This window comes from Coffea eugenioides, chromosome 1 (assembly GCF_003713205.1).
Source record: "Coffea eugenioides isolate CCC68of chromosome 1, Ceug_1.0, whole genome shotgun sequence".
Classification (NCBI taxonomy): domain Eukaryota; kingdom Viridiplantae; phylum Streptophyta; class Magnoliopsida; order Gentianales; family Rubiaceae; genus Coffea; species Coffea eugenioides.
In genome coordinates this window covers 32692062-32764150 of record NC_040035.1, presented here as the reverse complement: position 1 = coordinate 32764150, position 72089 = coordinate 32692062, and the positions used below count along the sequence as shown (strand labels likewise).

The following is a 72089-nucleotide window of genomic DNA, read 5'->3' as shown; positions in this document are numbered from 1 at the left end:
AGGTACCCATGGTGTCAAGAAATTTACAGATTTTGTTAATAGACTACTTAAGTATGCTGAATCAATTTCTGCTGTAAGTGAGTTTCGTCTTAGATTTCAGAAACTGGCTGGCCAAATAGTTGTCTTTAATTCATGGATATCTTCAGTGCTTTCTCGCAATGTTCAAGTTCTTGGCATTGTGGTTGATACAGGGGCGGATTTAAGTGGAGGCACTGGGGACATGGGCTCCCACCAACCCTTAAATTTCTATAATATTTATATAATTTTAAGTGTGCTTCAGAGTTTTTTTAGAAAAAATGTGAAAGAATTACGTGATTTTTTAAATTAGTTCATAAATAAAATTCTAATAAGATACGTGAGGCACAAATTCTATTTCAAATAAGTTAAAAAAAAGTCTTTTCATTTTAACTAGCAAGTACCAATCATATCATTCACTTTCTTTGGGTCTCACTCTCTAATTTCCCTTCCCTCCTCTGGCTTCCATTTTTTTTCCACAATCGAGAGCCACTATCTTCCACAACCAAGTGACTAGCTATTCTCTTTCTTGATCAATTCATCCAATCATATCATTCACTTCCTTTGTCCCCACTTTCCAATTTTCCTTCCCTCCACTAGTCCCCATTTTCCCTCCACAATCGAGAGTCATTCTTACTTCCACAACCAAATTAGTTATCAAAATATAAGAACTCATAGTGAGCAATTGTAAATAGTTTAGTTTGTTTTTGAAATAAAATTATTATTACATTAATAATTTTGAATTTGTCTTTTTATATTTTTCATGGAATATATGCATCATTTTGTACTTGTTGGTGTTTTTTTTTTTTTTTTTTGCTTAAAAAACTAGAAAAAGACTAGGTAAAAAATTTTAGTGTTGCTTTTGCCTCCACTAAGAATTTTTTCTGGCTCCGCCCCTGGGTTGATAGATTTAGCAATCGATATCGGAAAGTCGGAAGTCTTTCCAACTGAAATCTTTACTTGTAAAACTCTTGTAGTCTTGAATTTAGGTGGAAAGGTTGTCCTCAAGGTTCCAAAATTGCAATGCTTGCCAAATCTTAAGGTCTTGGATTTGGAAAAAATTATAATGCATGGAGATAACTCAGGCTGGGCACTTTCATCAAGCTTCCCATTGCTTGACGATTTGCGGGTTTCTGGGGTACAATTATGTGATGTTGAATTAGTTGATATCAACGTTCCTTCCCTAACGAAGTTGTCGTGGCTTTCGTACTCAAGATCAGACAGGCTTGTTTTTAATATCCCCAATCTTGAGTATTTGGAGCATATATATTTTGCAAGTCTCTTAATCGGCTCAAATTGCAAGCTCAAGTCTTTGGTAAAAGCTAATCTATCTTTAGAAATTTTGGAGGAATTGAATGAGGACGAGGTTCATCCGTTTTGCCGATTTATAGATGGGATGTGTAATGCAAAATTTCTTCGTTTCTTTGGGGGCTCTTTGGATGTAGTTTCTTTAACGTTTGGACGCCTTTGTTTCAGTTGCATATGCAGGATCTCATATTTTATTCTACATACTAGAAATAGGAAACATCAACTATTAGAAAGTTGGTCTAATTATGCCAACAATGCCTCCCTTAAACTAAAACTTTTCATAAACATAGTTCTAAGATTGCGAAAACAGCTCTACACTATTACCAACCAAAAAATCTTCATTGAAATTATTGCATCATCTTCTAAAATCTTTGTTCAATACAGATCAATTGTTGTCAATCATCTTCTAAAATCTTTATTAGCTGTAGTGACTCATACATAATATCAAGATTCTCAAATTTGCAAATCAATCACAACAAAAAAATTTTCGATTTATTAGCCGCATTGACTCATACCTAGTATCAAGTTCTATTGTATCTGTTGTTAAATTACAAATCTATTATTTCAAATACATGTTCAACCTGCCACTATAGCAGAGATGTAAACCAAATTGTACTAGACAATTTCTAACAATCCGTTAATAAAATTTATTTTGTATGAGAAAAGTATCAAGATTCTCAATTTTGCAAATCAATCACAACAAGAAAAATTGATGGGAATTTTTTTCATCTCTTTCATATCACCAAAATATGTCAACTGACTTGTGATAGGATCTTTTTATCGGATCACTATCCAACACACAATATATCACAAAATGCTTCTTCTCATATCTCTGTTGAATTAGGCCAATCTTTTCTATTTGTCAAATAACTTAACTACCCTAGGACCAATCTAGTGGTCCAATTTTATCCAATGTTCGACTACTCTAACTCATCAAAAAAATTCTCATTTCAAAATCTAAGTGTTTAATCCCCATAGTCTAAAAATAAGTTGCATAGGCAACATTTCAACATTAAATTACATCACACTTGTATTACACTAAAATGGTGGCCCCCCACACACACTTATATATATATATATATATATATATATATATATATATATATATGAATTGTTATTGGATCTCTAACCTTCTAATTAGTTGTCTGCTTGAAGATTTAACATTATCGACTTATAATCATCTTCTACATATTTTGATTTTTACTGCTTGTGTACCTTGGATTCAAAAGTAGAACTGAAATATATCATTGAAAATTTCAGGAAAAATTAGTTTGGGTATGCAATTTAAAAGCTATTACTATGCATTCGACTTCACAGAAAGTGAACTAAATATCATTCAAAATTTTGTGGACATTAAGGGTAATTCTAATCTTTTCGGGAGTTCAAAAGGTATCCTTTTCTTTTTTTAATAAAATAGAAGATAATATTATTAATAAACTAGCTAAAAATCGTCTAGCATGATTTGCTTGATAAAGAAAGCTGTATTAATGGTAGAAAATACATAGGACATGTCGTAAATATATCTAATTTAAAAAACGTTAGATTTAGTACAGTTACAAAATAAGAAAGTTTAGACAATGAATCACAAACCATCAAATTTGATCAATTGCATGAACTGCTTCATAAATATATGTCCATGTCTATTCCCTCAAATCTGCTTTGCAACTAGTTCAAGTTTAAAATTGATGACACAAAAAATTTCAGAACTAACATGTAGATTTGAAAAAACTCTTAAGTATGAGACAAATAAGAAAAAACTACACAAAACTCTCACTAGGATAGTCTAGAGAGAGAAAAAAATTCACTAATAAATATTAGAAGAGAAAAAACTCTAACTAAAATTGTGAGGACCCGAATTTTTTTTATTTTACTTACTTACTTTTATTTTATTTTACTGGTTCATTTAATCATTTATTTAATCTTTTACCCCAATTAATTTATTTCATTTATTTTAATTTCATTTACATAGAACAATGTCTCATTTTATGTTTTAAAAAGTTTCGCTAGTAAAATTAATTTTTCTGCAGCTCATTTGGTAAGAAAGAGCGATTTCATGTTTTTCGAGACAAAATTCGGTCCGAGAGTGCAATAATCTTGGAGAATTAAGGATAATCAATAGTAGACTAAGAAAAGTTAATTGAGGGATTAGAGGTGAGTGAGATAAATTAAGCTCAATTAGGAGCACTAATTGCTCACTATTCAATTGTTGACTTTAGGGAACAAAAGCACCTTTATGTCAATCTTTCTTTCACACCATCAAATCACCCAACTACCACCCAAAACCTTTCTTCCTTCTCTCTCCCTTGGCCGACTCCCCCTCCCTCATTTCCTACCAAAAATTTCAGCTCCCTTGTCTTCCATTTTCCTCCAAGAAGACTCTCCAAATTTGCTTCTTTTCTTGGTTCTTCGTACAAGCTTGAAGGGTGGCTTGAAGGAGGAAGGGACTTTGGTGGTTCAAGAGCTTATACCCTAGTGGTTGGTATTCATTCTTGGAAGCAAGGTAACCCTCCAAGTTCTCATCTTTTCCCTCTCAACTTATAGTAGTTAGTTAGTTTATCTAGTTAGTCTTTGGGTTGTTGATGGGTTCACAAGAACCTTGACACTAGGTAGAGGACTTGAGGTGACTTTATAGGTAGAGGCTTTGAGGATTATTGTGTGTTTACTTGCTTGTTTGATGCTTGTTTTGATGAGATATGGCTAAGTTTTGGGTTAGAAAGTTGAAAAGAAAACTAGAGGAAAGAAAGAGGCTTGCTGTCCGAATTTTTGGTTGGTTGAATCTCTCATGTTAATTTCGAATTTTGTTGTTATTTTGGTGCTATAATGCTTGATATATGTTGGTGTTTATATGTGTTAAATATCTCCCAAAAAGCTTTACAATTGGTTGAGTTAAAGTATTAAGTGAAGAAGAAATCTGGAAAATTTTCTTACCAGGAGCTCCGACCAGTGTTCACGTTTTGGGTCATAACTTTTTGTATGGGAGTTGAAATCAAGTGCCATTTGTGGCATCTGAAACTAGACTTCGAGGGCTTTCCAACGGTATAAAATGTACCTCCTAATTCGTTTCCTATGAACCGTAGTGAACCGCAAATATAACTGATTTTCCTCATTGTTTTCATCCGAGAAACCAACCTAGCTGCAGTTTGTAGCTTGATTTCTCTGATCTTGCAAAACAAATTTTAAGACAGTTCCTTCTAGTGAATTGTAACCTTTTGAACCTAGTTTTCAACACCGTAAATCACGCTAAATTTTGAGTTGTGTAGCTTCAGTTATGATCAGATTTTGAAAATCTGTACTATTGTATCTTGGTGTAGAAAGGTCCGAATTGAGTTTCGTTTGTTGCATTTGAAACTAGATTTGGAATTCTATGTGTGGTATAAATTTCAAGGGTTGATTTCATTTTTACGAATTTTGCCGAATTTTCAAAGTTTACTAAAATTGCAAGTCTGTTTTGCTCTGTCCTGTCTGGAACGGTGACTTTGAACTAAACTTTGAATGATTCGAATTGGAGTTTGAGAAAAGTGTCTTCTAAAGAGTTTTAGTACATCAAATCTATTTCTAACGGTATAAAGTTTCCAATTTTTGGACTTACAAAACTCAAGATATGATTTTTTCAAGTAGTGTCGCACCAAGCTGGAAATTTTCTGGTTTCAAACAAAGGACTCTTTTAAGCACTTTCAACCTTCCTTTGAGATTGTCGGTCCGTTTTAAGTTTAGTTTCATGGTTGGATACAAGGTCTCTTTGAACTTTAAACCTTCATTTTGAATCTTAGATTCCAAAGGATTTAAACCTCTCTTGATGCGTTTTCTTGATTGTTTAACTTCCTTGGTTAATGACACCTCTTTTCATACATGAAAAATGGACTTCAATCCCTAGTCTTATGCCCTCGATTTCCATGAGTTTGAACCCTAAAAATGGAGCGTTTAACTAGAGTAATTCTTGAAAAATTTCACTAGTTTTATACTCGAAACTTGGAACCTTTAGCTTTGACATTTACTATGAAAATGAGTGGAGTCTTGGATGAGTTTTGACTCCATTAGTTTGAAAAATGTGAACGTTCTTTATATTCTAACTTTTGGACATGAGATTAAAAGTTTTGGGGGATGGAAACCATCTACCTTTTTCTCGATTTTCGTGCCGAAAGTAAATATGGTACTTTCTTTTGAAATTGAGATTTCTTATCACGACTTGAATCAAAAAACACCCTTTGAATTCTCTTTGAGCATTATTTGAATAATTTAGCGAGAAAAGCTCCTTTAACTTGACTCGACTTGTGACCTTGAGTGTGGGTAGCAAGAAAATGTTTTCTTTATAACCTTGTTTGAGTACCTAGGTAATCATGATTGTGCATGTCTCACGTGGTTACGAGGACGCCGAAGAGCTCATCTGACTTCTCGCTTTGCTCTTGTTTTTCCTTAACTTTTGGTGAGTGTCAAGTGCATGTTCAATGTTACTATGATTGAATTGCTATTTGTACAAGTGCTATATGATACATGAACTTGCCGAGGCAAGAATGTACTTTACTGCCCTTGTCCTCTCTCTCTCCTGATTAGATGATACTTGTTAAATGAATATATATGACTTGCATTTGTACATGAACATGTTTAACTCGTGAGCACTGAGCGGAAGCATGTACCACACCCTATTTGGGTGGGAGGTGCCTCTCATACCGACTCAGTGCTATGGTCGATTTTCTGAGCGGAAGCATGTACCACACCCTATTCGGGTGGTAGGTGTCTCTCATACTGACTCAGAGCCATAAACAATTCTAAGTCGATTGGAGCGATATCTCATCGACCACTTATACTTGTGGGGACGCCCCAACCCATTGGTTAACCTTGTAACTCAAGCCGGTAAGGGCTTGGTCGAGAAGCTTGGTGAACCTTGGAAAATTTTATAGCTTGATCTTTTGAGATCTCACTTGGCATACTCGAATAGTATCGCCACCTCATGCGTGTTTGGTTCTGGATCCGAGAGGGTGTTATGTTGGATGGAGAAAGTAAGTGGAGCACTACGGTCATGTTTCTACTTGAGTTGTTGGAGAGTCAACCCCAAATGGCTTGAATCGGTCGAGACATGGAAATAGCTCCTGAGAGCTCCCGTATTCTTCCTTGTGTGTTTATTTCCTACTTGTGCATTTAAATGAAAGTTCATGATAAAGATGCTTTCAAACATGTTATTCGATTAATTGGTCCTACGTGCTTGCTTGCTTGCTTGCTTTCTTGGCTTCACTGAGCATTAGTTCATCCCTTTGAGTTTGTTTATTTAACCGGCTTTGGAGGTGAAAATTGGAGGTTCTAGACTAGCAACTTTTGGTGGAAGCTAGTATACCTTTTGTACGTTATTGGAGATTCTAAAGTGTAAATTTTGTTATACTTGGGTTTTGTGGTTTGTAATCATAATGGTTTACTTGGGAGTTTTGGACTTGTATATTCGAAGTACTTCTTAATTAAGTCGATGGTTGATTTGTAATCCTTTATTAAGCTTGAATGAGTGCGTGGGTCCTGACGAGAGTTGGGCAGACGTTCCACTGATACTCTAGAGTTCGTCCTAGGGAGAGGTGGGGGCGTCACAAAAATACCATAAGAGAAACTTATTAAACACAAAACAAAAAATAGAGGAAGAGCAAAGGAGACCTTGGGTTGAGACCAAGATTTCCCTCTTATAGAAGAAGAACAATGGAGAGAAGGTTGAAAGTATAAAAAAGGCAAGAGAATGTGTGTGTAGATTAGTACCAAGTTGTGAGGTTCCTAAATTCAAGTGATATCCTAGTCAAATATAGGTCTGATTGTTGATTTAAATAAAGCTCCTAAGTCATTGTGGTTTAACAAAAAAGTTTACCACATAAATACTCAAATTAGCATTCGTACTTTAGCATGATTTCTTCTTTTCCTTCTTTCTGATTTATCAAGAAACAAAATTATCATATCAATTTGTCCACAGCTACTTGAGAAAAAATAAAATATAACAGAATATTTTTTTTTTAATGAAAAATAGAACAGAATCTAGTAACATTACTAACTTGTATACCTTGCTAAGGAAGGAGGTGAAGAATCAACCTTTGTCTCTGTGTGTAGTAGCTTAAGAGAAATGTGTATACCTTGCAGGCAGCAATTAGCAGAGAAAGCTGAAAGTGCAAATAAAATATAAGGGGTGAAGAAGCTTAAGAGTTGGACAAAATTAGTAAAAGCTCTATGCATCTTTCTAACGGCCAAATTGAAAGCTGTTTGTGTCTTTGTCTGATTATTATTCGTGCATTGGCATTTGAGAAAATTTTGAATACTTTTTGTTGGGGTTGGCTTTGTCCATGTCCTAGTAGAGTTCATAATTGAGCAAAGTTTTGGTTATTTTCAAAGTTTGAAAAAGATTAATTGACAGAGTAATAATGAGATTATTGTTTACCTGCCACAATAAACAATAACTGAAGCACAATCCACAAGCAATTAGCTGCAGAATTGAGCTGTAAGGGCTTAAGATTGCAAAACAAAGAGAAAATTCACTCTGGAAATATGTAAAGGTTTTTTTTTGGGAGAAATGAACCTGAATATTATGTTTCATTCAATATGGGTTACCGACTGGCTTAATTGTATCCCTTATCAACTGTGAAAACTTTGCATAACCAACACATTAACACCAAAGAAACACAATTTAACTATGTTCTAGCAGGCAATTTCATTGATCAGTCCATGACCGGAACCTTGAATGCGTTAAGCTCTTGCAGTAAAGCAAGTAGTGTTAAAAGGATTGTCCTAAGTTGCTCCACTCTGCAATAAGTAATGGAGATGATGATGCTTAAAATGTTTTTCCATCCAATGAATCTCAATGGAGCTATATGAAACACTTTCAAATGCACACTATAACATTGCTCTCTGTATATGTTTTACTTCTTTGATTTCCATTCTTACTGAAACATTACACCACAAAAGCATAATTACTTGATTTCAAGCACAAAACCACTGCAAAACAATGCAATCAATTTAAAAACTTTAGCAATACAATAGGACCCCAGGATCTAATGTGACTAGTTGCAGTACTAATGCTGCCATTCAAAGATGATCCCTGTTCGTAGTTACTTACAACTAATGCAAGTACAAAACGGTGTCAATTACACTGGTGGAACCATATTACGATGCATGTTCTTAAATTTCTTCTGTATATAGTGGCATTGAACATTCGATTGTCCTTCATCAATTCAAAGACAAACAACGCCTACCATTAGGTTGTTATCCAGCACAAATTCCTCCCAACCTCCTTAATTTTCGCTCTTCTTGTATAAATATAACATATCACAGGCCATATTTTCGTCCCCTCTGAGACACGAGCTCCATATCCCAATGCTTGCATTCCTTGAGATATTTCTTGGCAATGACCTGTGAAAAGAACTACGAAACAGAGAACGATCTATAAGTAGCAGCATTAACTAAATAAGGTAGCCATTGATTAGACAAATCACTAGAGGTGTTAATGCACGAAAGTTAGATAAAAGAAGATGGTTGCATGAAACTTATGAAGAATGGATTCTCAAACGTGAAAGTTTTTGCTCTTTGGTAAGGTATAAACTTGTTTTTATCAATCACTGTTTCACTTTTTGGCAATTGCAGATTGAGGAGTACTGGGCACTCCTTCAGAACTTTCTTCTGCAGACAAATCAAGCAAGTTAACCTCTAGATTAACATCAATCAAACTGATTTATTAGTACATGGTCACGCAAAGAAGAATAAAAATAGTTGATTAGAGAAAATTACTTTTGATCATCTTCTGAGGTGGATTGACATCTACATCCAACTTTTCAACATTCTCATTTTTTCTGCGATCAGAACCTTGTTCCTCATGAATCTGAGCTGATTTTCGCCCCTATTTGGTATGGCATGATGCAGCACCTGGAAGTTCCCCCAAGATTTCAAAGGAATCATCATCAGATTCAACTTCCATCAGATTTCTGAAACATGGTCCTTCTCCTCAATGGCGGCTGGTTCTAATGATCATGCTTGGTCCTCAGGGGCTTCGAGAGGATATTCAATTTCTGAAGCAGATGGATCGAATATGATAACTTGGAACTGGGAACCCCCACTGTATTTGAACACCAAGAAATGGCATTCTCTAATGGAATAATACTCAGCAAAATCCTTCCACCCTTTGTCCAACCAAGTGCCAAATTCAATCTGGATCAATTCTATTGGCCACGAAGCTCCAGTTGGAACCTTCAAAAGCACAACCTGCTCCAAACTCTCTCTATAATCTCTCATAAATGCAGTTGGCATTCTCTGAATTTTGAATCATCAGCAACAGAAATGGTTATAATCCACAAGTTCACATCAGTGAAACAATATAAAGTGCCAATATTTAGTACTGTACACTAGTAATAGCTACTTACTATGCCTCGGTCCGCAGAAGAAAGCACAACTTTGAAGAAATGTGGAGGCTTCTAGGTCTGATGATTGAGGGTCTGGTTGAGAGATCTCTTGTTTCCTCTTTGCTTAGTAGCCATGTATTAGTAGATGCTTCGTATTCCTCAGTATTTTTCTTCTGAGAAGAACAAGATGTTGTGACTGGAACTGGGAAGACAAATTGTAGAGTAGGTATCGAAGTTAATATCAAAAGCAAGAGTAGTTAATAGTCAGGGAAAAAAGTCCCAATGGTACTCCAACTATTTTCCAAGTAAAGTTTTAGCCCTTCAATAATTAACAGTAAAGTTTTGGCCCTTGATATAATAAACAACATATTTGTAACCCTTCTGTCAAACCCAACAGTTAAAATTGACGGGAAGTAGCATCTCGTGAGGCGCACGACCAAATATCAAGGGCATTATAGTCTTCAAAGGAGGGTTTACCAAGCAAAGAGAGAGTAAAAGGATAGCTTCTTCCCTTACCTTATGTTAGAGCAAGAAAAATCTCCATTCCAGCCAAAGTTGGAGCTGAAAATGCGAAGAATGAATAGTTCGCCTCTACCAGTGTGCAGATGTGACAAAGAGACTATGGTGATTACTTTGTGGACTTCAAAAAATCCTAGGCGAAGGTTTGCTATGTGCGCGGAAGGTTGCTGCGGATATTGGGCATGGATCGATGAGGAGATGTGCCAACGGTAGATGGAAATTATACCTGGCCTTCTTCGAAAGATGAATGCAACTGAAAAGGACAGAGATGAATATGAAGAAATAACAAGAAGAAATGAAAGAAAGGTAACAAAATTGAAGGAAAAAGTAAAAGAATGGGAGAAAGAATTCACTGTAAGAAATGGGTTAATAAGTTACTGGTGAGATTGCTTTTCTTAACATGGATATTGATTTTTTTTAATTTTGATAAGTTGGGGCCAAAAAAATGGAAACCTTGTCAGTTTTCGGCAAATAGAAGGTGCTTGCAAACACCTGGCCCTTAGCAAGTTGAAGTTTGCAGGGGAAGAAGATGATCCAAATTGTTTCTTTTAATGTAAATTTTTTATTGTTGTATGATGTATCCGCAAAGCTTGTAATCAAATTTGTGTTTGTGGTTGTCCCAATGAAATATCTGGCTATCTCTTTTTATTAAATAAAAGTGCTGTAGTTTATTTATTTGACTCAATGAATTGTTTTGTATTGTAGTTAGAAAAAAGTCATAATAATGGTGCAATAAGAAGGAGTAGATAAAGCCATGTTATATCATATTAATCACTTGCGTAGTACATTTATGAAGTAATTCAAAACCAAGCTATAAAAATTTTAAATTTCATCATAAAATTAGGAATTTCTCTACATTTAAGAGCATCAAAAGTTGGCTATAATACAAAGCAGGATCAATATATTACCAACACAGAACTACTAGACACAAAAAAAACAAAGAAGAACTACTAGACACAAAAACATGTTTTGATATGGTAATGAATTGTTACCATCAGTTTACACAGCATAAGACAAAAAGAGTTTGTCAAAAAGTTTGGTCTATCATAGCTGAGTTCCTCTTCTAGTGGCTGTTCCTTTTCCCATTCCTCTTTCACCTTGTCTTCCTCTGCCCCTGCCTCTTCCACTCCATCTCCCCCTCTAGTTGCCAACTGTGAATGGGAGTTCTTTACCCAAATAAGTATAGTTAGCATTGATGACTCCTTTTTCTGCATCGGTAAGCAGCTTTGTAGCTGAGTTTTTTCTAAATTGTTTTCGCTGTGAATGATGTTGTTGTTGGCCCTATTGTGGATGTTGCTGCCCAACTTCATCGTTAGCTTGTTGAGTTTGTTGTTGCAAATTTTGAGAAGACTGGTTTGGTTGGTGATTCCTATGAGACTGTCAACAGATATGTGTAAGTACATGACAGATGGAGAATTATGAAAAATTAACAAATTTAATGCACTTACTACTGTCCTCCCTTTTTCTGCTGGTTGCTGCCTTTGCTGACTACTAGGTTGAGCCTCAGATGACCTGTTACAACCTTGTTGATTTCTTCATTGGGAGGCTTCTTGCACGTAGCTGTGTTATGGCCAACCTCACCACATTTTCTACAATGAATGACAATCCTCCTTCTCAACCTTCTACTATGATCTCTCCCCTCAGTCACATCCCTTCTCCTGGCCTTTTTAGGCCTATTAGGTTGAGTAACTGATGTTGGCGGATCCAACACAGGCATGGTGGATGGTGGCCAATGATCCTCGCCACTAATTAGCTGCAAAACATTCTCATAAATCTTGAAAAAGAGACCTCTGCTCTAAGAACGATCCAGATAATTGTAAGGATCCTCTTCTCGCATCAAGATAGCAGCAATTGCATGACAGTATGGAATTCCACTAACCTCCCATAATCTGCAAGTACAATATATATATATTTATTTATTTGCATATCTACTGCAAATTGGGCCCCTCTTGGACCCTTGACTTGATAGCCATGCAGTGCATTCCAAATGGGCATCCACTAACTTGAATGTTTGACCCTAGTCTCAACAATTTCATTAATTAAAGGTCCAGTGGAGCCCTTGTATTTCCCCATCGCAGCTCGTCTTCTTTGGATCCTATACATAAGATATTCCCTTATCAGTTCCAACATTGTGATGATAGGTTGGTCCCTTTTATCTTCAATATGAGCATTGAAGGACTTGCATAAGTTGTTCACTATCATATCACTCTTGACGTGAGTTGGAAAGTATGCCTTGCACTAATGTCGAGGATGAGGAGCTTTCTTGACCCCATTCATATGCATCATTATCAAAAGTTCGAATTTTATCCATAGCTTTGTTGTACATTTTCACTGTTGTGCAACATGCTATATTCCATAACCTGTCTTTAAGAGCTAAACTAGGATGCTTTTTCTTGAAATTGTGATACATATGTTGGACACAGTACCTATCCTCACAAAGTCATTTAAGTTGTTATTAAACAGTTGAAAAATTATAATGCAAAAGAGCTTGATAAAAATGTATATGTTTGAAAGGCTAACAAAATACCTGTGCTCACATCCAGGTAGACCTTCAGTAAGTGCCCTGTCTAGCCCCTAAATGGAATCATGATAGGCTGTTAGCTTCTACCATATTTGAAAGGAATTTTGACTTTGAAAGTTTCATATATTGTTAATATCACACCTTTTGCTGATATGATATAAAGGTATAGTGGCACTGATTTTCGATTTCCAAGTCCTCACTTAGATATTTGAGAAACCAAGCCCACTGCTCAGTTGCTTCTCTTTGCACAACTACCCAAGCAATGGGCCACTATCCATTATTCGGATCTGCAGCAATAGCAGTTAGTAACTGTCTTCTATAAATCCATTTTAGATGGCAACCATCCAGGCCTATTATTGGCCTACAGTCATCCTTGAATCCCTTCTTCAGTAGTTCTAAACAGTAGTACAATCTCATGAATTTAGGATTACCCCCTAATCCTTTAAATGGAGTAAACATTATCTCCATTGTACTCCCTTCATGCGTCTTCTTTATCTCAGCACAATACTCCTAAATTTTCTCGTATTGTGCTTCAGCCGACTCCTTGTGACATAAGTTCTCAGGCCGACTCCATGTTTAATTATAATACAAGTTTTGGTATTTTCTTTAATTTCATTTATATTGTTCTAAGATTCATGCTTAGATGAGGTTTAATCTCTTCTTTATATAGTTGATTTGAACATGGTTGTTGTGTATATCCTTTAAGCAAGTTATTTCATGCTTTTGGATTTCAAGTTTGCAATTGTTTGGTCACTAGTTGTAAACCATATGACGTGTTGGATGATGAATCAAAGTTATTGTTCAATGCCACTTTGTAAAAGTATGAAACTGAGGGAATACACTCACGGAATTAGAGGTGCATCTTTATAATTTTACCTAGTAATTTTCTAGATCTAATGAGCTTCTAGCTAGTTTCATGATCACAAAAGGAAGTATGAATTAGTTATAGATATAGTTAATTTACTAGTGAAAGAAACTTTCACATACATTAGAAAATTATGGTGTAGTCTAACTAAGGGGTTGCAACACGATAACTGGGTTCATTCAACTAGCAAGGGTAAAGAGAAATCCAAGCCTAGGAGTCTTTCATTGTTGTTTTTTGACTTCCTTTTTATCACATATTTGTAGTATAGATTTAATTTCTTGAACTTGTGATTGTCTAAATAATAAAGAAATTCAAATAATATCAATAATTGACTCATCTTTCATGTGGTATCAAAATTCGAATATTCCCTATACTCGTATATGACCTGTGCACTTGCAGTAATGGAAATTTGAGTTTAATTAAAAACTTCACTATCAAGTTATATTGGCACCATTGTCAGTGAAGATTTGAATCTATATCAGCGCTAAGGACATACATTATTAATTTAGACATTTTTCTGGTTTTTCTTGTATTTGTCGTGTCTAGTGTTTGTGTTTGTTGTGTCAATTATAGCGTCTTGTTTACTAGGTAAAGTTAATGAAAGAAAGTAATTTTGAAAAGGCAAAGAAAATCACCAATTTTACATACCTTTCTAACAAGATTCTGGGTAACAGCAGTTTTAAAGGAATTTGCCAACCTATTTGACAAAAAATCACGGTTCAATTAACAAAATCATATAAGTTACATTCACAACCTGAAATGTGAGTAAGGTTAATCTGATAGTCAACGTATGAATCATGAAAAAAAAACATCATATTCATAATAATAAAGATCAGTAGACTAGAACTCCACAACTTTAAGCAATAAATTCAAGAAAATCTACAAACAAGATGCATACGTTGGAAAAACAATACATTAACCAATATTGAAGGAAGGAGAAAGCTTTATATGGCAATCAATTGGAGAAAGAACGAAATTTAAGAAAACGAAGAAGGACTAGGTATTATGAAAATATGAAATAATGGAAAGGGAAGAGAATAAAGAATTACATAAGGAGAATTGGAAATAACGGAAAAAGAAGAAGAAGGGAATACTTGAAGTAATAGAAACTTAATGATTGAAATAAATACCGAATGGGGGAGTTCCTGAGATAGGTTAATTAATTGCAATAAAAGTTAGAAAATTACCAAAAAAAAAGGGCAAAATACACTTTACCCCATGTGGTTTAGCGCTTTTCCACATAACCCTTAACGATTTCAAATGCTATACATAATCCTCTCATAGTTTGGATTAAAGTATCAAAATGACGAAATTTGCATTCCATAACGGAGTCAACTAAAATGTCAAAAGTACGCCTATGTCATGTTGAAAATTATTTATTAACCACGAATATATATATTTTGAAAACTATAACGGAGTTATATGATAAAGTACTAAACCATAACGGAAGTATATGGTAAAACATAAAATCATAGGAGGTTAGAGGGTCATGCATATTATGTTTATATATTTTGGTCACTTCAACCATTTTAGTTTTTAAACAAGGGTAATTTTGACGTTTTCATAGGTTCCGTTATAAATTATCATTTCCGTCACTTAGACACTTTAATCCAAATTATGAGGGGTTATATATAACTTTTGAAATTATAAGAGAGTTATGTGAAAAATTGCTAAACCATAAGGGGGATAAAGCATATTTTGCCCCCAAAAAAAAACCAATGCTCTTGTTATAGCTAGAGCTGTTAATCAAACCGAGTCGAGCTCGAGCACCTGATAATCGAACTCGACTATAATCGAACTCGACTCGAATTACTAATCTAGCTTGCTCGAGCTAATAGTTGTATTGTCTTAGGAACTCAAAATTAGCTATAAATAAAATGAAATATACACAAACTATTAGGTAAAATAAACACTTATCAGTAGCTCCGGTTGCACTCTTGGCAAAAAGCTCCTTGCAATGGTTGCACTTCACTTTGACTATCCCATTATCCAGTACAAATATTGTCATTTCATCCCCTATACTAGATTTTTTCTTCCTTTGCTTTTTGTCAAAAGGTCCAGCTCCATCATCTCCATCTACTTTCTATCCTCCTTCATTGCCCTCACCTTCTACCATTTCCAGCTCTTCTTCACTCATCTCATCAGCTCTTTCTTCGTTGTAGTTCAATTGTTCCATGTCTTCAATGTTTTGCTCCATCACAGAATTTGATGATGAACCTTGGAATGAATTGAATGGAGAGTTGTACGTACCTTAATCAAAACACATGCAATAACCAATACAACTTCTGATTAGCCAAAACAGAAATTTAGATTAACATTTCTAGGAAATAAGGTACAAAACAGATAAGGTACAAAATAGATTCCAAGAAATAATCTTCTTTCAAGCCAGTTTTAACATTTCTCTAACTTGTTCCTATCTCAAGCTTAAATTCTGATTATTGAAACAACAAAGAAATATCTAAAACCTATGATTAAAACTTTCAGCTATTTCCCTCCATATATCTGAACCCTTTTCGGCTTGGTTTCTAAAATTTTTTCCTTATCAGCAAAACAATAATTAATTTAATCAACAAAAAAGCAAAGCAAATAACAAAATTTTCCCTATTAGCAAAAATTTCGTTACTTGCTTACTTGTAATTAAATTTTTCCCTAATTAATCTCTAAATTCTTGGTATAAGGTTCAAAATAATTTCAATGTAATGCAAACAAAGATATGGGATTCCAATCTCCAATTATATTGGTATTTCAGCAAAATAATATATAAATAATTAAACTGAAAAAGACAAAAAATTAAGCAAAACCTAGACATCCTCTTACATCCAAAAATAAATTGCAAATTCAACAAGTGGTACCAGATATGTAGTCAGTCGGTGATATGGCAGTAGCCCCTGGCTCTACTGAGGTGGCTTCATGGTGAACTCATGGCAAACTGCTCACGAACTCACGAAAACAAGTGGCGGAGCGTCGCTAAACCCTGAGATGATGGATGGATTGAGTGAGTTGGTTTGGGTCAAGGTGGAAAAGCCGAGAAGGTAATGGCTGCGGTCCTGTGGAAGACGGGAAGAGGAGAAAAACTTAGGACAACGCCGCACTGGGAGGTCGAAACTAAGGTGCCAACGACCAATATTCTCCTGATTGGTGATGGTGGTGAGATGGTGGACAGATTGATGATGGTGATAAGAAGGTGCAGCTGCGGGCTGTGGAAAAGGGAAGAGGAAAGAAAAATTAGAGTCAGGAACGGGAATGAATTAGGATATAATTATCAGATAGGCAATAAAATGACACTAATGCCCTTATATTTCGAGCTTGTCAAGTAGTTAACGAGTCGAGCTAAGCTTCGCTTGTTTCACAAAAGAGTACATCTATAACTCGAACTCGACTCGTTTATTGAGAAAAACGAGCTAAGTCGAGCCTTTAACGAGCAGGGTCGCGGCTCGCGAGCTACCTAGTTTGCTTAACAGCCTTAGTTATAGCACTGGTAAAGAATGCTGCTATAACATGCTACAAAAAGGTAATTTCACCGCTGCCCACTACATAAAACGCTTGTCTCGTATGCACTAAAATAATGACCAATATATCTAAAATTGACAAATACACCCCAAGAAGGCAGTCGAAACTCACACATCAAATGCAGAACCCAACTTCTTTTTATATATGTATATATTTCTTAAGTATTGCATTGACTTTTGTTTTTTCTATGATGTGAAGTCTCTCTACATGGAAGATCATTTGTTACCTGAATTTATAAATTTGACATATTTGGAGCTTCTTTTAAGGTGGGATGACAACTGGGAATTCTTAGAGATTCCACTCAAGAGTGCGCCAAATTTGGAAGTTCTAGTTTGTGACATGGTCAGTTAGGATTTGAACGTGATTCTTAGAAAGGAAATAGATATAATCATTTTGGCTTTTCATGTTTTAGACTAAGTATTACAAAAACTGCTTGAACTGATTTCCAAGTTTTTCCCTTGGTTTTTCTTTTCTTTTTTTTAAATCAGGGTCAACTTGAAATGGCTACTGATACATACCTCTGCTTTGGTTCTAAAGAGATACCACTGTGCTTGAATCAGCATCTTAGGGAAGTGGAAATAAAAAATTTTTCAGGGTTTGACGAGTACGAGTTTGATATAGTAAGATATCTTCTAAGCATGGAGCTGTGTTATAGAAGATGACTATTTTCTGCTTCAATAAGGGATATATCAAAGAAATGGTCCTCATCAGCTCGTAAGAAGATAATGAAGTTCTCATTGCGTTCAGAAAGCTGTGAAGTTGTGCTTATTTTGTTGGTGCTTGTTTGTATTAACTTTTGGTGAAAATCATCACCTATTAAACTCAAAATCCTTATGGTGATTATTAAAAAATAAATTAATAGCAAAATTGTGAAAGCGTACCTGGATTCTCTCTGTATCTTTATGATGAGATATCAGGAAAAATGTATTTTGTGGTACTAAAAATATGATAATAATAATACGTGTGACTTGGGGAACATAACTCTATTTATAGATAACTTTCCTGTTATCTTTTGAATTCTTATTTCCACCCATCATAGAAATAGGAATTATCATTAAATCTCTACACATTAAAGGCCCACATTTTATTAGATATATTAAAGCCCAAACTATAATTGATCAATTTAATTGGATTTAATTTTATTTGATAGTTTGCAACACATAATTATTCATATATAAATCTATCGTTGGATTAAGGATCCAACATATCTAACTTATGTTGTAATACTTTGCACTATAGATTCTCAAAGGGTTCGAGGAGATCCATATTTTTTACTTAAGAGGAATAGACGTTGAAGCAGAACTCTGTTGTAAAATTCTGTGCTGAATGTTTCTTCCAAGAGATGCCGTGTGTTAAGAACATTCTATGAACCAAGCTTACAAGATGATGGTGCATTCTTTCATTCTTCGCCTGTTCATTACTTCTGCAATTCTAGTACAAAACAGCACTGTAGTTAATCCTTTATGCCATCTTTTGAGATCGCTTAGGACATATAGAAGACAAGAAACTACAGGAATTTCGTAGATTGTCAATACTAATGATTACTTTGCCCTATTTGATAACTAATTCAACAATTAAATTTAATGAATTTAGATCTTAACATATTTGGATGTGTTTGATAATCAAAAATTAAACATTTAAATTAATTAAGTGGCACTGAATTTTTTAGACAAGAATTGCTCTAAAAAATAAGTGATAAACTATTTACTTACTACTTAATGTGAGAAATATTCAAATATATCACATGTAATACTTAACAATTCAATAATTTAATAATTTCAAATTTCAGTTTTAGGAATTGCAGTCAAGGATCTATGGACAGAATTTCGGATTCTATACCAAAGGCAGACTAAAACACACATTAACTTTCTGATAGCTGCTTTGTTTTGACTGCATCTTAAAGTCTTCCTTATCAAACAGGCTTTAAGTAAAATATACTTAAAGCAGTTACACAGTGATGTATGTGCACAAATTTTGTTACGTCATGGAACGATTCATGTGTTGTCCTGTGATAAATTGGCAATATGCTCTAAACCATGGAAAGTGCAGAATATCCTTGTTCAGCACATGATCTGGCACAATTTAGTCTATGGAAATAGCTTGTAGGATTTCTGCTGAAGACTGAAATTTCCTCAATGAGGTCTAGATTTGTTGGGCTTTTTCAAGTGCAATTTTATTCAAACATAATAAGTTCCATACCCTTTCTTCAAGCGCTTGTTTAAGAACAATATCATTCACAGAATATGATAAGCCTCATAGTCTTTCTTCAAGCGCTTGCTTAAGAACAATGTCATCCAAAGAACATGCTGTATTTCAGCAGTTTATCTTTTCAGGTCATTTTTAATCTGATTGTTGGATCTTTCTATCCTCCTAGTGTTGAAGTTTGCAAAATATGTACTTGTTTTTGTGGAATGTGAAAAGAATTATATTTTGGGATGTTATAATTTGACAATGATTAAAATCTTTCAAAATCCGCTTGAATAAGTTACTCTACTCTTCAATCAGCCCTTAAAATATGCTATGGTCCTATTCTGGCCATGTAATATACAATTGCAGAAAATATGACCTACAACAATCTTTGGAAGCCTTTCCCATTGTAAGGTGGAACTCAGTAAGAATTTGTTTCCCAACTTTGAGCTAAGATAAATTTTGCAGACGATCGAATTAAGCCTATTTATCTCTAAGACCTAATATAGTTAATTGATAGGGATATTAGTTAAGTAACTGTGAGGTTTTTAGTTCAACTCTCAAACCCTCATCGTTTCTCCTTCTTCTTCCCTATACAGTTTGGAGTCTCTCCTTAAAAGGCAGAAAAAAGAAGAAAAAAAAAAGCCTTGTTTTGTTGTTTCAGATTCAGTAATTACAAGTTCTTGTTGAAAAACAAGATTGTCAGTATGCTAGTGCATTGAATTGGTGGCCGCTAGGAGAACCAAAAATCTCTCTTTTGGTTATATTACAAGTTAAGGATTACGCATCTTTTTATCACATTTAGCGTTTGGGGTCTCATTGAGACACCATAGCTGAGTTATGTATGTGGGATCCATTTTACTTCTCAAATTCTATCCATTAAGGGAAAAAAATTGTCACATTCTGATCTATTGGCATTTGTATATACATACTCAAGGGAAGATATAAAAAAAATAAACAATAAAAAAGTGGTCAACTTTGATGCTGACATTGATATTTGGTAAAACTAAAATTAAAACCTAAGAAAGGCTATTGCGTTTTTTTTTTAAGACTTGAACCAAAACCTCTCACTTACAATTTATCTTTTCAAATTCGGATCTGACAATGACTCGGATGAGCTCAAAGGTTAGGAGTCAATGGGTTCAACCAGAATTGGATCAGTCTAAGAACTGGATGATGTTATAAAAAAAATTATTTAAAATTAAAATATGATATAAAATAATTAAGAGCATGTTTACATACCTAAGAGCATGCATGCTAATATTAATAAAGACATATTTGTATATATTTCATGTTCCAAAGCTATTTACAAAGAAATTAAAACAATCAAGTAGATTATTCAATGAACATTAACAAGTTTAGAATCAAAATTTTGGACTTGTTTAAAAAATAATATCAAACTCTAGGATACCATTCATAGAGTATGAAATATTTCAGGTATATTAATAGTTTTCAATAACCAAGGGATCAAAACATAATATTGAAAAAGCTTGACCCCAGAGTTATACTTCCCCATTCGACCTCTAATCCCTAACGCAGGCTGCCACAGTACTACTACTCCATTTTCATCGTCTTCTTCTCCTACCGTTCTGTAAGCTCTTTCTTCACTTTTTTTAGGGATAATTTCAGAAACCTCACCTGAGGTTCGTCGTAACATCATTCAGCTCCCTTCAAGTTTTTAAAATCTTAATTACCTTGCTTGTCAACTTGACTAGACTAAATATTCCTATCAAAGGTAATAAATTGACAACATTACCCTTATTCTTAATAACTATTTAATCAAAAAGCCAAAACAAAATAAAATTTTAAAAGCAAAAAATGTAAATTAAAAAAATAAATTGCTAGCTCATAATGGTCCATATTTGATATTTCTTTACATTGGGCTAATAGTGGGAAAACAAAGGATGTGGATAAATTAAATCTAATCAAGATCAACCACTTAAAAGGATTTTGGAGAGTAATTAATATCTTAAAAAATTTCGTGCAAAGTTAAAATTAAGGAAGTCAAGATATTTTTTGGAGAAATATGTTTTAATTCATGGTGTAGTTTAAGTTGTATTGAAAACTAAAATAATCTCTTCATATGTGTGAATTTTTCAAGGTGTAAATTTTGCTTTTGTTTCAATGCAACTAAAATAAATAGTTTACGTCAAGGAATTTACACCTTATAAACATTTAACCTTATATTATTTTTTATTGTTGTTATAAATTCCATAAGTAGGATAACATAAGGGTAGTATTGGAACAAAACTTTTATCTTTCTTGTATTTCTTTCAAAGGGGTTAAAATGTTATAAGAAATGTCAATCCAAGAGAGGTAAGTGAGATTTTAAAAATCACAGGGGAGCTAAGTGATATTATGGAAAACCTCAGGGGAGGTTTCCGAAATTATCCCTTTTTTAATTTTCATTTCCATTCTTATTTTGTTAGTTATTTATTCTCAAACTCACAAAACATCAAATTTTATCTGTTTTCTTCAAACTTTTCTCTTCTCAATCTCCCTTTTTTGGTTTTTTTTTTTGGGTCTTATCTCTTTTTGGATGCAAGATCTACGATTAGATCTTGTTTAAGAAAAGGGTCAAGCATTGATTTTTGATGACTGTATTGAAGTGAGAGAAGTGAAAATAGATTTGCAGAAAATATTAGAATTTCTCTTCTCCATCTCCCATTTTTGCTTTTTTTTTTGGGCCTTCTTTCCTTTTGGATGCAAGATCTAGGATTAGATCTTGTTTAAGAAAAGGTTCAAACATTGATTTTTGATGGCTGAATTGAAGTGAAAGAAATGAAAATGGATTTGCATAGAAAATTTGAAGGATTTACCATGAGTTTTTAGGAAAATTCGGATCAAACGCTTGGCCGATTCTCAATTCAACTATTTGGATCGATCAGCCTGGTTTAAGTTAAAAAAAAATGGTTTAAAATCCCTCCCACCTTATCACCCTATTTAACTCTCCCTTCTTCTTTTTTTTTTGTGAGAATTTGAAATCAAAATTTCATATTTACAATTTCTCTCACTTTATCATCCAATTCATTTCTCCCCCATTAAGTTCAATTTCAATAAAAAATTCATTCTCTCATTTAAAAATTACATTTGTCTTATGAGTGCCTCGTGCCCCCGAGAGTTGAGACACTCGTTAATTCGGTGTTAATTTGTTAAAAAACATTGAAATTAAATAAAGAGTGATAAATATATGCAAAAGAAATACAAGAAAATGGAATACACGCATTTACACGATAATTCTTGCATATAAAAATATAAAAATGTTCATCGCGTTGCAACGCGTGTAACAAAACCTACTTTTGAGTTTTCCTTTTTTGACCTCTGACAGTCAAAGTCAAACTGGCGAACCTTCCGATGGCATCCACGGTGGCATTGAATCATCAGCAGATTTTTTAAACAGATTCTCTTCTGATCCACAGAAATTATTAAAACAAAAGTATATCCTGTTCTAAAAAATGGACGGATTCCAGATGCAACATATCAACAATGATGATAGCTTTTGCCACGTAATCAAATCCACTTAGAATCCATCATTCCAAAATCCACCCTTCTATCTCCCATTGGATTGGTCTCTTCAAAACTTTCCCAAGTCAACATTGCCGCCTTCTGAAAATAAATGGTGGCGCCTCACTTGTTTCAACGCGTTTCACTTTCTTTCTTGTCTCCTTCCTCGACCGACATGTCTATAAATGGCTTCACATATCCCTGTTTAAGTTATATAAATCTCCTTTTTAACATTTCCAAGAATTCAGATTGAAGAACGGGGGAAAATGATGGCTTCTTCCACTTTTCATGAAGTAGAAGGAGATCTTTTTGACAGATTACCAGACCCTATCGTGCATTTAATCTTCAACAAAGTGCAAGATGCAAAGACTTTGTGTTTATCCATGTCCGTTTGCAAGCGGTTTTATGCAATCGTTCCAGAAGTCGACGCGATTTTCCTGTCAATGAAGAAGGAAAATCAACAGAATCCTATTAAGAAGAATTCCAATGAGCTCAAGAAATCATTCAAGAATGTTGTTGGGAAAGTTCTCGCGAAGCCCTTTAAATTTCTGAGTCAGTTGCTCAAGTTGAAGTCAGGTTCTTGTCATCATGATGATGATGACTATTCTTATCATAATCCGAATGAAGTCTTGAAGCCTTTTAAGGATGTGCGAAGTCTGGAGCTTGTGCTTCCGAGGTCCAGTGGTGAAATTGATTCGAATTTGTTGAGATGGAAGGCAGAGTTTGGAAGCCAACTTCAGAGCTGTTTATTCCTAGGTGGCACAGAGATCATGAAGATTGATGAAAGCAGCGAATTATGCAGCTGTGGTGATGATTCACTAACGCGAATTGGTGATGAAGAGTTGAAGTTGAGGATTGTTTGGACGATTTCTTGCTTGATTGCAGCTTCAACTAGGCATAATTTGTTTCAAAGGACACTGATGGAACATCAGACTCTGCATAATTTGATTATCAGAGATGAAAGCAATCAAGGAACTTTTAGAATGAATCGAGAACAGATCAAGGAATTCGTGAAATGTATGGATCATTCAGGGTCAGGGGAGGTTGTTGATAAGGAGACATTAATGGAGAGGACTAAACTGCCTCCTTTGAGGATGAAGATGTGGTATGTTCCAGACCTGACGCTGCCCGCGTCAGGCTTTGTGATGAAAGGGGCGACTTTGGCGGTGATAAAGCCGATCAAGGAGGGGAATAAGGAGGTGGAAAGAGGGGCAGATTGGGTGGTGAACGCTTTTGATGGGGAGGGGGAAGAGGAAAAGGTGTTTGGTGAAGCTGTGAGGAAGTTGTTGAAGATGAAAAGAAGTTACACATTGGAGATGAATTCATTTTGACTAAACTTTCTAGAGGTGGACCTTTGTTAATTTCTTTTTTGGATTTTTAAGCTAGGCTGCAATGTTGGTGCAAATTTTGGAATTTTTTCTTGTGTGTAATTCACCTAGAAGGTTAGTTATTATTGTAAAGAAAGTGTAATTATTGTCAGTTTTGAGTTTCTTATCTAAGGATTATTTTTTTATACTGAACTAAGGCCTTTTATCCTTTTCATTTTCTTTTTTCTTTTTTCTTTCTTTTTTCTTTTCTTTCCTTCCTTCCTGCTTCTTCTCCCTTCCCCATCCCCATCCCCATCCCCCTCCCCCTCCCTCTTCCCCTTCTCTCCCCTGTTCCCTCCCTCGAAACTGCTAATGAAGCAGCAAAAGAAAACCTTTTTTTTTTTTTGCTTTTTTTCTCTCCCCCCTCTCCTACCTGCCACCTCTCCCTCTCCCTCTCCTTCTCCCTCTCTCATCCCCTCTCCCCTTCCCCCACCACCCCTCTTCTCCCATCCTCTCCCTCTCCCCCTCTCCTCCCCTCTTCCCTTCCCCCTCTCCTTCCCCTCTCCCTTCCCTCGCTCGCCAACTCTCCGTCCCCCTGGCAGGTGAAGCAGCAACAGAAACTTTTTTTTTTTTTTTGCAATTTTCCCTCTCTTTCTCTCGCCTCTCCTTCCCCTGCCACCCTCACCCTTCCCCCGTGCGATCTGGTCTGGCGACCAGATCGGCCAGAGGGGGAGGGGAAGGGTGGTAGGGAAGGACTGGAGGAGGGAGAATGGGAGAAAAAAAAGGGAGGTTCAAATCTGGCAAAGGGGGAGGATGGCGGGAGAGGAAGAGGGGGAGAGGGAGAAAGGCAAAAAAAAAAAAAAAAGGAACGGCACCGGAAGAGGTGATCGGCGGCGGAACCGGGCGGAGGTGGTGGTGGGGGAGGAAGAAGAAGAAAATGGGAAGGGAATTTTTTTTTTTTTTTTGTGTTTTGGGTATTTTGAAGTGTGTAGGTAAAAAATTAGGGAAAATGACCTGTTTCGTCCCTCACATTTCGCAAAAATATTCTTTTCGTCCCTCACTTTTAAAATGAAGCAAATTCGTCCCTGACATTTAAAAATTAAAGCTATTACATTCCTGAACCTAATTTTCAATCTGAATCAAACCATCCAATAACCCAGTAATAAATTTCGGAAATATAATTGATAGATCACTTGATCAACTTCATCATATTCACATGACATTTATTAAACCAAAAAAATAAAAATTATAACATAAAAGGACATTCTTTGGAATAGTAGAGTTTTTTTGTGTAATCTTTTCATGCACCGTTAGTATATCCCGCTTGCGAATCTGGATATGTATCATAAATATAAAATTTGGTGTTTAAATTTAAATTAAATTGATATGACAGTACATAAAACCGTCAGTGTATACAATGATAATGTAGGAAAGATTAATCTTTCTTTTTTATGTTATAATTTTTTATTTTTTCTTTTTAGATTCATTAAATTTCACATGAATATCAAGTTGAATTAACCAAGTGATCTACCAATTACACCCCCAAAATTTGTAATCAAGTTGATTGGTGATTTGAATCATATTGAAATTTGGGTTCAGGGATGTAATAACTTCAGTTTTTAAATGTCAAGGACGAAATTGCTTCGTTTTAAAAGTGAGGGACGAAAAGAATATTTTTGCGAAATGTGAGAGATAAAACCGATCATTTTCCCAAAAAATTATGAGAAGTTTTTTAGATTATTGTAGCTAAAGTTAGTAAAAAAACTAGTATAAGACAAACTTGAATAAAAACTCAAGTGCCAAACAGGCCCTAAGATCCTATATTGATTTACTTTTCTGGCTTTCTTGTAATTTAAGCGTACGTATCTTCTGTGTGGTCATAACCAATTGGTATATCAAGTCTGCAACAAGTTAGTTGACATTTTCAATTACGGAATAGAGAATATGGGGATTTGAACCTTGCTTTGGTCAGAAGCTATGCTTTTTAGCCAGACGGACCAAAGATTATGGTCCTGCCGACTTTGAAACTCAGGCCACAATGGTTAGAGGTCATTGTCTTGGAATAGTTTGTGAATGAAAAGGAAATGAGATTTGTTACCATAAAAAAGATTTTGGAAGCTTACGACCCCTCTAACCCGTGAAGTTGTGACCCTTGAATTTAATCACAACCCACAATCAACAAAATAGCGAATCAAGATGTGTTGGTAGAATGGCGCCACAATTCAACGTGATTTTGAATTGATAAGTCAAAACTTAAACAAAGGAGACATGACTCATTACAATGGAATAGAAGAGGCTTATTTATAACTAAAATCTAAACTACTAAGACTAATCCAATTTGGATAAGGATTTAGTCACTTATTTTCACTAACTACTTTTAAATGGTTCAAATAGCTCATATATCTGGTCATATTTATTTATAATAATGACTAACTAACCAACTAAACAAGAAAAATCAAGCAAAATAAAAGAAATCAAAAACTCAAAAATCACATAACTGGCGCTCGATCGCCTCCATGATTTCATGTATTCCAATGGAGTGTTGAACATCATGGATTGGGTTGAAAAGGCTCTCAAACATCTTGACACGAGTTAGTGGTGGTTCTACTCCTCGTATCATTAATGACACGAACATGTGATCAATGGCGTCAAATTCTAAAGATGATTCAAGATAAAAGAGCTGTTGATCCATTGTAACTCCACAAATCTGGATCTCTTCCTTGGTTTGGAGTAGTTTTTCATAGTCTGGATTATTTTAGCTTAAAACTATTATGTGTCATTTGTTTGGAAAATTTCAGTCATGTGTGTTTCGCTATTTCTATCAAATAGTAGGTGGTTAATTAGTTAATGTTGAATCATTAGTGTTATACAATAAAGACTAAGATCATGTTGACTATAATTAAGCCAATTTGAGTTAGTTAGTTTCCTATTCTAGTCTAGTTAGAGTTTTAGAAAAGTAGTTAATTGTTTCCAAGTTGGTTTAGATCTTTGAATCTTGTAAAAGGCTATAAATAAGTCTCAAATGTCAACGTTTTTTAGGGTAGACAATTATGAGATGAATAAAAATTAAGAGTTTTCTCTTTCTTGTTCTTTTGGGAACGTTCCTTGATACAAAGTGAGTCGTGTCTTCTTTGTTCAAGTTTGGGCTTATCAATTCAAGACCACGTTGAATTGTGGCGCCATTCTACCAACACATCTTGGTTCGCTATCTTCTTGAGTTGTAGGTCGCAATTAGATTCAAGATTTGCAATTTTATGTGTTAGTGGGGTTGAGGTTGTTCCATCTTTGTATCAATAACTTGATCAGGATAGATCCTTCCACTATCTATGCAATTCGTTTCCTTCAGAAATGAGGTGATCATCTTGCCTTGAACACCACAAGTATCTAAGCAAAATACTTGATACAGTTCAAGAAGAAATTCAACTTCCATCAAGGAACTCCATAAAAAGAGACAACTCACTTTTATTAATTCATCTCTCAAAAAGTTGTCTTACAATGGAATAGAAGAGGCTATTTATAACTAAAATCTAAACTATTAAGATTGATCCAATTTGGACAAGGATTTAGTCACTTATTTTTCTAACTACTTTTAAATGGTTCAAATAACTCACATAACTGGCCATATTTATTCATAATAATCACTAACTAACCAACTAAACAAGACAAAATCAAGCAAAATAAAAGAAATCAAAAATCCGAAAATCACATAGCTAGCACTCCATTGCTTCCATGACTATATGTATTCCAATGGAGTCTTGAACATCCTGGATTGGGTTGAAAAGGCTCTCAAGCATCTTGACACGAGTTAGTGATAGTCCTACTACTCGTATCATTCCCCTCCTCTTGAAAACGATTTGTCCTTGAATCGAGATTTGACCAAAAGAAACTTGCGGTTGGGTAGATTTCCTTATGGCTGAAATTGGAAGTTAGAATTTCTGAAAATTTTTCTTTTTCCCACGCAATTAAGGATTGGAAATAATAGCTTTAATGGACTCTCAAAAATGCTACGAATTGAACAGCAAAGAAAAGTTACGCATAACAGGAAAAGGAAAGTCACGGACTTACTAATTCTAAGTGGACCAGGAATTAGAAATCCTAATGACTCTTCTACCACTTAACCACGGATGGATAACAAAAACGAAGAAGCAAACACAAAAATACGATCTGAAATTTTTTTTATTCGAGTAAAGTAACTCGAATGAATAGTATGCTACAGTAGTGATGAACAGTAATCGCTACAGTACCATGAACAATAATCGCTACAGTACCATGAACAGTACCGATTTTTTTTTTTTACACCTCAATACAGGATCACGATTTCACTTGGAAGAAATTTAATGGGAGTTAAACCCTTGAAAAACCTGTTTCCAAGAATTTAATCACACCAAAAAATTTCAACCTTTATTAATTAAGGGAGTAGGTTAGACTCAAGCGATAAAAAAAAAAAAAAACAAGAATCAAAATTTTTTAATTTTTTTTAATCAAAAGGCGGCTAATGTTTTGGTAGAAAAACAAGAAAAAAAGGATATTAACCTGGATCAAGATAGATTCTTTCGCTACCTGATCAACTTGGTTCTTCAAAACAGGTTCTTGTTGGGTCAAATTCGCATCAATTGGTATCAAAATTTCGACTCTTGATTCAGATTAATATTTTTTTCTTTTCTTATTTTCCTCTTTGTTCTTCTACCAAACCCTACCCAATTCAAAAAAAAAAATTCTATTCATCATTCTAGGGTTTGAATCTCGTGTGATCACCTTTGTTATCGTTTAATCAATTCTTATTTCTTGTTGAGTCATCTTTGTTTGTGTTTTAATAAAGCCAAAAAAAAAGAAAAAAAAAACTGTTCTTGGGGGTACTGTTCACGGACACTGTAGAAGTTACTGTTCACCGTCACTACTATAGCAGTACTATTCATCATACTGTAGTCACTACTGTTCATCTGTAGTAAATCTTTTTTTTTTTTTTTTTTGCATACCTTGTGTTTATCTTTTGTTGTTTTTGAGTCTTGTAGTTGGTTTGGGTGTTTTCTTGAAGTTCTTGGATTGCATAGTTGGATTCTTGAAAATCTTGAGTCAAACCTTTAAACTCTTGTGATTCTTGAAAAAAACTCTAGTTCATCTTCTTGAATTTGAAATTGCGGTTGTTCTTGTTTCTTGATTTGAATTGAAAAACAAAAGAGAAAAAAAAATCTTGATCCGTGAAAAAAAGAAGAAGAAAGAAACAAGTTCTTGGACGGATCATAGTCTTAAATTTAGAAACAAGAAGATAGTCTTCAATTTGAAAACCTAATTTGACTTGAATTGTTGCCAAAATCTAGTCACATAAATCCTTGTCCAATTTGGTTTGTTAAACCGCTTGACACACTTGGAAAAACTCCTTAAAATAATATTCTGCTTTCCAAAAGTGAATCCAAGAATCAATTGATTTAAACTTCCAAATTCCAGTCAAGTACAATTGGGTAGAGTTTCTAAGTTTCCAAATTTCTGCCGAATTATTGTTTTATCACTTATACCCATTGTTTCTTCTATTCTTGTATAATTTTGAATCAAATTTTTCAGATTTTGAGTCAAGTCTCATTGACTTACATTCGAGCTATTTTCTTGAAATTCTATCCATTGTCACTTGTTAATTGAATAGTTGAGTGTTCTTGATCAAATTGTGAGCAGTTTATATTGTCACGAGGATTGTGATCAAGGACTTGAAAGAGTGGTGAGATTATTAGAGTGTGTAAATTTGAGTGATACACGAGTGACGAGCGCATACACGTGAGCTTGTGTGTTGTGAGGAATTTCTTTTCTTTGCTAATCAATTTTGTAGGTCACTTAACCATGTCTCGTGGAGCTACATCTCATTCATATCATCAAGAATTCTTGGAGTACGAATCTTCTTAAAGGAGGGGTTTTGATCACTCTAGTTTTAAAACTTCTTCGAGAATGTCGCATTCACAACATGAGTTTCATTCACTTCGGGAGGAAATAGATAATTTTCGTGCTTTGTGTGTATATGAAAGATATAAGTGTACTTGTGATGAGTATGAAGAGGAGCAAAGGAGTTTGCATAGTGCATCTAAGCCAAGGTCTTCATCAAGCAAACAAGCTTCATCTAAGGAGTGTTGTGACAATTGAGTTATGAAGTCTAAGAATTCTCGAATTGAGTCAAAGCCTCGTGAATCAAAGGATGATTTCTGAAGTCGAACTAAAGAATTCGTTGACTCTATGATAGGAGAAATTAGCCAAGTGTTGAATTCATACTTTGAGCAACTTAATCATGTGTCAACTGATAGTAATAAAGGAGATGTTCCTTCTAGTCCGCCATTGATTGAAGAAGTATCTATGAATGCTAGCAATGAACTTGAGCTTGAAAACATTGAAGTTCCATCTACACAAGTTAGTTGTCATGAGTTAGTTGAGAAGGAAGAAAAGGCAAAAAGTGCGCTAACTCTAGGCAAAATGCAAGGGCTTATTTTCCTAACGAACTTACCTTTGTTTTGTTTAGCTTTTCTTCTTTTATGCAGGTTAAGTAAGGAGAGATTGAGTTGATCATGGCATGTTCTATTCCTAAATCCATTGGTGAATATCAGAATTTTCATGGAGTTTGCATCTTAAGTGTTGTATCCCTTTGCTATCCATTGATATTCAATTTCACCAATGAGCCTGCTTTGCTTGTTGGGAGGAATCATGAAGTTTCAAAGGGAGTTCTTGCACTTGAATCTTGTCATATGCCTTCTTACCATTTCACAACAAGTGTTCCAAGTGATGATCAATGATGATCAATCTAATGAAGTTGATCATGTTCAAAGTGTTCTTCATTTTGTCAGTTGCATTATGGAGGATCCAAGAAGATGTGACTTTGCTGCCAATGAACCATACATTTCACCTTGCATCATGGAACTGAAACTACATGTGTTATCTTCAAGGAGTCATTGGAGTAAAGCCATGAGTTTTCCATGGCTAATCGTGAGCATTTTCAAACTGTCCAAGAGACATGTGCATCGAATTATAATAATCATGACGTATGTAAGTATCATCCAATCTAAGAGAGCCAATATGTGGAGATTTGGAGTTTCATACTACCAATTCTTGTTGGTGTCATTCATTTTCATCTACGATTCGAGGACAAATCTTTTCCAAAAGGAGGGGAATGATGCTAAATATGGGTTGCTTATGGGCCATGTTTCGGGCTGCAAGAGATTGAGTATTTTAGTAGTAGTTTAGTAGTTTATTTTCCAGATTTCTAGTTAATTTGGTAGGAATAAATTCGGTCCAAAATCTCATGTTGAGTTGGATCCGATCCGGAGTCTCTAGGCTCGCAATTACTTGAGCTAGTTATTAGCTTTTATAGGGTTATGTTCGGCCAGCTTAATGCCTTCATTGGGCCAATTAAGCTATCCATTAATTAGCCTTAGTTGTGATTAGTGAGTCATTAGTTTAGTTGTCAAGTCGAATAAGGAAATTTGCATTGTTTCCAACTTAGATTAGGTTTGCTTCATTGTAAGGTTATAAATAGCCAAACTTATGATATTCTCGATAGTTAGACAGTTATGAATAAAATTTGAGAGTTTCTCGTTCTTGTTCCTTGGGAAAATCCCTTGATACAAAGTGAGTCGTGTCTCCTTTGTTCAAGTTTTAACTTATCAATTCAAGACCACGTTGAATTGTGGCGCCATTCTACCAACACATCTTGGTTCGCTATCTTGTTGAGTTGTGGGTCGCGATTAGATTCAAGGTTCGTAATTTTGTGTGTTAGTGGGGTTAGAGGGGTCGAGATTGTTCCATCTTTGTATCCATAACCTGGTCAAAATAGATCCTTCCATTCCCTGTGCAATTCGTTTCTTCAAGAGCAGGAGTTTGGAGAATCGAGTTCGCATCAGTTTCTGAAACATTGGTTTAATAATGCCTTTTAATGTTCATAAATGTCCATAAACATGTGAAATAGTGGCTAAATAACTTGTGACCTTTGGACTGTCTTTTCATTATAAAAATAACAAGTCTCTAACACATAAACTAACTACTCATTTCTTTGTAGAGCAAACTTGAGATTTGTTATCAAGTTACTCTAAAAATCTTGTTGTATTCTAAAGGTAATTTGCCATAACCCTATAACAAATACTCTATGTAGTGGGGGCAAATAACACCTTAAGAATAGTGTCAAACACGCTTCAAGATCATCATCTTCATCCCCATTTTGTTTGTGAAATTTGTGTAATACATATTTTTGCACTTTTGTGTGGTTGTGCATAAATTACACCCACAATCTTAAGGTGTTATTTGTGCCATTTGAGAGTAATTTGGTGCAAGGGAGTCTACTGCTAGAGATGTACTAAAATATGACTCGGAATAGTGACCAATTTCTCCTCCACAAGATGATGATAGCAAGCCGGGTGAAGGCAATGCAAATGGACGAAGTGTTGTGTAGAGAGTCTCACAGATTATTGCATCACCCCCCAGAGAAGTTTGGACTGCATTGGAGTATAAGAAAATTCAAATAAGGTGCGGACAAATTTCTTGTTAAATATGATTTTGAATTTTATGTTCATGATGGTTCTTCTCTCCTTGAACAATTAATGATCTACTAGTGTTGGTAACAAAACTTAAAGATCATGGAGTGGAGATTTCTGTATTATTTCATAGTGGGGGTAAGTATTAAAAATTACTCCTAGTTGAAATGATTACAAAATGAAATTACTTCACATTAATAAGACATTCTTGGTGGATCATGGTCTAAAGCATCTTTGTACGAAAGAAAGATGCTACAATTTCTGGAAAGGGAAATTAATAATGATTCTATGGTGAATAATGTGGACAGTGAAGAAGAAGAACAACAACAACAATAGTCTTGTTTAATAATCTAAGAAAGCAAAATTTTCTAGATACAAGTACTAATTCAAAGGACAAGGCAAATTAATAATATTCGTGAATAGTATATTTGTTAAACAAGGCTATATGTCATGTTTAATATGGTTATTAATAAGTGCGAAAATTCTATTCATTTGATTGCATCTTCTTTTTGTGTGACATGGTAGTTTATGACATGTGAATACAGGTCATAATATTTTGTGTCAAAATTTAGTCTAAGAAAAGATGCGTGTAACATGCCTTCAAATGTGGTAATAAGTATTTTATTACCTTGATTGATGAATAGTCACTACTTGTGCATGTGTATCTAAGCCAATCGCCTAAACAATAACATGAGAAATATGTATTTGTATTACTCTCAAGTAAATTTAGGTACTATAAATGCTGGTAATAGCATTTTGTTCTGTATTCAGTCAAGTGTATGATGTGATCATAAGATGCTAATTGTTGAAATCAAAATTTTGGCTACCGCATGTGTAAAAAAGCCAAGTAGTTTAGGGTTTGTGGCCACACCCTATGCCTCTAGTCTTTTTATCATGCAATGTGTAACTACTATGTCTAGAGTTTTGAATAGGTGTAATAGTAAATCTAGTCACGTTAAGTCTAAAACTTGAGTGTCTTAAACAAATTTCATTAAAAGAATGATGTTATGTTTATTGCATATGAAAACTGCAACAATTAAGGATATCCGTTGACTAAACCCTCATCAAGGGACTTGGTGAATTTAATGTCATTGGATATAGGGTTGAAAACCTTAATCTAAAATAACTTGCAATGGGAACCCTACCTTGATTCTAGCATACCATTAGATGAAAAGGTTTAAGGGGTAATAACAAGTTGTTAAGTGGTTGGTGGGCACTAGGTTCTGTTGTGTATATTCCCACCCACTAGTGCATAATGTTATAAGAGGTTGAGTATACGTTGAAATTATACTCTTAATGAAGTGTAAATTCTTTCTTAGTGCTTGGTCCTATAAAGCATGAAAGTGTCTTCACCTATATGATCATAGGAGCAGTGCCACTTCTAGTAAAAGTTAGGTTTGTTTTTGCTTATGATCATGAATCTAGGATGGAACACATGGCCGGTAATAATGCTAAAGTTTTTTTGTGAATTGATCAATGTTTATAATACATGTATGTTGTATATCTAGTCTAATTTTCAAATCATGGTTTAATGTTATATGCAACATTGATTTGGTTAGATTTGGTGATATGCTTACACTAAAAGAAAAGTTTAAATCAACAATACTTTTCTTTATGCATGGCATTTTATGTGTTAGTTTGTTTATTTCATTCGCAAACTAAGTGAGGGATTGTTGGAATAATTTGTGAATGAAATAGAAATGAGACTTGTTACCATAAAAAAAAGTTCGGAAACTTAAGATTTTGTTGGAAGCCAAAAGTTTCTAAAACGTTTTTGGCATTTTCTATCCATTAAAGGGGTTTAATGGTACCTTTCAATATTCATAAATGTCCATAAACGTGTGAAATAGTGGCTAAATAACTTGTAACCCTTGGGCTGTCTTTTCACTATAAAATAACAAGTCTCTAACACATAAACTAACTAGAAAATTTGATCATTTTTTTGTAGAGCAAACTTGACATTTACTATCAAGTTACTCTAAAAATCTTGTTGTATTCTAGAGGTAATTTGTCATAACCCTGCAGCAAATACTTTGTTCGGGGGGGAGGGGGTAAATAACACGTTAAAGATAGTGTCAAACACGCCTCAAGATCATCATCTTTATCCCCACTTTGTTAGTGAAATTGTGCATCAATTGCACCAACGTCCTCTACTACTCAAATTATATAGTCTAAAACCCTGAGTTGCTCTTTGAGTTTGGATTCAACAAATGTTTTTGTTGTAGGCCAGATATTGTGGAGGCATTTTCAAGTGTTCTCTAAGATGTCAACAGACTAGATGGATATCCAAGTAGAAATTAATACAATTTGAAGTCAGATGATTGCTAGCTAATATGGGTTGTAAATGAAAATGAAGCAACCTGATATGTAGAAATATAAACCAAACTTTTGCTATTTATGTATGTTGTCATGTGGCTTTAGTGTGATTGATTGGTTTTATTTAGAGCTGTTAATCGAACCAGGTAGCTCACGAGCCGAGCTCGACTCGGCTCGATAAGGGCTCGGCTCGGCTCGTTTACAGAGACAAATGATCCGAGCTTGAGCTCTACTCAGTACTCGTTTAAGCTCGGTAGGCTCGAAGAGTAGGGGTATTAGCATCATTTCATTGTGTATGTGGTACTCTAACCTAAGTCATTCTCCCGTTTGTAGCCCTAATTTTTCTTTCCTTTTTTGGTCTTACCTTTTCCCGTTCCACAGCCGCAGCCACACGCCCGCACCCTCCATTCTCACCATCGTCACCGACTCACCATTCTCCAATTTATCCATCATCTCACCTCCATCAGGACCATCACCTATCAGTCCACCATCTCACCGCCAGGCGCCATCCCTAATTTTTTCTTTCCTCTTTAGGTCTTTCCTTTCCCCGTTCCACAGCCGCAGCTGCAGCCTCCATTCGACTCACCAATCCATTCATCTCACCTCCATCACCAATCCGTCCACCATCTCACTGCCATCATTCAATCCCCTTCTCTTGATTCCGTGAGCAGTGCCATACGGAGCCACCTCGGTAGAGCCAGGGGCCTCTACCATATCCCGATTCGCTGCATTCTGGTAACCATTTCTTCTCAATTTTTGCAATTTATTTTGGTTTTAAGAGGCTGTATGGGTTTTGGTTAATGTTGGATAGCCCCGTATCCCGTATGGCTTCCTCGTATCCCGTTGGCTTCCTGTGTTTTATCTCTGTGTTTTATCCCGAATTTCACCTGGACGGATTGCTTATGCATCGCTTAGTGGTTTCAATTTTGCTTGTTTCCAGAATAATACCTACTAGCAGTATATTTTTGTACTAGTACCATGTTGATTGAAAAGTCATTTTAGTGTGTCTGGCAGTCAATTTGTCTTGATAGTGACTTAGTTTTTGAATTTGTGTGTGACTACGTGTTTAATCAGAATTATGAGAATCCAAACTTGGTCCTAATTGGTGGAAAATTTTTGGAAACTGAAAACTAGTGGAGTCAATTAACTATCAAACCAAAATGTCCTATCTTAGAACAGAGAAAGAGAAGGTTCTCAGCTTCTTTTCTTTTTACTAATGCTCTTTATTTCTTTTCCAATTTGGATGACGGAATTTGGAATTGTCTTGTTTATTTTTTTGGGGCTGGTGGTTTTTTTCGCCCGCCCCCTATTGGGGGGGGGGGTTAGGTTGTACGGTAGTTTAAGATTCTTAGTGTGGTCTTCTTGAAATTTAACAGGATAAATGGTTTGAGTTTTCACTTTGTGAGAATTTTGTGGCCTGAGATTAATGGGATACTAATTGATAAAGTCCTAATTTTCCATTTTTTTGTTTTGACTAAAAAAGAAATACAAACTGTAATTTGAGTACAAAGCTATGAGTAGGTGAAGATGTTTTCTCTGTTTTGACCCTCTCCAAAAACAATTATAATAATAAAAATGCTCTCATCATTTGTGTTCAATCTTTTTGAATCTAGACATATTTTTATCTAGACAAATTGTTATTGGATAACTCTTTGATCTAGGAGACCTTGTCGGTAGTTTAGTTTTTGCTTTTGATTTTTGGTTTCAAATAGCATGTCTTTTACCCGTTAAATTGGATGTGCTGGCATTGGAGATTTTGTCAATTGCACTGCCTGCTGCGCTGGCTCTTTTGGCAGACCCAATTACTTCATTAGTAGATACTGCATTTGTTGGCCATTTGGGTAATTTCCTTGGAATCTTTTTACGCAACTTTTCTTCTAGAGCTTCATCCAACATATGAAAGCCCACCATGTGCGTTTTTTATGCTGATAAATTGCGCATATACATATTAACCTTTTATTAGGGTGCGAGTTTCACAAATGATGACTTGCTAAAACTTGATCTTGGCTCTTTTTTTTTTTTTTGACTGAAATGTGAAGCAAGAAGTGGTAAAGAAATTACTGCCAGTGTTATTACTGAACACTCTTTGTCCAATCATTTCGTTTACAAATGTCCACATATTCAAGTTTGTATCTTCCTTGGTTCTTAACTATGGTGCATCATGTAGGATCGGTTGAATTGGCAGCAGTAGGGGTTTCAGTTTCATTTCGTTCAGACCATGGAATAATTGCTGCGATTAAACTTGTGTCTCTAAGAAAATAAAGAAGGAAACATCACTTTTTGTCTCTGTACTCTTTGATTTCTGTATTTTCTAATCCATGTTATAGAACTGACTGTTGATATTTCTTTAACAGAGCTAGTCATCTTCTGTTCTTTAGCATGTGATATTTCTTCCTGTTTTGCACTTTTGTTTAAGCTTGACAGTGAAAGCATTTTTCAACCTAGAAGATTCTGCAAGGCAAAACTTTCTTCATTTTAGTTTCTTCATTTCAGCAAAACTAACTTTTTGTTTGGATTGTCATTTTAAGAGTTTTTAAGAGCTTTTCTCTGTTATTTCATTAATCTGAATGTAAGCTTGAGAATTGAGATAGGAACAAGTTAAAGAAATGTTAAAATTGACTTGAAGTGGGCATTATTTCTTGGAATCTATTTTATTACTTTTGTACCTTATTTCTTAGAAATGTTATTCTAAATTTCTGTTTTGGCTAATCAAAATCTGTATTGGTTATTAAATGTGTTTTGATTAAGGAATGTACAGCTCTCCATTCAACTCATTTCAAGGTTCATCATCAAGTCCAGTGATGGAGCAAAATAATGAAGAAGTGGAACAATTGAACTACAACGAAAAAAGAGCTGATGAGATAAGTGAAGAAGAGATAGAAATGATAGAAGGTGAGAGCAATGAAGGAGAACAGCAAGTAGATGGAGATGAAGGAGCTGGTCCTTTTGAGAAAAAGCAAAGGAAGAAGAAATCCAGCATATGGGATGAAATGACAACAGTAGTGCTAGATAATGGGACGATCAAAGTGAAGTACAACCATTGCAAGGAACTTTTTGCCAAGAGTGCAACCGGAGCCACATCTCAGCACAAGAGACACTTGAATTCTTGCCTACAAAGAAAGATGGACATTGGGGAGCAAAGCAAACAAAAGCAACAAGTGCTGTCATTCACCGAAGGCCCAAGTGATGGTATCACTTCCATCACAAATTTCTCGTATGATCATGCAAAGGTAAGAGAGCTTGCATCACGCATGATTCTTGCACATGAGTACCCCTTTTCTATGATGGAGCATGTAGTTTTCAACAAATTCATGAAAGCGGTTTCTCCATTTTATAAAAAGATTAATCGGCAGACTGTTAAAGAAGATTGCATTAGTACTTATACAATTGAAAAAAGGAAGCTGAAATCATTGTTGAAAGGTGCTAGTAGGATTAGTATTACCATAGATTTGTGGAAATCTGGTCAAAAAATTCAATATATGGTTGTGACTGGTCATTTTATTGATTCTGATTGGGTGCTACAAAAACATGTGTTGAATTTTTGCAATGTCCCTCCTCCTCATACTAGAGTTATTATAGCTGATGCTCTAAGCAAGTGCTTTATTGATTGGGAGATTGAGAATAAGGTTTCTAGCATAACTGTTGATAATGCTTCATACAATAATGTGTGCATTAGGAGACTTAGAAAGGATTTTTCTCTAAAAAAGAGATTAAGTATTGGAGGAAAAATTTTTCATGTTAGATGTTGTGCACATATACTTAATCTCTTAGTGCAAGATGGTCTTGGTCAACTTGGTGGTGTGATTGATGTTGTTAGAGAAGGGATAAAGTACTTGAACAATTCTGAATCTAGGCTTCTTGAATTTGCCAAAATTAAAAAAAAGCTTCAGTTGCCCTCTAGAAAGCTAATTTTGGACTGTCCAACAAGGTGGAATAGCACCTATTTGATGTTAGTTTCGAGTTTAGAGTTCAAGGATGTCTTCCAAGATATGCAGACATTGACCCCGGATTTCACTATGTTCCTACTGATTTTGAGTGGATGAAAGTGGAAGAAGTGTGTAAATTTCTAAAAATATTTCATGAAATCACTGATATGATTTCCAGGTCCGAGTATCCAAAGGTTAACATTTTTCTTGTGGAGCTCTATAGGATTAAAGAGCTTTTAAATGAAAAAGCCCTTAACCCTTTTGAGCATATTTGGGCTATGGCTGGAAGTACGTCAGCTAAATTTGATAAGTATTGGGGAGAAAGTAATGTGCTGCTATCTTTGGGTGCAATTTTGGATCCGAGATACAAAATGTTTCTTATTAATCATGCTTTTCCGGTGATTTATGGTGAGGATGCAGCTCCTAGGTTCGTGGCTGAAATTAGAGACTATCTTTATGAGGTTTACAATGAATATGTTGATTGTCACATTGTTTCCCATTCTGAACAACAACAGAGGCAGGTTGTAAAAAGAAGACAAAATGAAGGTTCTAGTTCTTCTAGTAAGAAACAGAAGATGATTGGACCCGCCGTTTTAACTGGTAAAGAAAAGTTTCACATGCATGTGAGTGAAATTGACAGGGCTCCACCAGAAAAATCAGATTTAGATGTTTATTTAGAGAAAAGTAGGTATGCTTGTGATGCAAATGCAAATATAGATGTTTTGGGTTGGTGGAAAGGGGAAAGATTGAGATTCCCTATCTTGTCAAGGATGACTGCCGATATACTCTCCGTTCCTGTTACAACTGTGGCTTCAGAATCTACTTTCAGCGCCGGAGGTAGAGTAATTGATGATTGACGAACTTCTATGTCAGTTGAGACGGTGCAAATGTTGCTTTGCGGCAACAATTGGATCCGCAGTCTTCATGGCCTAAAAAATAAGTCTCGCGTAAGTAATTGATTGGATGTTTTTGTTGTTGTTACAGTTTCCTTATATCTGATTTTGAAGAATTTTATAACTTTCATACTTTTGTTTTGTAGGAATCACTTGATGCGGCCGAATCAATCACATTTGAGGAATTTGAACTTCTTGAATCATTCACAACCTGATTTGGTGGCTGTTGATGTTGCTTGGTGGCTGTTTATGTAATTTTTCATGTTGTAATCTGATCTGGTTCGGGCTATGTTGTTATCTGATCTACTTTGGACATTTTGGTTTGGACATGTTGTAATCTGATCTGGTTTGGACATTGTAATCCGAGTTTGGACATTTTGTTCCTCCATTTGATGGTTTTTGCTGCAATTTTATCTTCTTTTTAACTCCATAATTATTAGGTTCTGGCTTTTTATTTCGAGCTTGCTGCAGTATTAGACTCTGCCTTGTATTGTCATTTGGCATGGCTTATCGAATTGAAGATGATATATCAGGGAATGTGTATCTTCTTTTGTCAGGCTAAATATGAGTGTGCAAGGAGCTGATATGTTGTCTCCCGTAAACGAGCTCGAGCTCGAGCTTCGAGCTTGAAAAGCTCGGCTTGATTTCAAACTCGAGTTCGAGCTCGAACTCGAGTTTTCTACCCAATACATCGAGTCGATCTCAAACGCCTTGTGAAGCTCGAATTACTAATCGAACGAGCTCGAGCTACTTCAATTAGAGGTTCGAGTCGAGCTCGACTCGACTCGTTTAACAGCTCTAGTTTTATTAAGGTGGGCCATGTGAGTATGAATTCTTTATTAGTATTAGTAGGAGTTTTTGTATAGGATATAAGTACCAAGTCTGGCTGTTTGCATTTGACATATTATTGTACAAACGCATAAAGATACTAGTAATAGTTCACGTGCTTTGCACGTGATTGTAATATCTTAAAATATATTATTTTTCAGATACTAAAATTTTTTATGAAATTTTGATCATCAACGTCATAATATAGTATTTTTATGTTATTTATTTTTTTAAGTTAGTTACTTTTAAAAATTTTATTAAATGAAAAAAGACAGAAAATATTTCAATATAGTTGACATATCCCTTAAGATTGAATCTGAAATCATGAACCAAACACTTTTTTATTTATAGCTTGAACTCTAACATATCAAATATTGATAATATTATGTTTTACTAAAATTATTGTAAATTCATGACTCTATTGCATATAAACCACAATCATCACAATTTTTTATAAACGAAGAATATAATTAAGTTAGAAAAATAAACATAAATGTAATTTGAATTCTTTGTATTATGTTAATTCTATTTTTGTCAATAATGGAGTATAAATGATCTATCACGTAAAATTTTTTTGGTTTGTACATTCTAACAATTGAAATTTTATAGATAGAGATAGTTGGAGTTTTTCTATTTTTCTTTTCTTTTATTCATGTTTTTAGCACAATCCAATGCGAAACAAGAGCAACAAGTCTACTTTTTTCATATCAGCACAATATTTTTTGTTTTAATATTAGTTTTTTTTATGATCATGAAATTGGAATGAGAATTGTGGCTAATTAATAATTTTAATATTAATTTTTTGTATACTGCAGTGTTTTAGTTTTTAATTGCCAACTTTGAATCCATAACTGCTATCATTATTATCAATTATTGGAATGCATTAAATCTGTTTAATTACAACTGTCACCATAAATGAAATTTACTTAATTTTAAAGCTTTTCATTTCATAACCGCTTCCATTATTCACTAATATTGCAATACAATAAATATATGTAATCATTAGAAAAATAAGGGTATTTTGGATATCACCAAAAACAATTTGGATATCATTTTCATTTTATCATTCTTTATTTTATATTTACTCTTATTATAATTCTTATTTTATCATTGGAGATGGTTTCTGACTTGATGGATGGATTTGGTTTGTTCAAACCAATACAAATGAAGTATTACTATATTATTGTCAATAACAATGTTTGTCTTCCCTTAGATATCAGTGATTTGGTTGTTGTCTTTGGTATTATTTGAATTATATTCTAACTTTTTAATTCATTTGCTATTTACTTTATGTCATTTTATAAATAGTTTTCAATCTTATTTTAGTTTTTCTTGTTTTGATCGGTTGCTATTAATGATAATAGTGGTTTGTATGGTGCTATTTTAGATTTCTTTTTTCTAGTTTAATACTGCAATTTCAGTTATAAAGGTGTCATCGTTTTTTGTATATTGAAATTTTATTGGGTGCAACATGAAAAATTCTTCATATTGGTAAAAGTGCATAATTGTAAAATTTACTCGTGATATTTGTGTGAAGATATACAGATGAATAAGGGTTTTTCTTTTCATTGTATGTTTCTCTATTTTCTAGAGAATATCTATTTTTTGAAATTGATTTTTTTAACAATCTCAACTAATGACTAATGAGAAATTTTCATGCTTCAATTAAGAAATTTTGATACGTATAATAATAAGAGATGGAGTCCAAGGGTAGGTAAATAGTTTTTAATGAGGAATTTTTAATTATAATTACCAATACCATTAAAATGTAATTAATTGGAGTGTTTTATTTCTTTTATTTAGTGTCACTTAAAATGCAATAATTCTAATTAAAAGACATGAGGGTAATTTAGGAATAGCAAAAACTAAGATAAAAAAGTGCTTACACTTGCACTCCCTAATACCAACATTCATACTTTTTATATAGTAATGATAATGATAATGATTATAGTGAGAAACCTCTGTCCGTTGTGTTTTCTTTGTTTTGCGCCGCTGCTTGGTTTTCATCAATAAAGAATTTCTTTGCCTCTATATCGGTTCTTCTTGATTGTTCTTGTAGGTTTTTGTGTATTTATCAATTTGGGTCCATCATGATAGCCTTTAAGAATTAGTTACAAAGGTTATTTTTTGTAAAAAAGACAATTTGTAGACCGTCGTTAAACAGCTTTAAAGGCAACAGGCCTGAAAGATACATTTTGAGAGTGAGATCTTTTAAGGCAGAGGCTGGAAATTCTATTAGGTAGTGACTGCTGAAGGCTGGTGAAAACATAGTATTAACGTTAAATTTCCTGTCCTGATGCTTACGAGGTGTACTTTCCTTTTTTTTTTGGCTTGGAATTTCAATACTTCATCTGTGGACCTGAATACCTCCAAGAGCCATTATCTCTGTAAAAAAAAAAATGTTGGTCTGTAAAGAGGGAATAGAACCAACTAAGCAGATCGAAAGGAACACAACAGGAAAGCTAATGACTGTAAAAGATAGAGGTCAAATTGATTTCCAGGATCTGCATGAAGTTAAAAGACACGTGAAAAAGTGGACTGAGGTTTATCGCTGTATTGTGTACAATTAGGTGTGTTGTTCTCTCTCCTGTGTCTTTCCTGCTGAGGTATTTTGTCTCCTTGCTGATACCTTAGGAGGTTCAAAGTCCTATAATCTCGTCCATGTGTGTATTTCAATAATTTCACTCTGGCTGTAAGTAACCATTCGGTTGAGGATTCGATGTTCTCTACGCAGAAGTTTTGATTTAATGATCTTGAAGTTGCAGTGAGCTTTTGTTTGGTCAAGTTAATTACTCATTTAGAATCTTCGACTGAAATCCTTGGCGATATTAGGTTTTATTTTAACTTGATTGAATCTCCTAATATTTACTCAAAGGTTTGCAACCAACTATTTGAGACTATTCATGTCCATCAACTCTCAGGCACATATGATTGCTGTTTCACTCCCACTTCCAAATATCTTGATGTGTCATCTGCAATGGTCTTTTGCCATGTATGTCAAAAGTGTGAAAAAATATGCATCTTACTTAACAGGATTTTGTTCAATCCAATTATTGTTTACAACTCTGCCAAAGGGTATGTAGAAACCTTGATTTTTGTGGCTGTCAAGAGGATCAGCAATTTTGTATGACATCTCCTGTTGATTATCCGTTTATACTTGATTGCAGCATGTATGTATTATATGACACATTATAGCTTGTTTGGCAATGCTGATGTATATAATTATTGAAATGACTAAAAAGTTCTTCTCCCTCCTAATTCTACATCAGTCTTCAAGAACTCAAGAACAAGGATTAAGGGATTCCATAATGTGAACTTCCACATAAACAAAAAGGATCAAATACAAAGCTTAATCTCTATTATATCAAGGAATATTGAGTTCAATCACATAAGTAAGAGCATCAGTCTTGTAGTTTTCATAAATTTCCTTTGCGGCTTCCCTGAAAACCTCCTCTTCTTTAAAAACCCTGTTCAATATGCGATCTTCATCAGCAGACTGCTGATCAAGAAGCCTTACCATAACCACTGTTGCCCCTTCCATCACATGGCCAGAAGTTAACAGATGCATAATAGGAGCATGCCATATCTTCACATAGCCAGATGTTGGTAAAGTTGGGGATAAATCATGGAGTTCAGCAATCTGGTTCTCTCCCAAACAAAGTGTACCTTCTTTATTTGAATCAGAAACTGTCAAATCCTTCAGCTCCTTGTGATCCTCTATAACATGTCTTACAATGTGATTCCTCCATAAAGCATCCATTAATCGTTGTATCGCGTGATTAGCTCTCGATCTAAGCAACTCATTTGTAAGTGAAATTGGCCGAACATCATTCTCACAATCTTCCATTTGCATTATCCTGAAAGTAGTTGCAAATAGAACTACACAAAAGCTTAATTCACTCCCAAACTCGGCTTCCCATTTCAGCACTGACTGATTTTCGTGGAAAGATGGTAACTCGACATGAAGAGATTTAACACGTCCTAATTTTTTCAGAAATTTGGTGAAAGCTCGGAAAACAATGGGATCAAATGAGACAGAAAGTGGTGGCTTGGGGAGAAAAATGTACCTTAAATAGCGTACAGGTTTGGTATAGATGTTATCAACAAAAAATTGTAACACATTCTTTGCAAAACTTTCTTCATGGTATAAATCATTTTGCTGATTGGAAATGTTGTTTATGTTACGACTAGGGATTGCAAATGATACATCATGAATTTGAGTTATGATGGAAGCAAACCGTTTAGATACAATATAGCATCTACAAAGGCATTTAGCATCTACCAATTTGTTGAAGAGGAAAACAAGGAGTTCGTCAGGAAGATGGTAGATATGAGTTTCTGGATCTCCTTCAATTGAATCCTTCATTTTATGATTTCTATCTTCATGGCAAATTATGTTCCTACAAAGAATGGAGGAGAAAGACAGAGAGAACCAACTAAATCCTAGAGGGCAGATTCTAATATCTTGTCCCTTATTTTCTTGAACCACATAATGTCATGAGCCATATAGCAGCTATTTGTGGTGACTGGTTTTGGTAACTGCTCGAGTGGTGTTCACCAATAAATTTTACCAGTCTTAGCAAATGTTAATGCTTTTGTCGTACATCAGTGTTCCTAGAATTTGTGAATATAATCTGATCCTAAGTTTTATGGGTACGAATCAATTGCATATAAGGTAACTTTTGGGCAATGACATGTCCATATAATCCACAACAAATTTCTTGTAAAACACAGCAAGAAAAAAGGAAAGAAAAGCCGCTAGTAAGCAAACCATCTATTTTATAGTTAAAATACTACTTGTTTTGTGCCTGGTGTAGAATATTATTGTCCTGAAATTTACAAAACAGTCCAAGCATTTCTTCCACTTTGTCATACTCTTTCTATCACCCTCGATCCAATGCCTTTATATGGAGCACCAATTAAACTGAAAAAATATTGGAAGCTGGAGGAGCACCATATGGCATGCAATGTGGTACCCCTGTTCTAATGAATATTTGCTCGATGAAATATTTCATGTACTTTTTATAGCCTACAAATTCCACAAACTGCTTACCAAGATCTTGCATATGGATCTTCTGATAGAGAAGTTTTAACTATGGTATCGTGGAAGCTCAAGAAGGCTCCCTACAACTAGACTATCCAATAGTTTTTACTTTCCAATGTGAAGTATTTCCATGTTCTATTTTCACATATGAACGTTTGAACGCTAAAAATCGGTCCAAAATGTGTCCAGTCTTCCAACATCATCTCGGGGTGCTTCGAAATAAACTAGCTTTCAACAGATGAATTGGCCAAAAAACTGCGGTGTTTGCCCTGATCTTTGCATACCTGCTTCTACAGCCCAAATTCACTTCAATCTATCTCCAATTAGATGAATTCAAATAAACCAATTTAATAGCGGAGATTTCATCTCACCGTAAAAGAGAGCGAAATGACAATCCTATGCAGAACTATTTCTTCAAAGAATGATATACATTAACCAATGCTATACCTGCTCATTTCTCATATGTTATTGTTCGAAAAACACCATAAAAATGTATTGGAAGTTCTATACCATCTGCATCTGCCACAAGCTGCCATAAAAATTGGTTCCCGGCACGAATGCTTCAGATGATGTAATTCCTCAGCAGTGATCTCTGCTTGCTGACTTCTCCAATCTAGCCCTAGAATCTTGTCGAGCCATTGATTAAAAGAAACCGAACAGTTTCACACTCTGAAGGAATCAGCATTGAGTTTTTTTCCATCCACTCAATCCGTCAATCGTTGAGAATCAAAAGGTTAACTTGATTGTCTTCCAACAGCTGCAAAAATTACCTGATGCCAATAGCTTCAGCAAATTGTCACAACATCGAGGGTGAACTTGGAAGTAACCAATCTGCAAATACTTCATTCACATTCTTCTGTCACAAGCTTTCATGAAACATGTTCATTCAAGTATACAAATCTTGTCTTCTTGAACTCACTTCCTCAGAGGATGGCCCTTCTTCCACATCATGCTTTAGTGATTCCCCATTTCCACTACATAGTCGTGTAGACAATGTAGGCGACAAAGGTGTGTAGTTTCCTGCATTGCCTTTTCAGATTAAACCAATAAATTTTAATCAAATGATATAGGATATTGACTATATACATGATCTAATTTTAAACTATGGAACTGCCAATAATAGATTCCTTTTCACCTCTAAAAGAAGAGCTTCTCTCAAAATCCTTGGTCACGTGCAATAAGATCGTACCCGAGAGAACAACAATGAAACCACAGATTTCTGATATGATGCTACCAGCACTTTGACCATCCCAATCCTAAAATGTACATTAATTGCAGATAAAATCAGACAGCAAATGTAGGACATAATATTCAGAACAAGATACCTTAATACAAAGGAATGTTACCTTAAACATAATAATGCTGGCCACAATTGTGAGTGTTGTGAACAGGACATAATATATGGGAGAGACAATTGCAGTATTGAAGGTGTCAAGTGCCTAAAAGACCAATAACATGTTAAACAACAGAAGTACTGATCACAACAAGACGACGACTTAAAGGTCTTCTCAGAGGTCTTTTAGAGGAAGCTTATACACAAAACATACATGCAAATATATCAACCAAGCAAAAAAAAAAAAACTGTGTAACCTGCATTGTGTAACCATGCACATAAAAAACAAAGAAGAATGCATGGACTCAATATACCAAAGGTCAAGAACAGATAAAGACTGGATGAAGTAAAGAGCTTTAAAAGCTCATATCCCTGTCTGAAAATTTACGTGTGTGATCCTGAAGTTGATCAATCCATTATGACCTGGATTCTTGCTTAAAGGGGGTAAATTAGCAATAGAGGGCTATTCTACAATGTTCTACACAAAAGAAATTCAACACCAGCCACACCATTCATGGAAAAGTTTTAAGGACTTATAGATAGGAATGTGCTAAATTGGGAATGTGCAGAAAGAACTTAAGACTACTAGTTAAATAGTCTGCAAGTGCAAACAATCATGCCATCTTACATGTTACTAACATCTATGGGAAAATTGCTCAAAACATTGGAGAAGCCAAAATCCAAATTGCCCCAATATTCCTTTTTTTAAAAAAATAATAAATTGCCCAATATTGTGACATAATAAAACTTCAAATTGAATTTCCAAAAAGCTTGTGTGCTGGACTAGGATATCCAACATTAATGTTTGTTACGAAATAAAACTTCAAAAATACAAACTCTTCCAGTTTTACTGATCAAAACACAGATGGCAGTAGCCAGATTCACTTATCAAACACTTCATGTTGCGGGTTAACCATGTGTACTTCTCTCCGTCCATGAAAACATACCAAAGAAGCACACTGGAGGATCATATTATTCTCGTTACTAAACTACCAATTCTTCACTTGACATTTTACCCCAGGCAAGAATAGAAATGAATTTTTTCATGGACCTTTCCACTAATTTCCTCAGATTTTCATCCTAGAAGTTACCTAGCAAGTGCATTAAGGATCAAGCAGTTGACGCTATGGAAAGCCATTGGAGATATTTCAACAATAGTAGATCATGAGACACAATTTCTTAAGACAGTTTTCAATTTCAAGAAATAGTTATGCAGGGGCAAAGTTGACCAGGAACCTGCAGAAACCCAAACTCCGCATAGAGTTGTAATGGAGCCAATTAGCCAAGGTAATTTTCCGACTGCCAAGATGCCTTTGGAAATAATTAGCTGCTTTAACATTTTCAAATGTTTCCTTGCATTATTTCCTAAAACCTAATTTATCACATAAAAGTTGGTGCAATTTTGAACAGCCTCATTAGTGGTGCAATTTTGGACAGCTTCATAAGTCAGCACAGACAAAACAACCTAATTCAAAGTCTTAAGCTTAGTAGGCAGCTAGCATTCTAGGAGCATGCCTATTTCAGCCTCAAAATATCTGGATAACGTTTCATTGGAGTTTTAGCACAAGGGAACTTCAACTTGAGCTGTATCCAGTTAAAAGCCTTGTATGTTTTAGTCGAAAGAGAACTGATCACATATCGTTCTGCTGAGACCATATAGAACGTGTTGATGTGCATCAAAATAACCACATAACTCCTTTTCTATGGATATTAGAGAACCATCTGCATTATTTTAAAATCACAACATTTGTTTCTACAGCATGAACAGCTTTGTTGTCCACTTAATATCATAAGATCTGGGACATAAATTTATCTTCATAAACTATTAAGCCAAGTCATCACTCACCTTGTTGAGATAATTCATCTGAGTGATGACACAAGTTGCCACAACAAACATAAAAAACCAGGTTTCCAGGTAGATCAGCTGATTCTTTCCCTCGAATGTCAATTTCAGTGCTGTTCCAAGGGCTTTTACACTCATAACCTGTATAATCAACTTGAGGTCAAAACTGAACTTTTTTACACAAATTTATTGTCAGAGGAAATTGACAACAAAAATAGGGTGCAAATCATCAAGTAAATCTCAACTAAGTCATGGTTATGAAGATGCAAGTGTACTAGTACTCTGAAGGAAACAGGTTCAGAAAGCCTTTAGTAGTACTGGAAAAGATTATTGTTTTCATTGTTCTACATATTTTTCCCTTAGAAGCTATAGCAGAATGCTGAAAATTTTTCTAAACGCGTTTTACTTCTTGAAATAAAGCTAGGCCCATTTAACAACGGGGAAAACATCACAGGATGCATTTCATACATGTAATTACTTGTAGCTGGTTCAGAGTAGTCAAGAGCAATTCTCATTACTCGTAAATCCAAACAAATTCAAGAGAACTCCAACAAAAACCTATACTGCAAAGATGACAAGGACTCTGTTTAATTACCAAGTCTATTCTCAAGAGGTGTCTTGATAATGTACCTTACCAAATATTGGGCACTTAATTTCGCCCAATCCTTTTTATACTTCTGTGTAAATCAGAATCCATGTTTAGGTAGGATAAAGAATGAAGAATATGGACTTGAGCATTTAATAGACAGAATTTACCGAGAGAGAACCCATGAGCGAACAAATGCCAGTGAAGATGAGCACATTTGTGTGTCCATATTGAGGTGCAAAATAGAAGATAAGAATAAACACCAAAACCATCACTGATCCCACGTAAAGCAAGAATGCTGAAATTGAAAAGGCATTTGTGTTAAGCATTTTACTATGTTAATGTACGTAATATGTATGTGATCAGATACAGAGGACCTTCATACCAGGTTGAGTTGCCATATTCACAATTTGTTGAATGGATGAGATGGACCGTTCCTGTGGTGCATGAATGACAATTATGACAGAGCCAGCAATGCACATGACACAACCCAAAATCCCAAGCTTGTGCAACTTCTCCTTCAAGATAAAGTGAGCCAATACAGCACTGTAACATACCACTTGAGCTGTCAGGACATTGTCATTAAGTGTTTTGAGTGAAGATTAAATGCATTCCTTACCTGACAATTATACTTAATGCACCAAGGGGTGTAACAAGAACAGCAGGGGCAAATGCATAAGCCACAAAATTGGCAACCTCTCCAACAATCACTGTTTTAGAAACCACACAACAACAAACATTCTGCTGGCAATCAGTAAACAGTCAAGTTGCCGGGAAAAAAATAATGAGCTTTGTATGAAATGCACTCTTGCTTGATGGAATAAGCGAAGCAACAGAAAAAGATACACAAGCAATCCTTGTAAAATTCATAATGCCGTTTCATGCCTGTGGGAAACTCCCATTTCCACTCTAATGAAACAAAATCACATCTTGAATACTTCCAATTGCACTTGATTGGTAATCAGATAAACACACTTTAGACTAAACAAAGGTGAGACAACATTTAACATTCTTTTAATCCTAAATTTGCTACACTATATCCAATACAGGTTATTCATGCTATATTCCACAAGATTAAAGGTGTTCATTAAAAAAAAAAATTCGAAGACTTACTCGTGATCATGCCAAACCACCAGAGGGGCTCCAAGAGGTAAGCATGTCCACCCATACCTACAAAAAATGCAGAGCACCTATCAAGACAAGAAAATATCCAAAACCCAAAAACCCAAATGGAAAATATTCAGAACTTTACATATATCACTACCAAGAATTGCAAAAAAAGTAATATCATTCCAGATGCTAAAAAGACCAAAACTGTGAAATTATCAAGACAAAAAAAAAAGCGAAAATTAGAAAATTAAGAAGAAAACAAACAAACCAGCCCTGACACCAGAGGCTGCAGCAGCTCTTCTCAGGCCTTTTTTCTTGATGATGAAACTGGCACCTATGAATCCACTGGAAAGCAGAGCTAAAATAAACCCCGTCAGATTGTCTTTAGAAAAACCCATGATTGAATTTCAATATTCTTCTGTTTTCTGCTCGTCTTTTATTCTCTTTCTCTTCATGGAAAAGCAAATCTTCCAATCACCAGATTTTGGTCTCAGCATTCACAAATGACATCACATGAATAATGATCGAGAGGTCAATCAACAATTAATACTATAGCATTATTCTGTTTGTCTGTTTAGCTGGTGAAATTCTATTGTGCAATCAAGATCCAGCTCATTGACACGTGGGACAGAGATGGGGTCCATTTGTTGGGCATGAATCAGGAAATCCATACAATTGGTGTCTTATTTGGCACGTTCCCTGTGGCGGTTAACTCATCCAGGCTAAGGCGGGCGAATGAAATTGGTTAAACAAGGGAAATTGGTTACGTTGTCTGAGGTGTGACTTGATTTTTCTTTTTTTTTTTCTTAATTAGAATAGAAGAAAAGCGTGTCACTAGGGATGTTCACACAAAAACCAAATAACTGGCGGATCCAATTTAGAGATATCCGTAAAATGAAATTCGATCCAATCTCAAATTTTAGTAAAATAGTATGGGAATGAATATTGAAATTCGATTCCTGAATTTCTGATTATCCATCGAATTACTGAATTTCATATTTTATATATTTCATGCCTACTAATATATCATATTACATATTAATATATTAGTCAATAATGTTATAAGCAATAATTTATGCTTATAAATAAATTTGTTACCTTAAAAGCACATTAAGTAATATATTAATAACTTTTATATTGTTAATTACATATTAAATATATTTAACAATCTATACTGAATAAAATCTAATTATCAAATAAAAATTTGGATGGTAATTAAATGTTGACCTTGTTGAAAAAAATCAACAAAAATTGAATTTTTTAAATCAAATTATCGATTACTAACCGATAAATATTGTAGCTATCACCTTTTGATGCCACCATATGGAAGGAAAACTTAAAAGGCATAAAATTCGACATATAATATGTGTCATCATATATACACACACACATCGAAGAAGGAACTTATGTCTATATATATACACACACACCGAAGGAGGGACTTATGTCCCTCTCTATTGACCATTGGACCTAAGTTTAATAGTTCAATATTGAATTATTGATCGTGTAAATTTAATCCAAAGCAGTTTATTCGACTTAAATTCCGTTTGATAAAATTGAATCTGAATACTGAAACAATTAGTTTGCTGAATTTTAAGCACTGAAAAGAAATATATGAATGTCTGAATTTTAATACTAAACTTATTTATATTGTTTGATAAATATTTATGACTGAATGCTTAATAAGTTTAATTTGATAATTTTGCCCTTATATCTTTTCATTCAAAAAGAAATAGAACCTATGATTTAATTAACTTAAAATTGTTAAGTATGAAAATGATAATATTTATTTTTAAATCAAATTAATATAAAAGATGAAATATATTATATGAGGAGTATGGAGAAGATGTGAAAGTTATTAAAAAGGAAGAATAAAGAAACAAAAAACCATTAGATAGAGAATATCAGGTTGTTTAATTAGATAAGAATTTTGATTATAATTAACAAACAAGGGTAAATTTGATAGATAAGATAAAATAGTTGAAGTAATTCTATTAATTCTTATAAGAATTAAACATTCAGTTAGGATTCTTATACTGAAAAAATACACACAAGTTCAACAGATGAATTTTCATTTATCAAATACTCAAAACATCCGAATGTTTGAAAAGATTCAGTTTCAGCACATTTGTATATTATCAAACAGACCCTTAGACCATTGGTTGGCCTATGCAATTACAAATAATTTCGCGTTGTCTCCAAATATAATAAACTAAGTCGTTCTTAAGACCCAACTGAAATGATATGTACATTAGAGTTGACCTTTCTCTTGTTTCGACTAAATTAACGCGTCCATAATTTATTTTGAACTGTGACTACAAAACTAATATCTATACATAATTGAAAAGGAATATAAGATAAAATCTTTAGTGCTAATGTTAACATCAAAGTAAGATCATCAATACACATATGTTATAAGGCTACTATACTCTTTTCCTTTAAGTGTAAGGTGTTATACTTACATTCTTTTTCAGTAGGATAGAGATGGATTTAAAAGTCAAAAGGGGATGTGGGGATTTGAATCTTAAACTTATAATTCTTGATGTCACAATTTCAACTATTAAACTAAGGCCTTGTGTTATATTTGCATGATTGGAACAATCCAACACAAATTAATCATGAGATAGTAAAGTGCTACATTTATAATTTAGAGGGCAAAAACAAAATGATATTATTTCAAGGGAGCATTTTTCTATTAATCCCAAATAATTTAGATACCCTCAGTTAAAGGACGAAGTTGGATAAAAGGTATAAAATGTGGCAATTATATAAAGGGTTAATTTCACATTCCTCCTCTTTGATTTGCCATAATTGCAGGAATCCCTTCTCATGTTTCAGAAATTATACATATCTCCTTTAATTTGAGGTTCTTCTCTAATAAATTCAGTTCATGTCATATTGATGGGATATAAAAACTGATTTCCTATGTAAAGTAGCAATTTTCCTTCCCATAGTACCGTTATCATGGCCCATTTGAAGGTAACATGAAATAAGAAAAAAATGTGATTTGATTAGAATATAGATAAATTGCGTGGCCTATAATATAAGTTGACTATGACTTGAAAAATTGCCAAGTTCAGCTGGTCGTTAAAAAGGCGTTTGTACTGCAATGGCTATTTTCAGAAATTGAAACATATAAAGAAGGACTTAAAGAGCAAATCTGGTGGGCAGCAGCAATATAGTTCCATTCTATGAACTTAATTTGCTTCCGATGACTAGAAGTCTAGAACGCTACATGTATAACAGTTTCAGTTAAGGGTAAATTACTGTTTACCCTCATGTAGTTTGATACTTTACCACATAACTTCCCTATAGTTTGAAAACATATATATACAATTAGTTTTCCGTTACAACTAACTATCAATAGTAAAAAGTCAAAGTCAAACTCATAAATTGACAAATTCACATTTACTATGTTTTTTCTTTTTTTTTCTTTTTTCCTTTTCTTTCTTTTTTTTTTTGGAAAGAGAAGAGATGATTTTGAAAATCTATACTTTGGCCTACAAAATCTTAATTTACTCCAAATACAAAAGAAATGGAAAGGAAATAAATGAATAAATAAATAAGAAACAAAAAGATGGAAAGGGAATACAAAACAAATAAATAAGAAACAAAAAATAATTAATTTTTTTACTACAAATATCATTTTAGGTTTTTAAACCAAATATTTAATAGTATTTTTTTTGTTTCTTATTTATCTATTTTTATTTCAATTTCTTCTTTTTTTGGTTTGGAGGAAAAAAAAGTAATGAAAGGGTAAATTAAATCAAATTACTAGTTTGACATTGACTTTTTATTAGTGACTATTAGTTTTAATGGAAAAACAAACGGTAACACTTTAATTTAATCCATGAAGGGGTTATATATAGATTTTTGAACCATAGGGAGGGTTAAGTGGTAAAGCACCAAATCATAGGGGATAAAAGATAATTTACCCAATCCAAAAATATCACCATTACATGATCCCAATGGAGTCATTCCTTGCAAAAGAGCACAAGTATTCAGCTTCTATGTTCAATTGCTGAGTAGTACATTGCTTATCCTTGTACTATTATCAACAACAGAAGGCTACTAAGCAATCTTGATTTATCCAAAACACCATCTACTTCCTTGTGAAGATGATGAAGATTGCAAAGGCTGCAGAACTATATATGTATAGTTCTAATGCATTTCCACACAAAAGTTAAGTTCTACCATCCAGCATACCATTTGACAATCACTAGGCTTATATAAGTTTGGTTCTATAGCACCTAAACATTTCAAAAACTACTTTACTACTGAGTTGTTCTTTATAGTATTTTACTACATAAACCCCTTAGTCAATTGTAGATATCTTGCTAGAATTAGCCACAGACGCACTTCCATCCAAACGCGACTGCTCTTCTGAATTTCTAGTTGTTTGCAAATGGCGAGATTGAGGAGCATCCCAAGCACTCTGTTTAGTGGCTCTCCCTCTTTGTAACAAATTATTTTCTGAGTCAAACTATACACTTCATTTTGATAATTAGCTTAATAGAATATGTTTACAATGTAACTTCAGAAATCAATTACCCTTTTTTTGTTGAAGATTGGATCTGACCTGCATATTAGTTTGATTATCTAGTTGAGTAGCATAAGCGTTTCCTGTGTAGAAAAGTCAACAAAGCTGAATATTTAATTAAAACTTTAAGTAAAGTACAAGGTACGTTATGCTAAATACCTCAACTTCAAGACTTTGATTGCTACAATGACTTGAGCGGACTGCTAAGAACATTTCTAGTAGCATGCTCCTACAGAATAGTTAGATCAGTGGTGTTTGGATTGTAGTTTTCTATCAAAAAACTCGTCTTTTCTATGAACACACTTCTCAATCATTTTTTTTTTCTCACACACATCAAATCATTACAATATAATTTTCCATAAACTCCAAAAATAACAATCCGAACGGAAACAAACAAAAATAAACAAGTTACCCAAAGCATAGCCCCTGATAATTCAGTGCCTGCCTCACTTTTGCCTAATTTGGGTCTTCTACTTGGCTCCTGATATGACTTACAACGCATAGCATTTAGTAAACATGAAGTTCATAAGAAATGATGACATTTTGTATGATCATTGCTTGATTAGCAACTAATGTTTTTTTCCTAGTTGATTTCACTGAAGCCTATCTTAGGCATTTTACGAATGGATATTTTGTTGGAAAATTCATAAAATATTTTTGTTTCTAGAGGGTAAATATGTCCTAATGTCCTTTCTGCTGTCTGTTGTGGGACTCAAATAATTTATAAGGGAGGTATGTGTAATTTCTAAAATGTGAGGGGAGGTTTCCGCAACTATGGCAAACCTCAAGGGAGGAATGTGAAATTAACCGTTATATAAATGGATGACCAATTGAGAGACACGAAATTGTAATGACTAAGATGACACTACATTTATATAAAAGTTCAGTGACCAATGGTGTATTTTGCACCTATACCAAAAAAAAAAAAGCTTTTTACACTTAGTTGGAGAAAAACACTCAAATTAATAAATTCAAAAATAAAATTCCAAATCCTTCATGATTTGCCAAAAAAAAGTAGAATGACTCTATATGGTTCAAAAATGAACATCGAAATATGGAACCATTTATTAAAGTTAAAGGGAAAATGACTATTTTGGTTCCTCAACTTTGGAATTTTGACTAATTTAGTCCCTTATTTATTATTGTGACTATTTTAGTCCATTATCTTTACCAAAAAACAAAAATCCAATTTAGGACCTATAATGGAAAATAAAAAATTCTAATAGAGTTCATCACGTGCATGGTATGTGCATCATTAAAAGTGACCATTTTAATCCATTATTATCAATATCGTTTCTAATTTTATCCATTATATATCATTGTATACCAAGTGAAGTGCGTGTGTGCATTTGTTTTTGTTCTATTCTACTTTTTTTTTTTTTTTCCAAAAGGAGGCTTACAGCGTAAGGAACCAGTATGATTATGGTTTTTTAATTTCCTATTAAAAATCCTTTATTAACTTTATTTTGTGAAAATAAGGGTTTGAATTGCTAAAGGGACAAAATTAGACATGACCTTGGAGAGAATAGATCAAAACAATCATTTTTAACGGCGTACATATTGTGCATGCGACTAAATTCACTAGAGTTTTAATAACTTTTTGTTAGAGATTAGGGAGTGGTTTTTTTAATAAAGATAAGGGACTAAAATAGTTACAGTGATTGATAACGGATTAGATTGGCCAAAAATTAAAAAATGAGGGATCAAAATTACTATTTTTCCAAGGTTAAAATTGTACGGCAACCATCAGCATTGACAAAAGGATGATAATTTATACACTGCTCTCCATTTTAATTTTTTTTTCCTTCCTTTCTTTTTTCTCCTCTATTTTTTCTGTTATATTTTCCTTTTTGCATTTACTCTTTTATTTTCAAATTTTCAGAACTTAAACCTCCAGCCTCCTTCCTTTTTCAAGAATCCATCTGCAACAAAGCCACGATGGCATGACCATGCAGAAGTGGCAGCCTGCTAATAATAGGCACAGGCAAGCATTGACTGGCTAGTTTGATAATTAAGTATCGACAAAATTAGATTAAAGTTTTTGGTAGGTTAGGAAGAAAAAATAACAAACAAGATTAAAGGATTTAAGAAAGGAAAAATAAATAATACAAAAATAGAATAAAAGAAGGGATATAAGAAAGAACCAAGCTCTTTTTTTATTAAGTTTAATTATACATAAAATTTGAAAAATATTTTAGTCATATCAATTATAAAAAATTATACGTGGGCAGCATTTGAAGTTTTTGATGGAGTCTGAAAATGATAGGATACAAGACATCCATAATTTACCATATTCAATTACATGATACGATATACATTCTAGCAAAACAGTTGTAAATACTAACACAATAATATATAAAAATACAACAAATTTTTTTAACACATTAAAATAGATGTCTTACATTTAATCCACTCCACCTAATTTCAAAACACCTCATCTATTACCATGATTATGTTTTGCACTCACATCGCAGAATCTGAGCTCAAAAATCGCTGCTGACTAAATCAAGAGATTCTACTATCACCAGTGATGACAACACAGTATAATGCAGATACTACCATAACAAATGTAGATGCTAATGGCCCCTCTGGGTTCGGTCCCGTGGTTGTAGTCTCAGTTGGGGGAGAGCCACGTCCAGGGATCGAATCCCGGCTACTACCGTGGCTGGTGATGCTTGGGGCAGGCCGCTCCCAACCCGCTGTGGGATTAGTTGGGCCGTACGGTATTACCAGTCCATGGGCCCAGATACCTACAATGATGCCAAAAAAAAAAAATGTAGATGTTAATGTAGTAAACATAACATAATAAGATTGAAAAAACACAACAAAATTTTTGGGCACACATTTTGATGATATAGAAAATTTATTATATTTTTACTTATTGTTGTGTTAGTGTCTATAATTATTATTTTAATATTGATATTTATTATTCTTTTAGTATCTAGGGATAATTTCAGATACCTACCCTAAGATTTTTGACAGTCTCACTCTCCTCCCTTGTAGTTTCAAAAATATCACAAACCTCCTCTGTCAGAATTTAGGTCCCATTTCTTACATCATCCAAAAAGACTTAAATACCCTCATAAGTCAGCTAATATTTCGTGATTATCAGAACAAATATATTCCAACTCACGTAATTACTTTTTTCTATGCTATATCTAATCTTTCTTTTACATATATACATAGTCAAATACCTAACACCTAACATGATATATATTTTTTTAACACCTAACCATTCCAAATTTATGCATACCATTACACTACATTTTATAGATATACACAGTCAAGTAATTAACATCTAACATAATGGATATTTGTAAACTGATTGTACCTCATAGATCACCCCGTGTAAGGTGTTTATAGGTAAATTAGTATTAGTCATATAGATAAAATTACATACCCACTGAAGCTTGTAAGGAGATGCATAAGTGGGTCAAAGCACTAATAACCATTCCAAATGTATACATACCATTGCACTATGCATATTGCTGCAATGACTAATTGCAATATGCATGTAAATAAATAACTGCATGTTCAACAATTTCTATGCATCGTACTTGGTCGATAACACGATGTACATTATTTCAACCAGATTGTACATTCACTAAGTATTTATATACATGCTACTTATTGAAGTAAACTACTTCTCTACTAAATATTTAATGCACTCTCATAAGCACTAATAGTTGATTTAATATGCAATTGGAACAAATAACCATCTAGTAAAAGTTTTTGATATAATATTATTGATGAATAACATATTGTATCTGAAATTATCCCTTTTTTCTAATTTATTTTTTATTTTTATTAGTTTTCATTATTTCACTAATATAATTTGTACACTTACCTCAGGGGCATTTATGGAAACAAAATTCCCTCTCTTTCCTGAAAACACTTTTTTATGTTCACTTTTGATATCATGGGCTGATTTTGTTACAAAATCCTAAACCTCAGGGGAGGTTTGTGATTTTTTGAAACTACAGGGGAGGAGAGTGAGACTGTCAAAAACCTCAGGGGAGGTTTCTGAAATTATCCCTAGTATCTACACTGTATCCTACTATCACTAGGCCCCGGATCCCTATAGACTTTTTTCCAGAATTAGATGTGGCATTTTTTTTCGGGATAATTTCAGAAACCTCCACAAACCTCCCTTGTCAGATGGTGAGGTCCCATTTCTTACATCATTGGTGCCAAAAAGACTTAAAGACCCTTACAATTTTGCTAATATTTCGTGATTATCTGAAAGCTATTAGTTAAGTTAGTTATAAACACAATTAATGTAATTAACCATAAATTAGAGTCCTAACAACCAAAATAGAAAAGCGAGTGTAGTGAAATGGAGCCAAACTTAGGCGCCATGATCTTGATCTGATTGACATAACAGCTTGAAAAAAATCTGTGCATATAGAAGCAAGAAACTTACTGGACTCCCGCCATTGTTGAGATAGAGCAACTGAGCTTAATGGTTGGCAAACAAACTTGTTGATTCTAAGCTTTGTTGAAGAGTCTCTTAGCTTGACCAGAAAAATTTACCAGGTAAGTGTTTAAGATTTCGGAGACTGTTTCAACATTCCTTGGCAGCTTATGATGATTTGTGCGTTGTTTGTATAAGCTTGATATATGTTTGCTTATGATTTTCTGGTTTGTCATGTGACTTGGTTTGCTAAGCCTCTACCAGATTATGCTTGCTTGATTCTATATTTCTCGTCTTACTTGGGTTGTTTGATATAGTTAGATGCCAAACCTCAGTACTTTGAGAGCTCATTCTTTCTCTGTAACTTCAACAACCAATGTTGCAAGATGGTTAATATTGTAACTAATATTTTCTGTAACTTCAATAACTAATATTGTAACTTCAGTAGGCTATGATTGTCTATTGTAGGATGGTTAACACTGATGTTCATGATATTGTGCTCCATTGTATGGGAAGAAAAGTAAGAGTGGCTAAGGTAGATCCCTAAAATACATTAGACATCCTTTATTAGAGAATGCAGCAGCAAGTTTGCTTATTGCAGAAGATGGGCTATAAATCAAATACAAACGATGAAAATAGGTCATAGCATCATAATGTATCATCCTGCCTGAAATCTGACACTTTTACCATTGAGTTATGCTTTAGTTGAAAGTAAAGAATATACAGAGGAGCCTGCAACAAAAGTAAAGTTCCGAACGTCATTAAGCATTCTAGGCTGCTCCACCTCAATGTCATTAACTGGAACTGGTCAGTTTCTCAAACATCCTTTTAGTGCAAATTAAGGAGCTTGCTGCTTGAACTTTGAAATGATTCCATTCAATTTGGGATTGTAGCTGCTGATTGAAAAATTTATCTTCTGCAAATATTAAATTTATTGCAATAATGTCAGGATACAAGGAGAGAGTTTTTGCAATCATTGGTGTCAAGGTGTATGCTGCTGGGCTATATGTGAATCAGTCAATTTCACTAGGATAAAACTGTTTGCATTTATCAAATCTGATTGAACAAGGAAAGAGAGGAGAGGGAAAAGTAAATTAAGAAGCTAATATTGATTGGAAACTGCAGCTCCTTTGGAAAAATCTCTGCAAATTGTTCTGGTGAGAGACGTGGATGGTAAAACGTTTTGGGATGCCTTAGATGAAGCCATCTCTCCAAGAATTAAATCGCCTACTCCAGTTGATACCTCTCTCTTTCTACATTTAGTACTCTGTTTCAAGGAAGGCCTCTTAATAAGGGTACCATTATCTTCTTGACTTGGCCGGACTCTACCAAAATGCTTGTAAGTTGCATGTAGTAAAATTCAATTTTCCTGCATTTCTTTATATACTGATGGCTTTTTGCTAAAGATGTGTTTCCTCTTTTCTTCTTAGTCTTAAGCTTCTACTGTGCTATTTTCTTTCTTGTAAACATATCAGCTTGACTCTCTTAAAAAATCTGAAGGTTTCTGTATCGAGTGATGGGTTGCCTTCTGGTGTTGATGCAACTACTGAGTCAACAAATGTGATATCAGCTCTTTTTGATGTATTTCTGGGAAGTGATTCAGTTTCTCCTACTCTTAAGGCTTCAGTGACCAGTGGATTGACAGCATTGCTGAATGGCTGAAGTAAAGAAAACAAGGGAGATTTTCTGCTCAGTTGTTTTAATTCCTGACACTCAATGTTCATCATAGCTTTCTACATTAATGAACTGCTCTAAATCTTGTTTTGTACACTATGAACACTTTGGAAAGAGCATTGCTCCACTAATCTAATAACCAGAAGTAAGAACCCTCCACTAAAACCTCCCCTGACGTTGTGTGCTTGTCTATTGATTGGTCTCACTTACACCCCCTCAAGTTTCATTCTTCTTAAATTCCCTCCCAATTCTTCACATCGGATTAGCTCTCTAACCCAAGATAATGAGGGCATTTGTGGTATACACTTGTTTCTCTCTCCAGATACTAATTTTTTATTGTTTGTATTTTTAAATTGGGTCTATTTTGGCATTGCCTATCAAGTTTTAGGGGAGGTTTGTGGAATTTCAGAAACCACAGGGGAGGGGAGTGAAACTGTCAGAAACCTCAGGGGAGGTTTCTGCAATTATCCCTTTTTTTTCTTATCTTTCTCTTTCACAAAGTACTAAAAAAAAAATGAAAACAAAAACAAGACAAAAATGCCGCTACCACTGCTTAATGCTTAAGTTCCAGTCGAGAGTTCACACACACAAAATAATTCCAAAAAAACAAAAAAAGTCTCCCAATATTTAAAGCTTGGCTGCGTTTGGATTGAGTGTTTTTGCACCTGTTTTTGAAAAACTGTTTTTCACATTCCAAATGCTACAGTAATGTGTATTTCAAAAACACTCCCAGGAAATATATCAAAAACAACTCCAAATATATTTCAATTATGTATATTTAATTTGTATATTTTAATAAGTATATTTCAATTTGTATATTTTAATTATGTATTTTAATATGTATATTTCAATTATATTTTAATATATTTTAATATATTTTAATATGTATATTTCAATTATGTATTTTAATATGTATATTTCAATTATGTATATTATATATATTATATTAATATAAATATATTTATTTCAATTATGTATAATATTATATATATTATATCAATTGAAATAAATATTATATATTTATATAAATACATTTATTTATATATAAATTTATAAATATATTTATTCAATTTTGTTTTATATATATATATATATATTAATATGTATATTTCAATTATGTATATTATACATAAATTATATTAATAATAATGTATATTATATATATTATACATTTCTAATATTATATATTTATACATACATATTATAAATATTTTATTTTATTTATAATATATTTTTATATATTTATAATATATTTACATAAATATTATATGTTATATAAATTATATATAATATAATATATAATATATTATACATTTATATAAATGTACATTTATACACAATATATAAATATTTATGTATATTTATAATATACATTTATATTATGCATAATATATAATATAATACATTTATATATTTATATTAATATACATAATATTAATTTTACATTTATACATAATATTAATACATGTATATATTTATATTAATTATATTAATACATTTCTACATAATATTAATATATATTTATAATTTATTAATTTATACATTTATATAATATTCATTTATAATTTATACATTTTTAATAATATACACTTATACATTTAAATATACATTTATATTATGTATTATATATAATATAATACATTTATACATTTATATTAATATACATAATATTAATTTTACATTTATACATAATATCAATACATATATACATTTATATTAATTATATAAATACATTTCTACATAATATTAATATATATTTATAATATACTAATTTATACATTTATAATAATATACACTTATAATTTATAATATATTTATAATATTCATTTATAATTTATACATTTATAATAATATACACTTATACATTTATAAATATATTTATATTATGTATTATATATAATATAATACATTTATATATTTTTATATGAATATATAAATATATTTATTTATAAATATCTATAAATGTATTATAAATGCATAAATGTATATTTATATAAAAATATAAAAATTATAATATTCTAAAAATACTCAAAAATATGTTTCAAAAATATCTCTAAAAATAATCCAAAAAAATCTACAGTAAAAGTTTTTCATATAGTTTTTGAAAAACAACCCAAAAAACAACTAATCCAAACGGACTTGTTTTTCAGATTCAAAATGCTACAGTGGTGTTTTTGAAAAACAAACCCAAAAACAGCTAATCCAAACGGAGCCGGCTTAACTTTGACTTAAAAAGCAAGTTCTCTTTTCTTTGCCGCTCCTACTTGATCCAATAATATTTCCTGAAGAAACTAGAATAGAGGAATAAGATATAATAAAACATAAAAGAGAAAGTAAGAAAGGAAATGGAAGCTAAGATGGCGAAATTCTTCGAGTCTGTCGGAAATTTCTTCAGCGGCGGTGACCAGATTCCCTGGTGCGACTCCGACATCGTGGCGGTAAGTTCTTCCATCCATGTATATCTCTCTATTCGTGTAGGATCACCATTTATGCGTGATTATTGCATGCAGCATTTTTTGAATTCGTGAAATTCAATTAGGGTTTGGAAGTTTGGGGATTTGGTGATTGGGGTACAATAAATCCAAGATAATACTTCAAAAACCTAATTAAATAAGATTTACTAGAATTTTGAATTTAAACCCTGAGCAGTTGCTGCCAAAATCAAGTCTAAATTTAAAATTTTTAGTTACAGGCTTTTGTATTGTTCAGTGTCTTAACTCACAGCTGCCAGATTTTCTTTTTCCGCCTCTCTCTGAAAAAGAAAATATTTTGCTGCTCTTAGGAATTGGTGGGAGGTTGAACGTTTAAGTTTCTTGTAAGAAAATCATTGTAATCCTGAAATTCGAACTCCAACCTCTGAACCTGACTTGGCATTTACAGTAATTCCCAGAAAAATACAACAGGAAAACAAATTAAGTTTAAGCGTGTTTGGCCCATTGGATCTTGTGATCGGAGTTTGAGGTGTATGGTGATGTATGTGTTATGAGTGGTTTTTTGTCCCAAGAACAGCCTTGATGTTTTTTTCCTTTGGGTGCTTGATGCATTTCCAGTTTTTGTTATTGACCTGTATTTATGGGTGAATGAATTAATTCAACTGTCACAGGCTTTCTGACTGAGAATTTTGGGAAATGCAACAGTTAGAATCATGATAGGGCCAACAGTATGTTGCCTAATTATTTGACCTCAAACTTTGTTAAACTATTAAACTGCTGTCTTTAAAACGAATAGTAAGTTAGCCTGATTATTTGCCCTTGAACTCTGTTAAACTATTGGAATAAACAGCTGTCCTTCAAAACCAACAGAAAATTATTTTTCGTCTTATGACTATGGAAGTATTTTAAACTCATCATCTTGTCCTTTATAATAAGTTTCCAAAGCAAATTAAGGTACATTCCATGGAATGGTGTGTGTATATATTGCAATGTTGAGTAGTATCAATCATACATGCTTTATATTTGTATGTAGATTTCTTGAATCTCATTTTTCGATAGTGAGAATGACTTCCTTTTATAAATGATTCATCGGAATTTGGAGCAGTATTGGTTTTATCTGTGTTCTTTGGGTATGGAACTATAGAAACTGATGTAGGCAAAAGAGTTAGCAGTACTCCTTTTATTAAAATGGGTTTGTCGGAGTTAATAAAGTATTCATAAGATGAGCCAGATAATGACAGCTGTATTTGTTTTCAAGCAACTGAAGCCTTTCTGTTTTGGATGGTGGACTTAAACAATTAATATCTTCTCTATCCCTTGCTTGCTGGTTGTTTACTCTGAAAATGTTGTTATAGAATCTGTGGCCTATGAAGTTGGTTATACCTAGGGATTAACATGCATTTTTTGTGATGATATTCTTATGCTACTTCTCAAACTGCATTTGGTACAGTCATGTGTCATCACTGCTAGGTTGTTTGTTTGGTTGCACATTTGTGCCAACATGCTCATGGCATACTTCTCTTCTTACTTGTTTACATTATGTAATTTCCCTTCGCTGATTTAAATAGTATCATGTCTACAGGGTTGTGAACGTGAAGTTGCTGAGGCTGAGAAAGGTTCCACTGATGAACTTAAAAGTGAATGTATCATGCGCTTGTCCTGGGCTCTTGTTCACTCAAAAAGGCCAGAGGATGTACAACGAGGGATAGCAATGCTCGAAGGTCAGTTTGGAAATGATAAACATGGGTCTCTCTCTCTCTTTGCTGCATGTTTTTGTGCAAATCTTTGAGTTTGTGGGTTTATCCATGCGATTTTTTCATGGTACTCTTTTTAAGTAAAATGAATGGAATTTCCTGAATCGCTGTTTGAGGTTATAAGGTTTTGATTCTAGTAGAACTTGCTTTCGTCTTTTTCACCTTTTTCTGCTTCAGTGGTGTATCGGGACATTTAGTGTTTGATTCTTTCTCGGGTAGGGAATGTAACTTTTGCAGTTTTTCTTCCTCCTCCTTTCTTCCATTTTTATAAAATACCACATGGTTTCCCATTGGTAGCTCTGCTGATAATGCACTTGTCAACTCTTGGTATTTGTAATGTTTGCTGTTGATCAATGCACTACATGCTAGGGCAAAGGTATCCGCACATGCCCTTTTCTACCCCTGCTATTTCTGTGTACGTTCATCAGAAAATCCTTCTTGAACCATACATGTTTTCTTGAAGAAAATGGAAAACAGTATATGACTGATTTCCCCTGTTTATTTCTTCCTCCCATTTTCCTGCCCTGTGTCTTTTTCTCTTTCTTTACATTCTCATGTTACTTTGTCTCTTTCATCTTTATGTGTTACTCTTTTTAATTTGGCTACCTGGGGATTTTTATTCTGTCCCTTTGACTTGCATTTTGATTTTGTCTAGCTGACTTGCCTATTTCTTCTATGTTGCCAATCTTGTGGTTGGGTAATAACTGCTTCATTGTTTGCATAGTTCCTGAAATTTTAGCATGCGCTTCACAGTAAATTATTAGTTGGATGAGGTAGACCTTTCTGCTACAATGCACTTCGCATTTTATGCAGCAATACTTCTGAAGTTTCTTTTGCATAGCGGGTTGGAAATTGTCTCTCTTGATTTTTCCCTCTTCTTGTGTTGAAATGGTTGATATTAACTGTAAACCATGTTTGCAGCTTCTCTGTCTGGCAGTGGTAGCCCACTGCAAACTAGGGAAAGAATTTATCTCCTGGCTGTGGGTTACTATAGAAGTGGAGACTACACAAGGAGCAGACAACTTGTTGAGCGCTGTTTGGAGGTCTGATCTTCACAAACTGAAAGTCGTAATAATTACTTTCATGTTCACTGACTGAAAAAGGGCTCTTTATGTATCTGAGTTACCGTATAGAAAGCAAAAGGCTAATATATTTGTCATCCTTAAATACCCTGTAAATTAAGGACAGGTTCCCATATATTTTGGCCTCTCCCCTGTTTGACTTGTAAGTTGAAAAATGTTACTCATGGTTTCTGCAGGTTGCACCTGATTGGAGGCAAGCCTTAAGCCTCAAGAAAACAATTGAAGAAAAAATTACAAAAGGTGGTAACCTGAATTTTTTTTTTTGGCTTTAAATTTTAGTAAACACTGTATTTCCTTTGAGCGACACATATACGACTCATGAAGGGAAGTATTAGTTACTTCAAGTTGATTTAAGAAGCCAATGGCTAATACTTTCTGGTTTCCTTTTCCTCTGTTGCAGATGGAGTGATTGGGATGGGCATTGCTGCCACTGCTGTTGGTCTTTTGGCTGGTGGCATTGCTGCGGCACTTTCTCGCAAGAAATGAACTTATCTTAATTAAAACCCCATCTTTGTGCAGGTGAAATCCACAGTACTTAAATATCCAGTTTTGTCTTCTCCGATATTTGGTTGTCCTAATGAAGCGATGTCTGTAAAATGAAAATAAACCCTTGCCTCTACTTTCTAGTACAGTGGTTTACCTGACCTTTATGTAGATATTCAAAATGGTCTCTGATTTCTGTTTTGTGGGTTCTTATCAGTATTTTATGACGCACTTGATATGGTTTTTACAGTTTATTCCTTCTTTGCTGGTGCAATTCCCCCCCTCTCTCTCTCTTTCCCTCCCAACAAAAAACAATTCTACTATCATTCTTGTGTTTATTCTCATTCATGAATTCGAGTATGAAAGAGGAATGCTTTTTCGCAAAATTATATCACAAAAAAGTAGTGATACAAGTGAAATGAAATACTGTGTACTTAAATATTGGGGTTACAATTAACAGAAGATGACGTGTTTGAATTTGTGTGCCACGTTGCCGCTGTTGAGCTGTGGATGAACCGTTGAAAAAAGAGTCTACAGTGAAAACGAGGAAATGGCAGTCAAATACCTTTTTCAAACTTCTTGCACAAAATTTTTTTTTTTTAGAAAATTAGCATTTCTCAAAAAAGTAGGTATTCCTTCATTTGCATTAGATGAAATTTAAGGAGTGTCGATTTTTTGAAAAGTATTAATATCATTTTCCTTCTTTTTAAAATTTTTTATTGGCATATCGTCTTCATTTAAAGTGCATGTAAGAAATTAAAAATTAGCGTGACGTTTCTTTAAACGAGGGCAAAAAAGAGGATGAAACTTAGCCCGTTTTACTTCAAAAAATTGATAGGATAATTGCACCATGAATTATCTCGAACAATCCACTTCCTTATTATTGAGGATCCAAATCAAATGAGGAGGTTAAACAATACAGGAGCAATCAATTTAGAGTTTTTTCTGAATTTGTGTCATTCTCGAGACACATGATAAGCACATAATAATAATAATAAAGAGATGGGTCCAAAATTACTTTCGCAAAAAATTTAGTAAACAAATAAATTCTTCAATCTGGCCTTAAGTTTTTGTTTTTTTTTTTCATCCATTTGTGAGTCAGTTGAAGACAATATCCGATATGTTCTTATCAAATTGTATTTCGGTAACCAGTGTATTGGATGCGAAGGATTAAAAAGATCAGAAATATAGTAATAAATTTTCTGAAGAAACAGATCAACAAGGGACTCCATGGCCCAATGGATAAGGCGCTGGTCTACGGAACCAGAGATTCTGGGTTCGATCCCCAGTGGAGTCGGTTGTTTGTTTTGCTTTGGTACTCTATTATATTTAATCTTGCTCAAATTGTAAATACCTCGCTTAAGCAGTTATGGATCCCTTATCTAGTTATATTGTATATAATAAAAATCAGCGATCTGTGTTTAGGAGTTTTTCTCAATCATTTATTTTCAATTCATGATCATTGATCAAGTTTACCATATTTTAGTATTTTATGCAGTCAAATTTCTTTCTTTTGTTTTGAATTTAGTGGACCCTGCATTGGCCATTCTGGATGCAAGTACAACTGATTAAGCCAAAAGATGCATTCTTTTCAATGCTTGAATTGCAATTAAAAGTTTCCAGTAAGCCTCATAAGATAAAGAATTTAGTAATTGGTATGTCAATAATTGGATTGAGAAAATGAAAGTAAAAAACGCATCAAGCCTCTCATACATATTCCCCCCAATATTATTGACAGAATAGTTTCAATTGTTTTGCAACAAACAGGTATGTACATGTGTTGATGTTTGAACTTGCATGCTAAAATTTTCTCTAGTAAAATGGTCTATTTCTGAGTCCAACTTGAGGTTGTCAATTGCCTTTTCTTGAGCTTAACAGGCAATCCACCACTCATCTTGAGGAGAAGGGATAATGTGTAAGGTGGATGAAAAATCCTTTCTGGTAATCCACCTCCATCAACAGCCTTAACTTCAAAACTATAAATAACAGATGCAGCAACAGATTTCATTTGCATGTAAGCCATGTCCTTCCCCAAGCACATCCTAGGACCACAATGAAATACTGGGAATTTGAATTGATCACAGGGCTGGAATACACCATCTTCATCCAACCATCTCTCAGGCCTGAACTCCCGACAATCAGGACCCCACAGCCTCTCCATCCTCCCTGCTGCATAAGCTGAGTAATCAGCAAACCACCCTTTACCCACGAAAGTCCCTGTACTCAGGGTATCCTTAGATACAGTTAATCTTGAATTGATTGGCACTGGTGGGAAGAGCCGTAATGATTCTGAGAGGGCTGCATGTAGGAAATGGAGCTTCTTAAGCTCATCATAGCTTAAACTTTCTGGTGCTTTCTCTGGAGATGTCGCAATTGTTGCCAGCAGTTCACTATAGATCAACTGCTCATACTGAGGATGGCCAGAAATTAACCAGAAAAACCAAGTCAATGCTGTTGAGGTACTGTCTTTACCTGCCAACAAAAGTTAAACAAAAGATCTCATATTACTAACAGCCTTGTAAACTAGACAATCAATACTATGCTAACAAATTCCTGTCATAAAGCCATATATACTAATGTGAAAAATATACAGCAGCTGTATAATCCATACCTGCAAGTATGAAGCTGATCACTATATCTCTCAAGAACTTCCTCTTTTCATCTTGATTATGAAATCCGAGATTTGACACTGAATCCATAAACCTAGATAACAAATCTTGATTCTGTCCCAGCTCATTTCCCTCTTGGTTCAGGCGCATTTTCTCTTTGGATCGTATAATATCCATGGCATAATCATTTATTACTTGAATGTCTTCATTGTATTGTTTTTCACTACCAATATTCAGAAGCCTCTTCATCTTCCATATTGCAGGTAAAGGTGACATAAACCTGTCTGAACTAACCTCCACGGCATGATCAAATGCACAGACAAATGACAAATTCCGTGAGTTGTGATCAACCTTGTTCAAGTCTAACCATGCAGGGTCAACACCAAATGCAACGTTGCATATGTTATCGAATGCAAACCTGCGAAAAACCTCTTGTAAATCGATGACTTCTTCCTTATCACATGCGAAGGATAGGTATGGAATCAAGCGGTTTGAAATTTGACCTTGGACAGTGCTTGAGATGAAATGCTTGAGAGATTTGGTGTTAAACTCATGGCTGGCAATTTTGCGTTGTGAAGACCAGAGTTCACCATCAACTTTGAAGATGCCATCACCAAGAAGATCTTGTAGTACATTATGGAAACGGGAGCCTTTCACGTAATTAGAAAAATTGGACCGAAGAAGATGGTCAAGATTGACAGGGTTGGCAGTGCAAATGCCATGAGAAAGGCCAAGGAAGCCATTGACCTGAAGAGTAAGATCTGGGGTGCATGAAAGCATTTCAGCAACCCAATCATGGAAGCGGTGGCGGTTGAGGAGGAAGCCAATGATATTTCCAACCAGAGGGTATGACTGAGGAGATGGAGCACAGTTGGGTGCAGAAGAGTATTTCCGAAAGATGAAGTATATTAGTGAGAGGAAGCCAAGAGAGATCGTGAGACAGGAGAGAACATTTGCTTGGAAATCCACCATTCTGACAACTTTCTAGGCAACAACTAAAAATAACTGAACCTCTAAGGTGAAGGGACGAGACTCTGACAGAAGAGATGCCTAATGCTTCTTGCTATCACAGTCATGCAAATACATTATAACAGCTCCAAAATTGGTTGGTCTACACAAGGCTATCCACAATACTTCTGTCCAATATTTTGGCCTGTTTACACGTCAAAAATTGACATGGACTAAAAGAAGTCAAACCATTATTCACTTTAAATCACAACTTTACAGTCAATAAAGCTTTTGCAGATGCATTGTAAACACATAAACTGTTTTATACAGCTACAGCGAAATAACATGATGGTGTACATATACTCTTGCTGGTGATGACTACTAAGGGAATCCCATGGCTTTTCTTATATTCAACAAGTTGAACGAAGTACTTCAGTACTTGAATAGTCTGTATCCAAGTATCTTAGAATGATCTGCCTCCCCTATTCTTGTGCATAACCAAATGCTAATTCTACTTACTGCAGGCTAGATTTCAGTCCAGCAATATGTTTGATATATAGAACTAACAGAGTTTGATTATGAATCCTCAATTGTCGAGAGAGGAAAGTTACAAATTAACTATACTACCCTGTGCATCTAGCTGCCTCCCAAACGATCAAAGTCCTGTTTGCCATCAGTTAAGCACTATTAAGGCAACTAGGCAAGCAAAAGTCATCAATTATAAATTAGGAAAATGATCGGTTTCATCATTTACATTTTACAAAAATATTCTTTTCATCCTTCACTTTTAAAAGGAAGCAATTTCGTCCTTGACATTTAAAAACTGAAGTTCTTACATCCTTGAACCCAAATTTCAATCTGAATCAAACCACCAATCAACCTGATTACAAATTTTGGGGGTCTAATTGATAAATCACTTAGTTAACTCAACTTGATATTCATGTAAAATTTAATGAACCCAAAAATAAAAAATAAAAAATTATAACATAAAAAAGAAAGATTAATCTTTTCTATATTATCATTGTATACACTGACGGTTTTATGTACCGCATATCATTTCAATTTAAATTTAAACATCAAATTTTGTATTTATGATACACATCTAGATTCGCAAGTCGATATACTAACGGTGTATGAAAAGATTTACCAAAAAAAAAACTCTACTATTCCAAGACAAAGAATGGTCTTTTATGTTATAATTTTTATTTTTTTGATTTAATAAATGTCATGTGAATATGATGAAATTGATCGAGTTATCTATCAATTCTATTTCCAAAATTTATTACTGGGTTATTGAATAGTTTGATTCAGATTGAAAATTAGGTTCAGAAATGTAATAGCTTTAATTTTTAAATGTCAGGGACGAATTTGCTTCATTTTAAAAGTGAGGGACGAAAAGAATATTTTTGCGAAATGTGAAGGATGAAACAGGCCATTTTCCCTATAAATTAATTGACATGGATGATATTTAACGTCACAGAAGGGATCTACACAAGTTAATCAATCTAGTGATCTACAGAAATACAGTCCATAAAAGCATGAAGGATAACCAGCATGAAGGATCAAATAACCAGCATGAAGGATCAAATAGAAAGACACTATTTGAGATTACAATAGCCAAAGAACAAAAAAATATTACGTAGGAAAAAGCATATCAGTGTTCAGTTGTCCACACTATTGGTATCACAT

At 34.1% G+C, this 72089-nt stretch overlaps 6 protein-coding genes, 1 non-coding gene and 1 pseudogene across 12 annotated transcripts in view; 5 read left to right on the top strand and 3 right to left on the bottom strand.

Annotated features, from left to right (window-relative positions):
* Nucleotides 1-22869: 22869 nt before the first annotated feature.
* Nucleotides 22870-24293, top strand: LOC113782282 (F-box protein At5g46170-like). The gene has a single exon (XM_027328179.1). The coding sequence runs from the start codon at nt 23047-23049 to the stop codon at nt 24109-24111; it is 1065 nt and encodes a 354-aa protein (XP_027183980.1). The 5' UTR covers nt 22870-23046; the 3' UTR covers nt 24112-24293.
* Nucleotides 24294-37651: 13358 nt separating this feature from the next.
* On the top strand, nt 37652-38944 carry LOC113770549 (zinc finger BED domain-containing protein RICESLEEPER 2-like). The gene has a single exon (XM_027315042.1). The coding sequence runs from the start codon at nt 37652-37654 to the stop codon at nt 38942-38944; it is 1293 nt and encodes a 430-aa protein (XP_027170843.1).
* Nucleotides 38945-43912: 4968 nt separating this feature from the next.
* Nucleotides 43913-44914, bottom strand: LOC113770542 (F-box protein At5g46170-like). Its single transcript, XM_027315028.1, has one exon. It carries the CDS (start codon nt 44912-44914, stop codon nt 43913-43915), a length of 1002 nt encoding a protein of 333 aa, XP_027170829.1.
* Nucleotides 44915-45971: 1057 nt separating this feature from the next.
* Nucleotides 45972-50984, bottom strand: LOC113752478 (probable magnesium transporter NIPA6). 5 transcript variants are annotated; one of them, XM_027296592.1, is made up of 10 exons: nt 50733-50984; nt 50468-50524; nt 49974-50064; nt 49740-49900; nt 49525-49652; nt 48772-48909; nt 46939-47031; nt 46728-46848; nt 46512-46621; nt 45972-46432 (listed from the first exon to the last, which is right to left on the bottom strand). In XM_027296592.1, the coding sequence occupies exons 1-10, from the start codon at nt 50860-50862 to the stop codon at nt 46319-46321; spliced, it is 1143 nt and encodes a 380-aa protein (XP_027152393.1). In that variant the 5' UTR covers nt 50863-50984; the 3' UTR covers nt 45972-46318. The 5 variants fall into 5 exon arrangements, with proteins under 5 accessions (XP_027152393.1, XP_027152398.1, XP_027152406.1 ...); XM_027296597.1 differs by having other exon boundaries at nt 45972-46423; XM_027296605.1 differs by having other exon boundaries at nt 46512-46612.
* Nucleotides 50985-57534: 6550 nt separating this feature from the next.
* LOC113770533 lies at nt 57535-61089 on the top strand (annotated as a pseudogene).
* A 2254-nt stretch (nt 61090-63343) lies between these two features.
* On the top strand, nt 63344-67097 carry LOC113775261 (mitochondrial fission 1 protein A-like). The gene is made up of 5 exons (XM_027320066.1): nt 63344-63530; nt 65107-65245; nt 66200-66321; nt 66537-66600; nt 66761-67097. Exons 1-5 carry the CDS (start codon nt 63438-63440, stop codon nt 66844-66846), a joined length of 504 nt encoding a protein of 167 aa, XP_027175867.1. The 5' UTR covers nt 63344-63437; the 3' UTR covers nt 66847-67097.
* A 970-nt stretch (nt 67098-68067) lies between these two features.
* Nucleotides 68068-68140, top strand: TRNAR-ACG. Its single transcript has one exon. It is a non-coding gene; the product is annotated as a tRNA-Arg (tRNA).
* Nucleotides 68141-68524: 384 nt separating this feature from the next.
* The window catches only part of LOC113749349 (cytochrome P450 94A1-like), a 4763-nt gene continuing 1198 nt past the window's right edge, over nt 68525-72089 (bottom strand). For both annotated transcript variants that reach the window (XM_027293052.1, XM_027293059.1), the window contains exons 2-3: nt 69455-70605; nt 68525-69315 (exon numbers count right to left, since the gene is read on the bottom strand). In XM_027293052.1, coding sequence (XP_027148853.1) covers nt 68669-69315; nt 69455-70424 — 1617 coding nt within the window. In that variant the 5' untranslated portion in view covers nt 70425-70605 and the 3' untranslated portion in view covers nt 68525-68668. The remainder of the gene's footprint in view (nt 69316-69454; nt 70606-72089) is intronic.

Bases quoted from the DNA above. Each gene is read 5' to 3' on its own strand.
- LOC113775261 (XM_027320066.1), top strand. From the start codon at position 63,438: ATGGAAGCTAAGATGGCGAAATTCTTCGAGTCTGTCGGAAATTTCTTC. The intron at 65,246-66,199 runs GTCAGTTTGGAA...CCATGTTTGCAG, and splicing joins AGGGATAGCAATGCTCGAAG to CTTCTCTGTCTGGCAGTGGT. The intron at 66,601-66,760 runs GTGGTAACCTGA...CCTCTGTTGCAG, and splicing joins TGAAGAAAAAATTACAAAAG to ATGGAGTGATTGGGATGGGC.
- LOC113752478 (XM_027296592.1), bottom strand. From the start codon at position 50,862: ATGGGTTTTTCTAAAGACAATCTGACGGGGTTTATTTTAGCTCTGCTT. The intron at 50,525-50,732 runs GTTTGTTTGTTT...CATTTTTTGTAG, and splicing joins AGCCTCTGGTGTCAGGGCTG to GTATGGGTGGACATGCTTAC. The intron at 49,653-49,739 runs GTATGAAGGTCC...TTTCAATTTCAG, and splicing joins GAATATGGCAACTCAACCTG to CATTCTTGCTTTACGTGGGA.
- LOC113782282 (XM_027328179.1), top strand. From the start codon at position 23,047: ATGATGGCTTCTTCCACTTTTCATGAAGTAGAAGGAGATCTTTTTGAC.
- LOC113770542 (XM_027315028.1), bottom strand. From the start codon at position 44,914: ATGAAGGATTCAATTGAAGGAGATCCAGAAACTCATATCTACCATCTT.
- LOC113770549 (XM_027315042.1), top strand. From the start codon at position 37,652: ATGTACAGCTCTCCATTCAACTCATTTCAAGGTTCATCATCAAGTCCA.